General features: G+C 43.3%; 1 protein-coding gene and 5 non-coding genes across 6 annotated transcripts in view; 3 read left to right on the top strand and 3 right to left on the bottom strand.

Moving 5' to 3' along the window:
• The window catches only part of TRNAN-GUU, a 74-nt gene extending 52 nt beyond the window's left edge, over window positions 1–22 (top strand). The window contains exon 1 of the tRNA in view: window positions 1–22. This exon is cut by the window's left edge and continues 52 nt beyond it. This is a non-coding gene — a tRNA (tRNA-Asn).
• A 3,097-nt stretch (window positions 23–3,119) lies between these two features.
• On the bottom strand, window positions 3,120–3,193 carry TRNAI-AAU. The gene has a single exon. It is a non-coding gene; the product is annotated as a tRNA-Ile (tRNA).
• A 171-nt stretch (window positions 3,194–3,364) lies between these two features.
• TRNAN-GUU lies at window positions 3,365–3,438 on the top strand. Its single transcript has one exon. It is a non-coding gene; the product is annotated as a tRNA-Asn (tRNA).
• Window positions 3,439–4,145: 707 nt separating this feature from the next.
• Window positions 4,146–4,219, bottom strand: TRNAI-AAU. The gene has a single exon. It is a non-coding gene; the product is annotated as a tRNA-Ile (tRNA).
• Window positions 4,220–4,390: 171 nt separating this feature from the next.
• TRNAN-GUU lies at window positions 4,391–4,464 on the top strand. The gene has a single exon. It is a non-coding gene; the product is annotated as a tRNA-Asn (tRNA).
• A 30,233-nt stretch (window positions 4,465–34,697) lies between these two features.
• LOC117360498 (zinc finger protein 568-like) lies at window positions 34,698–67,503 on the bottom strand. Its single transcript, XM_033944327.1, has 5 exons — window positions 67,231–67,503; window positions 66,915–67,005; window positions 52,667–52,919; window positions 44,593–44,655; window positions 34,698–35,149 (listed from the first exon to the last, which is right to left on the bottom strand). Exons 1-4 carry the CDS (start codon window positions 67,308–67,310, stop codon window positions 44,615–44,617), a joined length of 465 nt encoding a protein of 154 aa, XP_033800218.1. The 5' UTR covers window positions 67,311–67,503; the 3' UTR covers window positions 34,698–35,149; window positions 44,593–44,614.
• Between the last annotated feature and the right edge of the window lie 4,586 nt (window positions 67,504–72,089).

Here is a 72,089-nt window from a genome sequence, read left to right as displayed (position 1 = left end):
GGTTCAAGCCCACCCAGGGACGAGAGATTTACCTTATGTTCTTTTTTCAGGAACAGAGTCGGGAAAAATATGGTATGTTGCCTCCGTGTGAAGCCTCAACGAGAAGGGCTGTGCAGCTCTGCAGTGTCCGAGAAATATTTATTTTATTTATTTATTTAGATTTTTATCCCGTCCTCCCAGTAGCTCAGAACGGTCTACAAGTGAACATACACAATTGAGGGTAATTAGACATATAAGAAGAGCAACAGGTTTGGATGATTGGACTTACAAGACTGTGATGAGAGTTTAAGTACAGGCAATACAGCAATTTAAGAGTAGAGTTCAAGTATAAGTAGTTAGTTAAGTACAGTTATGTGAGATTAGGTAGTTGTGTAGTTTAAGTACAGTTAAGTGAGATTAGGTACAGTTTGTCAGAGGATAGACTAAGAGATGACTGTACAGGAATTTAGGGGGAAGGTAGGAGAGAGGAGAGGGGGTGCTTAAGGGGGGGGAGAGATAGAGGTGATCTTTAGTTGAACAGGAGGGTCTTTACCAATTTGCGGAATGTTAATAATGAGTTCTGTTGTCTGAGTTGGGGAGGGAGTTGGTTCCAGAGGTGTGGAATGAAGTGACTGTAGGATCGTTTGCGGGCTGTTTCTGTGAGGAGGGACCTTCCGGGGGGTGGTGCATAGACGTATCTCCGATTTTGAACGGAGGGTGCGAGTGGGGGTGTAGATGGGAAGCTTGGATTTTATGTAGGAGGGGGTGATGGAATGAATTCTCTTGTGGGCGATTGCCAGGGCCTTGAAAGCACATCGCTGGCTAATTGGGAGCCAGTGTTCAGCACGGAGTGCTGGGGAGATGGGATCGTGGTAGTTAAGGTTGTGTAGGAGGCGGATGGCTGCATTTTGGACCCGTTGGAGGCGTTTGAGATTATTTTTGGTTAGTCCATTAAATAGGGAGTTACAATAATCCATTCTGGAGAGGACATATGCGTAGAGGAGTTGGGTGAGGTCAGGTTTGGAGATGTAGGGTTTGATCCTTTTCAGCTGGCGAAGGTAGTAGAAGGAGGTGGAGATTACTTGGGATATGTGGGCAGATAGGGATAGGTGTCCGTCTAGGGTTACTCCTAGGCTGCGAACCTGATCTGTTGCTGTTAGTAGAGTGGAGTCCCATGCTAGTGTAGGACGTGGGTATTTGGTGTTTTTTTTTCTGATCCATAAGAGTTCGGTTTTAGAGGCGTTAAGTTGAAGTTTGTTGTTCGACATCCAAGTTTTCATGTCAGTGAGGCAGTGTTGGAGGTTAGCAATTTGGGATTGCCGGTTCTCGCCTAGAGGGAGGAGCAGCTGGATGTCATCTGCGTAAGAGTGGATTTTAATGTTATATTTCTGCGCTATATCGATGACGGGCCTGATGTAGAGGTTGAACAGGAGGGGGGATAGAAGGGCTCCTTGAGGAACACCATATTTGATAGGCTTGGGGCTAGATTTATGTGTCCCTAGAAGGACAGTCTGGGTTCTTTGATGGAGGAAGGAGGTGATCCATTGGAGGGCTGTGTCTTTGATTCCGAGGTCGTAGAGTCTAGATGTGAGGAGGTGGTGGTCGACTGTGTCAAAGGCAGCACTGAGGTCAAGTAGTACTAGTAAGGCATCACTGCCTTTGTCGAGAATTGACCAGCTGTCATCCATGATATCAAGGAGTACTGATTCTGTGCTGTGGCCTTTTCGGAAGCCGGACTGGGCTGGGGATAGAGCAGCTTGTTCTTCAATGAAAGGGTGTAGTCGGTGGAGCACGATTCGTTCAAGGAGTTTAGAGACAAATGGGAGGTTGGAGACTGGGCGATAGTTGCCAGGTTCGTTTGGATCAAGGGTGGGTTTTTTAAGGGTGGGTTTGATAATAGCTGACTTCCAGCTGAGGGGAACAGTCCCCGTGGTTAGAGAGGTGTTAATGATGGGGAGGATGGATTCTGCCATGGCGTCTTCTGTGGACAGTAGGAGGGTAGACGGGCAGGGGTCGAGGGTGGTGTTTGAGGGTTTGAGTTCTCTTAGGGTTTCAAGAACCTCCGTATGAGTGGCCATATGAAATTGGGAGAGAGCGGCGGAAGAGGGGGTATTTTGAATCGGCTGGGGCTGAGTAGGAGTGGGTTTGGTGTTGGCGTCAAGATTATCTCGGATGGTTTGTATTTTGGCTTGGAAGAAGTTCGAGAGGGTTTCGCTATCGAGTTCTGTTCGGTTGCTGTGACTTTTTCTTTGGGTGTTAGTGAAGAGTTGGTTAGTGAGGGTGAACAGTTGTTTAGATCTAGATGGGGCTTGTTGTAGGAGGCGAGAGTAGTAGGTCTTTTTTGCTTCTACGATGGCTGTTTTGTAGGTGATGGATATGTTGTTCCAGTGGGTTTTGGTTTCTGTGCACGGATGTTTGACCCAGATCTTTTCTGCTTTTCTTAGTGATCGTTTTATGGAACGGAGGTCATTAGTGTACCAGGGAGCAGGTGCTTTGTTGGTGATTATTTGGGTTGTTTTTGTCTGGACAAGGTTATTATAGAGGGATTGGATGTTGGAGTTACCTTAAGAAAGAGTATACCTGGTTGGGTATAAAATAAAAAACGAGACACTGGTCCTTCTTTTTACACAAACCTAAAAATTCATACTGTGATAGGTACTCAGGGGGCGATTCTTTAACTGTGCGCTTCCGTATAGGTGCCCTGATGCCACAATGCGACACTCTATACTACAATGGCATCTGGGCGCTTGGATTCCGAAATAGAATAATGACTCAACCATGTATCGGTGCACCTTACATTTACATGCCTGCAGTTAGGCCAGCCGATATAACTGTAGTTGTATATCAGCAGATGAGGTGCAAATGCGCAAGAACGAATCGTGGAAATGAAGATGCCATAGAAATTACCACAGTGAGGGGTAGGGGTGGGTGTGAGAAGAAGAAAAATAAAAAGCTTACTAGTACCTAGTTTTCCCACCAGCTGCTAGAAATCAGTAAACCGAGGATAATTGAACTGGTTCTATATCACCTGTGTAAGGCATTTCTGTTTCATGCGCTTGCAAGGGAAGCTTTGCTGAGGCCTCCAGGCAACCACACTTGCCCACAAAGAAGCACCTGGGAAAGTTTTCAAGGAGTAAAAGTGGCCAGTATGGGGATTGAACCCATGACCTTGGCGTTATTAGCACCACACTCTAACCAGCTGAGCTAACCGGCCAACGTAGGTGATGCGCTTGGAACTCTCACCTCTATGTAAAGAAAGTGCACTAGTGCTACACATCCTCCGACATTTCCACTGAGAAGAAGATAGGAAATGAGAAGGTTGGACAGATTAAGCTCTTATATATTGGATGGCTATAGATCACACGTTCAAAGTACTTGCTGTGCTGTCTCTGTGGCGCAATAGGTTAGCGTGTTCGGCTGTTAACTGAAAGGTTGGTGGTTCAAGCCCACCCAGGGACGAGAGATTTACCTTATGTTCTTTTTTCAGGAACAGAGTCGGGAAAAATATGGTATGTTGCCTCCGTGTGAAGCCTCAACGAGAAGGGCTGTGCAGCTCTGCAGTGTCCGAGAAATATCTAAGGGTTACCTTAAGAAAGAGTATACCTGGTTGGGTATAAAATAAAAAACGAGACACTGGTCCTTCTTTTTACACAAACCTAAAAATTCATACTGTGATAGGTACTCAGGGGGCGATTCTTTAACTGTGCGCTTCCGTATAGGTGCCCTGATGCCACAATGCGACACTCTATACTACAATGGCATCTGGGCGCTTGGATTCCGAAATAGAATAATGACTCAACCAGGTATCGGTGTACCTTACATTTACATGCCTGCAGTTAGGCCAGCCGATATAACTGTAGTTGTATATCAGCAGATGAGGTGCAAATGCGCAAGAACGAATCGTGGAAATGAAGATGCCATAGAAATTACCACAGGGAGGGGTAGTGGTGGGTGTGAGAAGAAGAAGAAAAATAAAAAGCTTACTAGTACCTAGTTTTCCCACCAGCAGCTAGAAATCAGTAAACCAAGGATAATTGAACTGGTCCTATGTCACCTGTGTGAGGCATTTCTGTTTCATGCGCTTGCAAGGGAAGCTTTCCTGAGGCCTCCAGGCAACCACACTTGCCCACAAAGAAGCACCTGGGAAAGTTTTCAAGGAGTAAAAGTGGCCAGTATGGGGATTGAACCCATGACCTTGGCGTTATTAGCACCACACTCTAACCAGCTGAGCTAACCGGCCAACGTAGGTGATGCGCTTGGAACTCTCACCTCTATGTAAAGAAAGTGCACTAGTGCTACACATCCTCCAACATTTCCACTGAGAAGAAGATAGGAAATGAGAAGGTTGGACAGATTAAGCTCTTATATATTGGATGGCTATAGATCACACGTTCAAAGTACTCGCTGTGCTGTCTCTGTGGCGCAATTGGTGAGCGCGTTCGGCTGTTAACTGAAAGGTTGGTGGTTCAAGCCCACCCAGGGACGAGAGATTTACCTTATGTTCTTTTTTCAGGATCAGAGTCGGGTAAAATATGGTATGTTGTCTCTGTGTGAAGCCTCAACGAGAAGGACTGTGCAGCTCTGCAGTGTCAGGGAAATACCTAAGGGTTACCTTAAAAAAGAGTATACCTGATTGGGTATAAAACAAAAAACGAGACACTGGTCCTTCCTTTTACACAAACCTAAAAATCCATACTGTGATAGGTACTCAGGGGGCGATTCTTTAACTGTGCGCTTCCGTATAGGTGCCCTGATGCCACAAAGCGACACTCTATACTACAATGGCATCTGGGCGCTTGGATTCCGAAATAGAATAATGACTCAACCAGGTATCGGTGCACCTTACATTTACATGCCTGCAGTTAGGCCAGCCGATATAACTGTAGTTGTATATCAGCAGATGAGGTGCAAATGCGCAAGAACGAATCGTGGAAATGAAGATGCCATAGAAATTACCACAGGGAGGGGGAGGGGTGGGGGTGAGAAAAAAAAAAAAAAAAAAGCTTACTAGTACCTTGTTTTCCCACCTTCCCCATTGTGCAAAGGGTGGTTCTGATCCCTTGTCTTTTGGTTGAGAAGCAAGAATTCTTCCTCAGAGCCACTCTTGTCTGGTACAAAAGCATTGGTTATTTCAGCTTGTATTATTTTGAAGAGAAGTACTACTTTGAAGAGATGATTTTATGTACTTTGTCAACATATTTTCATATTACTTTTGAAACAACTGTCATATGCTATGTTGATTTTATCTAAATTTTAGCATTACTAGTAGCAGTTTTTATGTTTTAACAATATTCCTGCTAAATCATAGTAAATAATGTAATTCAAAAGATATAATTATCGTGTCAGAATTTTCCAGTCATAGTTAATTTTCAATTTGTGTACTTCCACCTGTAAAGCAGGCTTTCTGTCACTTTAGAAAGTTGCTAACAACCTTGTCTCTGTTGCAGGCTGTCCCAGATTATCTGCAGACCTTCATTGATCTATGGGATTGCATGTGTGGGTGGAACTTGTGATAGGCCTCCAGCATTGTGCCCTAGTCAAAAGTATACACTCCTCCCTCCTTATTTGCGGTTTCAGTACCCAAGGTTTTGACTATGCGTGTTTTTTTGCCCGGGACCCCCCTAGTGAATCAATCTTATCTGGTGGTCTAGCGATGACGTGGGGCGGGAGCGATCTTCGTACATTCCTGCCCCGTGTAGAGCCGTCATCAAATATGGCTTTTGTGAGTTTCCGTGGTCTCACGAGACTACAATGGGAACTCACAGCAGCCATTTTCGATGACAGCTCTGCATGGGGCAGGAATGTAGGAAGATTACTCCTACCCTGTGTCACCGCTAGACCACCAGGCAAGGTCCGGGATGCAGGGGGGAGGCAGGGATGGGTCAGAGTCGACCCAAAAGTTATTCGCAAATTTTCAATATTCGTGAGCCGGCTCTGCTCCTAACAACCGCGAATACGGAGGGTGAGAGTGTACTTCACTGGGATATCATTAACAGTAAGCTGGCATTTTCTTTTTAATCAAATAAAGGTAATTTACAATGCAATGTTTGAATGCATGAAAATCATTGTGTGGTCATGTTAAAAAATCTTCACTGAGTTTAATGATACATAGTAATATAGTAGATGACGGTAGATAAAGACCCGAATGGTCCATCCAGTCTGCCCAACCTGATTCTTATATCTAAAACTTTTTTTTTCTTCTTCTTAGCTATTTCTGGGCAAGAATTCAAAGCTCTGCCCAGTACTGTGCTTTGGTTCCAACTACTGAAGTCTATGTCAAAGCTCACTCCAGTCCATCTACACCATCCCAGCCATTGATGCCCTCCACAGCCCATCCTCAACCAAACGGCCATATACAGACACAGACCATGCAAGTCTGTCCAGTACTGGCCTTAGTTCTTCAATATTTACTATTATTTTCTGATTCTAGATCCTCTGTGTTCAACCCACGATTTTTTGATCTCCGTCACTATTTTCCCCTCCACCACCTCTCTCGGGAGCGCATTCCAGCAATCCACCACCCTCTCCGTAAAGAAGAATTTCCTTACATTGCTCTTGAGTCTACCACCCCTCAATCTCAAATTATGTCATCTGGTTTTATCATTTTCGTTTCTCTGGAAAAGATTTGGTTCTACATTAATATTTGAACATCAAGTATTTGAACGTCAAGTATTTGAACGTCTGAATCATATCTCCCCTGTCCCTCCTTTCCTCTAGGGTATACATATTCAGGGCTTCCAGTCTCTCCTCATACTTCTTTTGACGAAAACTTCCTATCATTTTCGTCGCCCTCCTCTGGACCACTTCTTGTCTTCTTATGTCCTTCGCCAGATACAGTCTCCAAAACTGAACACAATACTCCAAGTGGGGCCTCACCAACAACCTATACAGGGACATCAAAACCTTCTTTCTTCTACTGGTTACGCATCCTTCTGGCAGCAGCCACCGCCTTACCACACTGTTTTTTCACCTTTAGATCTTCGGACACTATCACCCCAAGGTCCCTCTCCACATCCGTGCCTCTCACCTACCAGCATATACGGTTCCTTCCGATTATTAATCTCCAAATGCATTACTATATTTTTTTGCATTGAATTTTAGTTGCCAGATATTAGACCATTCCTCTAACTTTTGTAGGTCCTTTTTCATGTTTTCCACTCCCTCCTCGGTGTCTACTCTGTTACAAATCTTGGTATCATCCACAAAAAGGCAAACCTTTCTTTCTAACCCTTCAGCAATGTCACTCACAAACATATTGAACAGGATCAGCCCCAGCACCGAACCCTGAGGGACTCCACTACTCACCTTTCCTTCCTCCGAGCGACTTCCATTAACCACCACCCTCTGGCGTCTGGCTTACAACCAGTTTCTAATCCAGTTCACCACTTTGGGTCCTAATTTCAGCCCTTCAAGTTTGTTCAGGAGCTATGAAGAACCGTGTCAAAGGCTTTGCTGAAATCTAAGTAAATTACATCTAAAATATGTCCTTGATCCAGTTCTCTGGTCACCCAATCAAAAAATTCAATCAGGTTCATTTGGCATGATTTACCTTTAGTAAACCCATGTTGCCTCTGATTCTGTAACCCATTATATTCTAGGAAGTTCAGCAATACTTCCATTATTTTTCCAATAACCAAAGTGAGGCTTACCAGCCTGTAGTTTCCTGCTTCATCTCTGTGGCCACTTTTGTGAATAGGGACCACATCTGTTCTCCTCCAATCCCCAGGAACCACTCCCGTCTCCAGAGATTTGTTGAATAAGTCTTTAGTAGGACCTGCCAGAACCTCTCTGAGCTCCCTCAGTATCTGGGATGGATCCCATCCGGTCCTATCGCTCTGTCCACCTTCAGTTTCTTAAGTTGTTCATAAACACTTTCCTCTGTGAATAGCACAGAATCTACTCCATTTTGATGTGTTACTTTGCCAGACAATCTCGGTCCTTCTCAAGGATTTTCTTCCGTGAACACAGAGCAGAAGTATTTGTTTAGCACATTTGCTTTTTCCTCATCACTCTCCACATATCAGTTCCCAGCATCTTTTAGTTTTGCAGTTCCATTTTTCATCTTCCTCCTTTCAGTAATATATCTGAAAAAATTTTTGTCTCCTTTTTTTACATTTTTAGCCATTTGCTCTTCCGCCTGTGCTTTAGCCAGATGTATCTCTCTCTTGGCTTTTTTCAGTTTCACCCGGTAATCCTTTCTGTACTCCTCTTCCTGGGCTTTTTAATATTTAAGGAACATTAACTCTTTTACCTAAACAAGTAGGTAAGAACATTAGATCACATAAATTTGGAAGATATTATGTGTGGGTTCTCTGAGGAAGCCTGGTCTGGCGAAACGCATCAGAACTTTGAACAATCAGACCTTTAAGATGAGAACACAGTAGTTTTTCATATCATTCAATATTTTTAGTAATTGGAGTGTTCACCAATATAAAAAGTTTGAAGTGCAATGATTGAATATTGAAGACACTGCCTTCGGGAGTCTCACCCCATTGTGATCTTCTACCATTTGTGTGGTTCTGAGCATTGCTAACTAGATTAAGTTCTACTTGTTTAGATTCAAGCATAGAGTGGATGCTTTCATATTTGTATCTATTTCACTTACCACCCACGTGGTTACTTCTTATCCCGGGTTTATATTTGGGGTAAATATTTTCTCCGCCACCAGTTTGGAGAACCATATTGGTTTCCTTTTTCTCTTGGTTTTATTTATTTTCTTCACATAAAGACCATAGCCATTTAACATAAGAACATAAGAAATGCCTCCGCTGGGTCAGACCTGAGGTCCATCGTGCCCAGCAGTCTGCTCACGTGGCGGCCTAACAGGTCCAGGACCTGTGCAGTAATCCTCTATCTATACCCCTCTATCCCCTTTTCCAGCAGGAAATTGTCCAATCCTTTCTTGAACCCCAGCACCGTACTCTGCCCTACAGAGTAGGGCACATTTCAGGTGTCCATCACACGTTGGGTAAAGAAGAACTTCCTAGCAATCGTTTTGAATCTGTCCCCTTTCAACTTTTCCGAATGCCCTCTTGTTCTTTTATTTTCATTGCTCCTTTCAGCTTAGACCACTGTTTTTCCACTTCTCTTATGTCCTCCCATCCTAACAGCTCTTTCTTCAGATACTCTTCCATTTTATTAAAGTCCATACATTTGAAATCTAGGAATTTAAGTATTGTGAGGCCGCTCTCCACTTTAGCTATATCAAACCAAACCGTTTGATGATCGCTACTTCCCAGGTGAGCACCTACTTGAACATTTGTGAGGACCAGATCCAATATCGCTTTTTCCCTCGTGGGTTCCGTCACCATTTGTCTGAGTAGAGCCTCTTGAAAGGCATCCACAATTTCCTTACTTCTTTCCGATTCCGCAGACAGAACTTTTCAGTCCGCATCTGGCAGGTTGAAATCTCCCAACAGCAGCACTTTCTCTTTCTTTCCAAACTTTTGGATATCCACAATCAGATCTTTATCAATTAGCTGCAATCGAGTCAGAGGTCTGTAGACTACACCCACGTAGATAGAAGTTCCATCCAATGTTCCCTCTAAGCTGTGCACTTGTGCACGCGCACACAACTTGCCGAACCCGCACGCACAAATTAAAATAGCGCGCACAAAAAAATAAATTTTTGCCTAAAATGATTTTCACTGCTAAAATGAAATGTTGCAGAAGACCAGCTGTTCCGATTTCCCATTTATCACATTTATTGAAGCGCTATAATATAAATTTTTAGTCATTCACGTGATTCCGTTATCTTTGGCAGTTTAATTTGACACATCACGTGCCCCATAGGGCCATAGCCTTTGGCCCATAGGATATGAAACACTTCAGATTCTTTGACTTCCTGAAGTTCCGCCATATTGTTCATTTCGTGGAATCGAAGTGTGCAGCATGGTACTGCGGTTGTATTACTGTATTCGTTTATTAAATTGCAACCAGATATAACTCTTAAAATGTCTAAACCGCGAATGGTGAAAAGTGTAAAACGCAAGAGAGCTGCAACAGCTTTTAGGTATGAATGGCTTGAAGAAATTGTTGAAACGGAGACACCGGAATCTCGAAATACAATGCGTGTTCGACTGTGTGAAATATTTACCTATGACGAAGACGATGGAGTTGTGTGTTGTTATTGTCAAGATGCCAAAGCAACTGGAAATTTCTCTACTGGAAAAATATGGGATGATGTTTGGAAACTGGACTTTCTGAAACACCATCTATCAAGTAAATCTCATACCGACAGTATTAGGAAACTCAGAAGTAAAAATCCGAATTTATGAGGGGGACTGATTAACATGTTGCTTGAAAGCCAAACCAAAAAAGAAAACAGGCAAATTAGTAATGAACGTAAGCGTTCCAGTCCTGATGAAATTAAGGTTCTTGTCGACAGTGTTGTGCTGGCCATTAAGATGAATATCTCAATGCTCTCTGTTCAAGATATCAATGAGCACATGGCGAAGTATGTTAGTGTACCTGATAGCTGAAGAAGCAAAAACTATGCGTTTGAATTTCTTGGAATTATCAATGGCATCGTGCAAGATGATCGTATGGCAGACATTAAATTAGCAACATATCATACATTAACTGTTGATGAAAGCACAGACATTTCTGTCAACAAGTATTTAATACTCTACTTTAAGTATCGGCCAGTCAATTCAAATGAGTATAGGACATCATTTGGTGGGATGCTACAGTTGGAAGCATGTGATGCCACATCAATAGTAACAGCAATTAGGGAATTCTATAGGAAACATGAACTGAATAAAATGGTTATGTTCACCTCTGATGGTGCCTCTGTTATGTTCGGCAAAATAGATGGTGTTGCAGCAAAGCTGAGAAAAGACATTCCACATTTAGTGCAGCAACATTGTGTTGTACATCGGGAAGATTTGGGACTTTCTGATTCATGGAAAAAAGTAAAATTGATGAAAGAAGTAGAAACTGTAATGAGAACTGTGTACACGATGTTCTGTCGGTCTTCTATTAAACGATGCAAATTTCAAGAAATAGCAGATGCATCTGAATGTGAATCAATTGCTTTCAGACCTCTGAATGAAATGCGCTGGTTATATAGACACTTTGCACTTAAAGCAATTATTCGAAATTATGATCCCCTGTTAAAATATTTTGAAGAAGACAGAGATAATGATCCTATTGCAAAGTACTGCTATAAGAAGCTGAACACTTGAAGTTTTGAATGATGTCTTATCAGAACTGGCTTCCTTAACCATGGCATTTCAAAAACGTGGTTTGACACCATTGGAAGCTTATCATCTTGCACAGGGTAAATTGAACAAACTTCGAATGCAATACTTAGGCGACAAGGTTAAGTGGAGTGATAAAGTCAACAGTCTTCTTGACAACAGGATGAGGTCTGGAGAAAAAGTTTCAGTGGATACTAATTCCATATTAACCTTCATTAACATCCTATGTTTGCATCTGGGTGAAAGATTTTCTGAAAATGAAGTTGAGGAATGGTCTGCTTTTGACTGTACAGCAATATTACAATGTGACTTTGACTTCAGAAATGGACATATCAGATCTTTTTGTTTAAAGTATAAACAATTTCTTCCAGAGGAAAATGTTATTATTCAGCAATACAATGACTTTAAATTCCTTGTTGCAGGAAAAAATCAAAAGCAATCTGAGAAACAACTTTCCAGATATGACGAAATTTGCATTTCAGAATGATCAATTTGCAGATTTAGCAAAATTGATGGACATTGGTGCCACATTCTTAGCATCTAGTTCAGATTGTGAGCATGGTTTTAGTCTAATGAACAATTTGAAGACTAAACAAAGGAATCGTTTACATTTAGAGCATTTGGAAATGCTGATGTGTGTTAAGAGTCACAACAGATCTTGACATAATTTATTCGGACTGGATAAATATGAAAGATCGCAGGGAAAAACTTTGAAAACTAAATTGCTGTTATTTTCTAAATTTTAAGTATAAAGTACAATGATACCTTATTTATAGGTAGCGCTCATTGAAACATTTCAATGAAACATAATTAATGTTTATTGAAATGAGACTTTATGTTACATAAAGTGTAACTTGTAATTAAGGCACTCACTTTATTTGGATAAGTAAAGAAAGAGGCACTAATATAACATATACTCAAATTTATGTGGAGGGGCATAATAAAAAAAAACATCTAAGTCCCCTTTTGGCCTAAGTCCTTAAACGTTCAAAGCAGAAGCAGGGAAAGTGTCCATAACCAAAACAAACGTTCTTGTTTTGATTATGGGCTGCCTCTATTAAACGCCCAGATCACCACTACGTCTAAAAGTACACCCCCACAACGTCTATACTTTTTGGCCATAATGAACCAAAAAAATGCCTAAGCCCCAAATGTCCAACAGAAGGGCTTTTAGGCGAAGAAGCCAGTCTTTCGTCTAAAAGCTGGATTCTGTAACCGGTGTCTGTCAAAAACAACACCGGTTACAGAATTCCCCCCCCCCCCCCACACAACGATCCAGGCAGGAGGGTGCCCAAGCCTTCCTGCCATGTCGAACCACGAACCCTCCCTGACAACATCGGGGCAAGGCCCAAGACATTCTTCCTTCAGCTCACATCTTTCTGTGTCACCAATCTTTAACACTGAGGTAGGACGTGCTGTTATGTGGAATGAATTGAAAGCGGTTTGAATCGGTCTAAGATCTTTCCTTCACAGCTTGTACACAAGCAGCTTTCATTATCAGGGTCCGTGCATGAATGCTTTTGTCCCTCCCCCCAGACTTCCCGGTTTTTGGGCTTTCATTGACAATGTTGTATTTCATGTACCCCCTATAGTGTTTCTTTGAAGTTACTCATTCTTGTTTTTATCAAGCAGTAGGGTGTGATTCCACTGTTGTCACTTATCTTTTCTCCGGCATTATCAAAACCACCATCTCTTCTTACAATACGCCCATCGCTCTTGTCAAAGCTGATGGCATTCCCCGTTTCGTCCTAGATTTTAGGGCTGTTTTCTTATGTTTCTTTCTCTCCTCCATTCCACCGGCAGCCAATGTTTTTTTTTCTGTCATTGTCCTAAAGAATGTTTTATTTTAGTCCCTGTTGGTGAGGCTTTTCAGCTCTTTTATGCCTTCACCTTTAAGCAACAGTATACCTGGTGTGGAATGCCCCAGGGCAATGTTGACTTCATTGTCCTTCGGGCTATTCTACAGTCATGCACTGCCCCTCATGGTCCTGTCCTCATTCTGTACCTCTTTTTGTGTTCCATACTTCAGGAGACCTGTCAGGCTGATAGTTTGCACCTTTTACAATGGTTGTCTGTGTGTGGTCACAAGGTGTCATGACATAAACTGCACTGGTGTAAATCTGAAGTGAAATACCTGGGTTTTGTCCTGTCTCATGGTCAGAGGAAAATCTGCTCTTTCCGCATTGCTGCTGTTCTGGGTCTGCCCCGCCCAGCTACCAAGAAAGACATGCTTACTTTTCTTGATATGATTGGTCACTGCCGCCAATGGATCTCTGCTTGTTCCTTCTATGACCAGATTCTGAGACAGACCCTGGTTTCTGAAATGACTGCTCTTATCAGATGGACTCATGAAATGTTGGGTATTTGAGATGTGCTTTGGTTTCTAGCTCAAGTCTGGGTTCTCCTGCATATGCCCCTATGTTTTATCTCTTTGTTTGGGACTATTGTAACACCATGAAGGGAGAACATGGTGGTAAGTTACGCTCTGTTGCCTTTTTTTCTATAGTCACTCCTGTTCAAGAACGCCCTGGCTGCTTGTGCTATGGTAGAGATGGTTACTCCTCTGACCCTTAGTCACCCCATTACCCTTCACACTTTTCACGATGTCCAAGCCCTTCTTTTAAATGGGCTCCTGGGTCTCACGGGTGAATATTCTCTTCCTCTCTTTTTTCACAGCTTCAGTCCTTTGTTAACCCCCTCTCTGAACTTGATGCCTGGTGTTTGGCAGGTGCCCAAAGCTGCCCTTTTGGACGGACTTTGGTGCAAAGAGGGGAAACCCTGGATACCAGCTGCTAGCTCTCCCTTATTCATTGCCCAATATCATGGTATTGGTTATCGTAGTGCTCGCTCGACATTTTAACTTCTTGCTAGTGATATTTTCATTCTTGACCTTTTGCTCCTTGATACAGATATATATAGTTCAATAATTACAGCTGGCACGTTTGTGAATTGAAAACAAATTGGAAAATACAATTCCTTTCTAGTGTTTTAGCTGAAATTAGGATGTTGCTAATTTAAAATGTTTTTTCCGGATGTATACATAGCCATCCCAGATCAGTTTTGGCACAGATATTTCTAATGTTTTCCAAGGGTCCTCTTTATCACTGCAGAGATAGAGACGCTTCAAAGAGACATTAGCTTTATGCCTTTTTCCAAATATGAGATGGTTATGATATACATTATTTGTAGTTTTGGTTTTTTATATCCAGGGCCGCCATCAGGGCAGTACTACCAGTCCTGAATTCAGGGGCCCGGAGCTGACAGGGTGCCCGGGCTCCCCCAGGGTCCTAGGCAGTGTTCTAATGCAGGGACGCCAGTAGTTCGCCAAGGCAAAGTGAGTCGATCACCCAGGACTCACTTTGTCTTGGCGATCTAATCTATCGGGCCGATCAGTCTTCCTCTCCCCGACGTCAATTCTGCAGTCGGAGAGGAAGTTCGGGCCAGCCAATCGCTGCCTAGCTGGGCGGAACTACCTCTCCGACGGCAGAATTGACGTCGGGGAGAGGAAGACTGATCGGCCCGAAGCAGGGAGAGCATGCGTCGGCGTCGGCGTCGGGGCCTGTTATCCATTGATGGGTCCTGTTCCCCGATGGCAGCGGCAGTGGCAGTGGCTTGGGGAACTGCAGGGAGAAAGAAAGAAAGGGGGCAGGCAGGGAAACAGAAGGAAAGAAGAGAAACAGAAAAAAAGAAAGAAAGGTCAGGGAGAGAGGAAGAAAAAGTTGGGGGAGGGAATGAGGTGTGGAGGAGAGAAAGCATACAGGCTGATAGAAGGGAAGAAAGATTGGATGCACAGTCAGAAGAAGAAAGTGCAACCAGAGACTCATGAAATCATCAGACAAGGTAGGAAAAATGATTTTATTTTAAATTTAGCAAAATGGAGGCAGTATTACCACAGTTTTCTAAGGAATTTGCCCAAATAACTTAATAGTTAACTGGGTAAATTCCCAGAGATGAAAACTTCCCTTCACTTACTATGCACAGTTCTGAATTTATATCTGCAGTCTATATTTTACAATATGGTCCCCTTTTACTGAACTGCAATAGTGGTTTTTAGCGCAGGGAGCCTATGAGTGTCAAGAGCAGCGCTGGGCATTCAGCGCAGCTCCCTGCGCTAAAAACTGCTATTGTGGTTTAATAAAAAGGATGGGGGGTATATTTGTCTATTTTTGTATGGTTGTTACTGAGGTGACAATGCATAGGGTCATCTGCCTTGACCTCTTTGAAAAAAACCCAGAATAGGAATGATAATTAACATTTTCTCAGCGTATAGTGTGCTTTGTGTTTTTTAATTTTATTGTTGGTAGATCATTTTGACTTGGTCATTTTAAAGTAGCTCACAAGCTCAAAAAGTTTTGGCACCTCTGAGCTAGAGCGTTGAAACTGTGTATTTCTATTTTATCCCCCCTTTTACAAAACTGTGGAGCGTTTTTTAGCGCCAGCCGTGGTGGTAGCAACTCTGATGCTCAGAATTCTATGAGCGTCAGGGCTGTTACCACTGTGGCTAAAATCCACACTACAGTTTTGTAAAAGAGTGAGGGGTTAGTTTGTGATGACATATTCCATACTAGGCGAAGGTGTTTTCTGTGTTCTGTGTGTTCGAAAGACATGGTTTTCTGTTAGGATTGACGGTGTAGGATTGATCTGTGCTGGTCTGGCTTGTTTAGTTTTACAATGGGTGTATTGATGTACTGCTCACTGCAATATGTAAGATGCTGCCTTTTCCTAGGTACTCATGTGTGACGTGTGGTTTGTTACTAAAAATCATGTTTTTCTTACAGATGGGGGGGTGTCCAAAAATGATGGGCCCCGGGTGTTACATATGCTACGTACGCCACTGTATGTAAAGATACCAGAAAGCTGGCGTAGCAAAAACTTTAAGTAAATTGTTATTCTTCTAAGTTTTGAGTATTTAACCCTCCCACAATCTCACGGGCACTCGTTTCAAGTTTCAAGTTTATTGAGATTTTGATTTAAACGCAATATCAAATATTTTCAATGCGTATAACAAAAATAAATTTGGGGAAATAAATAAAACCATTTGAACAATAAACATAGAAACATATCCATAGATGATTAAAATTACATAAGGAGTACAAGGATAACTACATTTGTTTAAAAATGCGTTCTCCGCGCCTGCTCATAAATTTGTTGACTGGAAGGATCCAGCAATGTGGCCAGATGCCATTCAGGACAAAGACAGAGAAAGAATTGTGCAATTTGGATTAATGATGGAAAATGATTTAAAGCAAATGGCATAGTCTATAAGTAAAGATCTTGACGGACGTTCTTTTTATGAATATCTCCTCTATGCCAAATCACCCAATGGACGTGAGAAGATTTTACGGGAATGGCTTAGGTGGAGCATTAGCAGAAAAGTACGTGTGTATTCAGCCCATGGAAGAAGGGGGGGTGTCGGGGGGGGGGGGGGAAGGGGTGCATGGGGGGCCCAATAGGATTGCTCAGTAAGGGGCCCAGAAATTTCTGATGGCGGCCCTGTTTATATCAATGTGTTTATTTGCAGAGTTAAATTCAGCTCTGCACACTTGACAGATGGAGTAATAGCTTCACGCTTAAAACTGTATGTTTTGTCTGTGTCATGTCTACTTGTTTTAGTTTAGTGGGTACCCCAGGATACATAACATTGGCCATTTCTAGAGCTCTTTTTCCACTTCTTACTAGCCTAACTGCGCAATGTTCTTTTACTTATAGCTTTTATATTCTGAATATAGTTTAGTTAAGGGTTATGTGTTTAAGAAAAAGCTTTACTTTATACAGCGTTAATTTTGTGGTGTTCCCTACATATGATCCATTCAGTATACATTTCTGAATACATTCAGTACATCAGTACTCTGAAGTGCATAATAGTTATATGCAGCACGCAAAAACATATCTTTTTGGATTGTTCAATTAAGAACCTTAAGTAACTGAGTATTGTCTCTCTTTTGCCATAGCTATATCAAGTAAACGAATTGGTATTGTTACATGTTGCCACATTCAGTACAGGCAACATGGTTTCTTTCTCGTTTTCTATCTCTTATTTGGATCACATTAGAGTACAGCTGCTGAATGATATTTGGAATGCTTTTCAAGCATCTCTTTTCAAGTATCTCTTTTTGTATGCACAGACGTCTGGCTGCTCTCCTTTTGAGATTCTCATGGGATGACCTTTCCCCGCCCCATGGGTAGACAAACCCTCAATAGTTGAGAGGAGTGATTTTCCTTTGATACAGAAGGAATACGTCCAAAAGCTCATTGAAATATTAGGGCTTGTTCAAAGAAATGTGTCTTGCACTTCTCCTTTCTCTCCACAGATTTCTACCCATTTTTTCCAGCCTGGTGATTGTCCAGAAGCTTTCCAAGAATAGGAAGCAGACGGATTTCCCCTTTGGCCTTCCCACTACTGTGATCTCTGTGACCAGGCCCGCTGCACTCACTGTGGAGTTTCCTGTTTGGATCCACGCAAGTCGCTTGAAGAGGGTTAACCTAAAACCCCAGAAGCAAGTCTTCCCTGCGCAGATTTCACCTCCTCCAGTGGAACAACATGATGATCTCATTGCAGCATTCTACCAACTTTATCATTCTCTTACTGGCAACGCTGCTGCTAGTTTTTCTCCCTGTATGGATCATTTCTAACTGGGTCTACAGGGATGATGTGTTTTGGGTCCACTACACTTTCTGCCCATACCCATCTGTAAATGACACTCCTGCTTTAGCGAAAACTGTTTTTTATTAAACAACGAACTACAACAAGTACCAACAGTAGGCAAAAAGGCAAATATTGATTACATAACTCCCCTCCCCAAGAGGACTGGACTCTTATGTCCTCTCAGGTTACACTGTGCCCCATCCCCCCAACCCCCCCCAAGCACACCCCCTCCCCCCCCCAGGACCCCACACCCCCACCCCTCCCCCTCCCCCACCCCCCAGATCAGACAGGTGGAATGGCATACATCTGCAATCTATTCAAGATACGACTACGTATCCGGGGAGACAAACTGTCCAAATATGGAGTCCAAATATGAACAAAGTCTCTGCTTCGGCGGCGAGAAGCAGAAACCAACGTGGCCTCCCACCCTAAAAGGTCATGTAATTTATTTCTCCAGTACCAGAAAGAGGGCGGGGTATCCGCCAGCCAGAAGTTCAATATACATTTCTTCCCCAAAATATAACATTTGCTCAAAAACATTTTCTCTGCCGAGGTATACACTGAAAACAAAGAAAAATGAACGAACAGCATATGGTATGCAGAGACAGGAACAGACACCCGTAGGAGACCCTGAAGATAGGAAGCCAAGGCCCCCCAAAAACTCTGGATACTCTCACATTCCCAAAGTCCATGAAAATAAGAGTTCACCTCCGCCTGACAGGTGAGACAGTATTGGGTAGCGACACACCCCATATGGTAGGCCCGGCTCTGGGAGGCATACCCTCTCATCAAGGTCCTAAAATGACATTCTCGAAGCTCCGCACTATGCACCAGAGTAGGAATATGACGAATAGCCCTCAGCAAAAACCCCACCCCCAGCTCCTGCCCCAAATCCCTCTGCCAAGCCTCCAGCACCACGGTAAAATCCCTCGGGGGCCCCAGTGCTCCAAGCTGCTTGTGATATACAGAGACCGAGATCCCAGAGGCTAGGTCCTCTTCCCCCTCCAAAAAGGCACGAAAACTGATCCCAAACTCCAAAGAAAGAGCGCTCCGCGGAAGTGACTTCACATAATGCCGCAGTTTGACACTCCTGCTTTAAACAGCACCCCCGGCACCTCTTTGCGAACATGACATCAAGCTGGACTACTCCCTCGCAAAGGCTGTCCTTCAATTGGAATCCAGAAAAGACCGACAGTATGCTACCCTTTGGTATAATTCCAGCAGTGTGCAAGTTGCCACCTTCTCCTTTGAGTATTGTGACATTGTGGACTGTTCATCAATTGATATCCCAAGGCTGTGCCATTGGTCCTCAGGGATTCCTAAAACTAAAGACATATATATATATATATCTATATCTATATATCTATATATCTATATATATATATATGTTACTGACTCACGTTGGGGGGATAAGTATGCATTCTGGGGAGTGGTAGGGTGGAATATTGATACTGACTGGGCTTATAAACCAGAAAATACTCTGAAAAAAGGTGGACCAAAATGGTAAATCACTGCTTACTTGTATGACCTTTCATAAGGTTGGAAATTGTTATAGGAAAAGTGTTCCTGCACAAATTATTAAGCTTTCTCTTACTATTGACAACTCTAGACCTACTGATGAAGGTATGTACATTATGGGCATGTGGTTTAAGGGTGGGTCTAGCTATCCGACCCATCAGTTTTTCTTACAGGATCTATCTACCTCCTCTAATTTTACCGATCCCCTTTGTGCGCTGTGGTGTTCTAAATACCTTTTGTTGCCAGGACAGCAAAAGCTTGATATTGCCGTTACCATCTATAAGGGCAATTACACATGTCATGTTTCTAATCTGACACAGGGTAGTTTTGTAGGTAATTTACCCCCAGGTTATTGTTCTGTCTTGGCTCATAGGTATGCCCCATTGTTGCTACATCAGATTTTCAACCTAGGTGATATTTACTGGCTTTATGGAGACTTTTGGCTCCCTGTTAAGCTACCCAGCCAGTGGATAGGCCAGTGCACTTTAGCTAAGGTTATCATGCTTCTGCATATTCTTTCTGAAAGGCATCCTTCCTATTCACATGGTTTTTCCTCTTTTCTGTCTCACATAAATCTGATCTCCTTGGTTGTTCTGATCACATGTATACATAGATGCTATAGGGGTCCCAAGAGGGGTCCCAGATGAATTTAAGGCCCGAGCTCAGGTTAAGGCTGGGTTTGAGTTCCTTATTCCCTTTATTACTATTAATAAGAATGTTGATCGGATTAATTAAATTTATTATAATCAGCAACGCTTTGTGAACTATTCTAGGGATGCCTTGCAAGGAGTATTGCTGATCAATTAGGCTCCACTTCTCAGATGGTTTTCAAAATCGTGTGGCCCTAGATATGATTCTAGCTAAGAATTCTGTAAAATTCTTCTCAGTATTTTATGCTGTTGTATTTTTATTCCTGACAATATAGGTCCTCCTATGGCCATTCAGAAATTAGCAGACCTCTTTGCTGAGCTCAAATGTAACTCTGATTTATCTAATTCTTGGGATCAGCATTTTAGTTGAATGCAGGGTTGGGTAAAAGACCTTTTTATTGTTATAATCTCTATTATTATCTGCACTTTTGTTTTTGACTGCTCATGTACTGTGTTATTCATATTACAGCTCCTAAAAAACCCCTCCTCGAGAGACATATCTAGAGTATCACTCCCTTCCAGCTCATGCTGTGTATTTATGACGTCATTTTCATGACGTAAGAGGGGATTGAAGGGACACGTATCATGAACCTTGGTAATTTTCCTTAGGCATATGTTGTTTAAAGCTGTAAATCCAGACCCTGTTTGTCTTTCCTTCTTTGAAGAGAGTACAAGGACATTTATGTTTGAAAAGATATGTTCTTAACTTGTTGTGAAGTGAATTCAATTGTTTTTATAAGCCGTATTTGCAAATAGCTTTAGATAAGCTCTGCTGACCACAGCACCCTCTGTGGACTTCAGTCTTGAGATAGAAAAAATGCTGACGACCCTTACCCATGTAATTTGTTATAACACTAATTCATGTAAAATGATATAAAAGGAGGTACAGAATATTCAATAAAGCGGACATGTTTGGAGATCATTTCTTGCCTCTACAATATGTCCCCCAGATGCATCTGACTTTCAAATGACAGAGACAGAGAAAGTATGGGGCAGGAATTGGGACCTAATCCTTTTCAACCCCCACTACAATACAGGCAGGAGGCATCCCAGGCCCTCCTGCCCTCGACACAACCCACCCTCCCCTCAACGACCGGCCCCCCAGAACCCCCAATCGGACCCCCCTGCCGACCCGCAACCCCCGGCCGACTCCATGAACCCCCCACCCCCCACCCCTTCCCCGTACCTGATTGTCCCAGGTGCCTCAGGCCCCACCTGTGGGCTGGGTTTCTTCCGCCTGGGCCAATCCGGCTGGACCCGGCTGGCCTGCTGGACGGGCGGGCTTGGCACCCATCCATCTGTCCAACGTACAGGTACGGGAAAGGGGTGGGGGTGGAGGGGTCGTGGAGTCGGCCGGGGAGGTCACGGGTCAGCAGGGGGTCCGATTGAGGGTTCTGGGGGGGCAGTCTTTGGGGGGAGGGGGGTTGTGTCGAGGGCAGGAGGACCTGGTATCCCTCCTGCCCATATTGTAATGGGGGGTGGTGATAGGGGGCCACCGGGGCCAGGGGGGCTTGGGCTCCCTCCTGGCCCAATCCAGTAGGGAGGGTCATCGGGGCCAGGAGGGCTTGGGCTCTCTCCTGGCCCGTTGAATCGGAGGGGGGGGGTCGCCGGGGCCAGGAGAGCTTGGGCCCTCTCCTGGCCCGTTGAATTGGAGGGGGGGTCTCCAGGGCCAGAAGAGGTTGGGCTCTCTTCTGGCCTGTTGAATCGGAGGGGGGGGGTCACCGGGGCCAGGAGAGCTTGGGCTCTCTCCTGGCCAGATTGAGTCGGGGGGGGGGGGCTTGATTGCCGGGGCAAGAGGGCTTGGGCTCCCTCTTGCCCCGATGTTGTATGTGTGTGTGTGTGGGGGGGGGGTGATACATCGCGACAGGAGAGATGCCTCATCTCTCCTACCATGATGCCATCACTCCTCTACCCGAGCTGCCGCGACCCGCAGCAGGAGAGATAGGGCATCTCTCCTGCCGCGGGTCACGGCAGTTCGGGTAGAGGAGTGATGGCATCGTGGTAGGGGAGATGAGGCATCTCTCCTGCCACGATGGTTGCGGTGGGTAGGTTGCCGGGCCGCTGAACTGATTGCGCCAGCGGCCATCAGCTCAGCGGCCCCTTTTTCGGCACTTAAACCTGGTTTCACTTTGTCTAAGTCAAAAAGGTCTAAGTGCCAACTAGGCAACCTGTAAATGTTTTGGTTATACCTGTTGTACGCCTAGGTGTAGGTCGGCCCACCTCTTTTCTCTCTGTGCGTCTAGAGGCAGGGGAAAGGCCTAAGCTGTTTTTAGATACGTCTAAAAACCAGCTTTGGTTATGGGTACTTGGACGATCAGGCTTTTTGATCGTCCAAGTAGCCATTTAGGACACTTTTTAGACGTTTGTTTTTTTTTATTATGAACCCCATAGTATATAATCTATATATATTCTCACACCTCATTCAAAACTTCATTGTAAACATATTTTCCACCCGATCCTCAGCAAGGCCACCAGCCCACTCAATGTTCACTCATAGTGGGCGGCTTTATTCCTCAAATCGTCACAGGATCATTCTAATCTTTTTTTGGTTTTATGTTTTTTATGTATATATAGTTTTTCTCTCCATCTTCAATTCAACTTATCCGTTATATTTCAGCTTATAAATATTAACTCAAAGCAATTTACTTAGCTTTAGTTAATCGGACTTCTAGTCTCAGTTCACAAAAAGAAGGGGGGAGATAACCGACATGTTTCACCTATGCGTAACCAACGGTTTCTTCAGGGTTATCACTCCCTTGTCTCATGCCTCTCACTCCATTCTGAACAGACCAATTCACTCTCCAGAATCTCCAGAATTGAGTGAGCTGGTGGCCTTGCTGAGGATCGGGTGGAAAATATATTTACAATGAAGTTTTGAATGAGGTGTGAGAATATATATAGATTATATACTATATATATTTGAGTATAAGACATAAAGTGTAACTAACATAAAGTGTAACTAAAATTACATTGTGTTTTCATTAATTCAGACTAAACTCAAACATCTGCCCATAACTGTCCATAACTGAACTCCGGGTCCTCTGGCAATCATTTTTATAGCGCACACAAATTTAGTTTTTCTTTAAAATATGCACAGCTGAAATTTTTTGCGCACTCAGCCTATGAAAAATTAGAGGGAAAATTGAAAGAGGGAATTGTTTGGGGTTTTGTATTCTGCTGTTGGTATTCAGACTGTGTTCTGGTGCAAAGCATTTAATAAAGATTTTTTTTTTTGGGGGGGGGGGGGAAAGTGTATACCAGCATGTCTGCTGCAGTTAAAAAAAATACAAAATCACACTTTTATAAGGTTGGGGAACCATATAATATATGCATAGGTTAAAATCGTATCTCATGCATGTTCATTAAAAGCATATACTGGCAGGTCTGGGTTTGCCAATTGCATGACTTGCCAATGTATTAATGTTTTTGTACAGCGAGCCCTCCTCTCAGGTTGTGTAGAATACAGTGTCAGTCTGTGTCTTTTCATAGTTCAGTGCTTTTTCTGACTCATAGTTACTTTGTCCCTGCTGAAGTGGAAACAATGTATTAACAAAAGCATATATTGTATGTACTCGAATATAAACCTAGATTTTTAGGCCCCAAAAATGGCCTATAAATAGGGGGTCTTGGTTTATATTTGAGTCTTCCCCCTCTCAGACCCATCGCATGTCTTTCTCTGGGCCTATCTAGTTTTAAGTTTATTTAAAATTTCTTATAGGAACATAAGACATACACATACCGCCTAATCAGACTTCTAGCCCTGTTGGTCCAGTGGTGATCTAGGGCAAGAGCAATCCTCCTGCCCCATGTAGTCTCACTACTCAAAATGGCTGACAAGAGCTCCCACAGTGGTTGCTATGTTTATTTACTGCCTTTTCATGAAGAGATTCAGCCAAAGTAGTTATAATATATTGAAGATTAAGTGTTTTCCCTGTCTGTCCCTGCAGGCTCACAATCTGTGATACCTAGGGCAATGGAGGAGCTGAGTGATTTGCCCAGAGTCACAATGAGCAGGCTGGGATTGAACTCACAACCTCAGGGTGCTGAGGCAGCCGCTTTAACTACAAGGCCAGTAACCTTGCAAGCCTGACGCAAGTTTGGTTTATATTCAACCCTTTAACCCCTTTTTTTGTGGAAAAAGGTTTACCTTGGTTTATATTCAGATGAGTTTATATTTGAGTATATACGGTGTGTATACTTTGGGGGAAAGGGGAAATATGATAGAGATATTTAAAAACCTACATGGCATAAATACGCATGAGTCAAGTCTCTTTGATTTGAAAAGAAGCTCTGGAATGAGAGGGCATTAGGATGAAATTAAGCGGTGATAGGCTCAGGAGTAATCTAAGGAAATACTTTTTATAAAGTGTGGTAGAGGGGTCATGTGATGATGCAGGGCTGAGTGGTGGCTCTATCCCTTGATGCCTTAAATCATACAAATAACCATGTATTTGGACATTCCCGCTTCACCCGCTGGCGAGTATCTCGCTGAGGGTGTGGTGTTCACCGACTTCCCTGATCTTTCAACCTTTTATCAATGCCTTATGTAGGGCCTGGAGGTGGTGGAGGGGATCTCTTGGTGGTAACTACAAGAATTGGGCTTTCCTACTCCTTTATGACAACCGGACTTCCCGCTTGGGGGGGGGGGGAACCTGCAGGAAACCATTACTGTATGGTATGGGAATGTACATGGGCCAGTGCGAGGCAATGGGTAAGGGTTCGTTTCCTACTCGCAAGACACTGCAAAAGAGCTGGAATATTCCAGTTGTCCTTTTTCACATATTTCCAGGTTCGTCATTATTATCAGCACCTTTGGAGGTTATTATCAGCACCTTCGGAAGCGACAGCCCAAGAGGGGACATTTCTTGTGGGTGGACACCATTTTTCTTCATATTCCTATTTATTTAAATTCAATGCCTTTGTGGTATAGAATGGGGTGGGAGGAGAAGCAATTGCCTTATTTAGAGCTCCTAGCTCAGAGTTGGTCGAGAGATACTGGTTCTGCCCTTACTTCCCAGGATATTATGTACTGCTTTACCTATATCCTTAAGAGTTCCCGTAATGCTCAATTGCAAGAGATTCAATTCTAGATTTAGCATAAAGCCTACTTTACTAAATGTAGGGGGCCCCATGCGGGACTGTGGACTGAGGAGGAATGTGAGAAATGCAAGGTTGCGCCAGGTACTCTGATCCACATGTTGATTGAATGTATGTCTCTTGGTCCATATTGGAATGGGATTTTGGATTGTATTTCCAGTTTTTAGGGTACCCTGTTCAATGGTCATTCGAGATATTGATCATGGGCAATCCCAAGGGTTTGGAGAAGCAGGGTCTTAATGATATACAATGTAAGTTTGTCTCTGCTGCGCTTTTACTAGCCAAGAGAGGTATCTTCTGTCACTGGATGGATGAGACTCCTCCTCCATTGGCAGCTTGGAAGGCCAGCATGAGGGAAATGGCTTATTGTGAACTCCATGATTACTCCAAAGGGAATCAAGGGGCAAAGGCGGTGTACTAGGAACTCTAGAGAATGCACATCAGCTTTCTCTATCTGAGGTTCCTACTACAGTCATACAGCTCTTTCCAGAGGCTGGTGGATGTTTTTACTTACTTTTCTAATCAAGGGGGAGGCGACCATGCCAGGGGGGGGGGTGCTGGTCTGTTTGCTCTAAACCCCCCCCCCCAAAAAAAAAAAAAAAAACAAAGTACTATTCTTTATAGTTCTGCTTCTGATTGTACTATTCAATAGCTCCTGTTGTACAGGGCATAGCTGCCTTGGCTGGCAGGAGGGATATGGTTTTTTGTTTATTGCATTCTGTATTTTTTGCCTTGTGATCACAATAAAAATATTTCAAAAAAGAAAGGGTAGTAGATGCATGGATCAGTCTCTCAGAAGAGGTGGTGGAGACAGTGATTAGAGTCTGAATTCAAGAAAGCATGAGATAGGCATGTGGGATTGCTTAGAGAGAGGAAGAGATGATTACTGCAAATGGGTAGACTGGATGGGCCATTTGGCCTTTATCTGTCATCATGTTTCTCTGTTTCTATATCTTGCCTTATCACATTTGCATGGTTTCTCAGTAGTTTTCTGCCCCCTCCATCAATGGTGTCGACGGACCCAGGTATATGACATTCACCAGCAGTGACTTGCTTTATGGCAAGAAAAAAAAAATGTAGACCATGCCAGGTTTGTTTTTGCGCTATTATAAATACTTGTGCATTGTATGCACTTGTGATCCACATGTGCTTTGTGCTACAGCATTTGTGATCTGTGTATGCTTTGTGTTACAGCAAACATTATAGATGGAGGTTTTTTCCCTCACTTTCTGCAGTGGAAACACTTTTAAAAATGTCAAACTTTAACTCACTTTTGCAACAACTATGCCCTGAACGCCTTACAGCTATTGACATGTGATGCGTGCATATGATATGCACCTATAATGCGCTACAATAAGGCATACCTATGATTGATGCTTGTGTGTGTTTAAGACATAGCTTTTCCTGGCACATGCACACTGCTGTCTCTTTTCCATGAACTATTCTGCACGTGTCATTCGCTTTCTCCAGCGACTGATCTGAAGGATTTTCTGTGAATTTCCCTAAACCTCATTTGCATGTGCACTGCGCATTGTTTAGAAATTGTAAAATCCACTGCTCACAGGATTTTAACTACAACTTTAGAACATCAGTGACCGAGGCCCTGATGCACAAAAGCTTTCCATGGCAGTAGAAGTATTTAGAGCACCCTTACTGGCACGAAAAGCTGTAGCAGCCACCAAGAATCCTATGCAAATGCATTAGTAGGAGCTCATTGGTATTTAAATGAGCTCTCCTAGCAATGCACACAAGGGAACGCCCTCTCAGCATCGAATAATCGGTGTGGAAATTTTCCGGTAGCTCCTGTTGTGTGAACAGCTGAGCCCATTAAAACAAACCAAAAAAAAAGCCCTTTGTAGCTGGGCTCAGCTGTTGTGTGTGTATTGTGTGGTCACTAGTGCTGCCCGATTCAGGAAAAAAAGTTTCGATTCGATTCAGCCTATTGAATCGATTTTTCAATTCGATTTTCCTGCCCAGTTGGGTGTTTAAAAAAAAAAAAGAACCATCCTGGTTGGGTTTATTTTATAGCCTCTTCACCCCTTTTATAGCCTCTTCACCCCCTTTGCCCTCTCCTACCCACATTGGCGCTGTGGTGTAAACAAAATAAACAAACAAAAAAGATTTTTCCTCTCTCTGTTAAATCCTAGCTCACATTTGCGGACTAATACCAGCTCTGGCAGGATACACATTTCAAATCTGGCATATTGTAATCACAAAACAGAAAATAAAATTATTTTCTACTTTTTGTTGTCTGGTCATTATTCAAATCATTTTGGTCCCAAGCTCTGGTTGTCTTAGGACATTAGCATACTTTCTCCCTTATCAGGTATGCATAAAAACAAGGGCATTAACTATACTTAAACTAAATCTTGTGTGCTGTCAGTTCTTTAGTATCAACATCCATGAAAGACACAGGACTAAGAGGGAAAGTTTCTCCCCTGCCCAATTCCTAGATGCTTTACCAACAGCAAGCAGAAGCTTTTCAGTGGAATGCCACCACCACGTAGCAACTTTCAAGGACAAGAGAGTTAAAAAAAACAACTACACCTCAGTACATAACCACAACCCAGTCTATCTACCAACAATTCACAAGAGCACACCACTTGAACATGTGAAGGGGGCTTTGCTCTAGCACCAGCGCTTCATAATATCATATGCCTGTGGTCTCAGCCTTTGCCTGAAGAAAAAAACAACAACACATGGACTTTACTCTTAAAGGAGCCGCCTTTAACTCAATCAACTCTAGCTCAGATATTTACATGAAGACAGGCAAGGCATTATTGCACCTCTGAGACGAGCCTCCCAAACGGTGCCCAGGCAGCGTCTAGTTTGCCCTTGCTTTAATCCTGTGACAGTTAGTGTGCACTTAGTCAATCTTTTTTTTTTTTTAAGAGAAGTATACTAATGTAATCCTACTTGCAGTGACTCCCACAATACGTGTCTGTTTATTGATGTTCCCTAGACATCTCAGAGGATCAAGTTACTGAAAACATTAAAGCAACTGCTGGTAGCGTGCTGCACTGTAGAAACCACGGTGCATCGGAGAGTGTTAAAAACCAGGAGAGAGTGCTCAAACGACTTCTCCCCGGGAGAATCTGCTTCTGTAATCAGTAAACTGTGCCAGAGCAGACTCCTCTCCTGTAACTGGGACATCAGAGCAGCAGCCGCGGATCTCTGTCTGAACGAGCCTCTCCCACCCTGCTCCTTGCCTTGGACTGTCCTGTCCTATAGTTCAGCTCCGGGATCTTTTCACCCGAATCCCAGTTTTAAACATTCAGACAATTTTCTCTTCTGTGCGGAATGTTCTGTCTTGTTAAAATGTTTATTTTATTTTTATTTTTCCTCTAACTCTACTTTTCACTTCTCTATTACCCTCCAGGTACTTTAGTTAGATTGTGAGCCTTCGGGACAGTAAGGGAATTTTTCAAGTACCTTTCTTATTTCTAATCTTAATGTATATTTTCTGTAAACCGCTTAGAACCTAACGGATGTAGCGGTATATAAGAAATAAATTACATTACATTACATTACAGTGGTAGGCATCTTTGCAACAAACACAAGCTTTAACGTCACAGGACGTCGGGAACTGAGCAAGGGACATCGACGCCTCTTTGAAAGCGTAGGTTTGAAATAATAACACATGCAAAATGACACCAGCGCAAGGTTTTCAAAATTATAATTAAGATTTATTGAATTATTGTTTCTATTTTTCCATTATGAGATCAAAAGAATCAAGCATAATTGCTTAACAGTTGCGCTAATGGGAGATCGTTATAGTTGCCAAATGCTGGCCTTCTAATAACGCTCTCGTTTTAATAGCTCCAGATTTTCTATTATATACTGTTGGCTTTTCGTGACATCATCATCATAACAACCAATAACAATTCTATGGGTGGTCTTAAAAGTTGGACAAAGACAAATTCCTCCACGTTTAAAAGTTAGACAAAGTTTTAGAACAGTACATTTGTTTGCTTATAGTCGTTTCTGAATATAAATATTAAGATAAATTATTTGTTAAAAAGATGCTGAAAAGTTCTAAGCCTTGGAGGAAAAGAAAAGAATCTGACAGGTTCAAATGATATAGCCTTAGCCTACAGGAGGGGGAGGGACAGCCTGAGCTGACAGTCTCACACACAAAGAGCAGGAGTAGTCTCTGACTAAATTACTTCCAGATGCTGGTTTAGGATTTCTTTAGGTTGCAAATATATATTATGTTTTTCAAAACTTATTCCTTTTGTTCAAAATACACAGCCATACACACACTCCAATCATATTTGTTCATTCACTCTTTGCTTGGCCAAGCCTCCATTCAATAAATCATAATTTTCATTCAAAACTATATCTAATTCAGTTTGGGACACGTTATCTTTCTTTACCAGTCTAAAGCAAGCACATGTGGTATTAATTAACACCACGCTGCTGGGAGCGGGAAAACTCAGAGAGGACAAAGAAGACAGAAAACTAGTCACTGGCACAAGATGGTGTCCAAAGACAGGACAGATATAGTACAAACAGAGAACCCAAAATGGATTCCATGTAACCCCCATGATTTCTTCCATGATCTAGCCTAGCATCAAAGTGCATAAAAAGAACACCATTCTTTCCCTTATTTTAATCTATAGTTTGTTTTTCTTCTGGCCTTAGCTACATTATATTTAGATTTTTATTCACCCTTTTTTTCCGTACGCTTCTATTTGGGCGTGGCCCTAACTAACACATGTATTTCTCTAACTAGAATTACCCAGAATCATACGAAAAACAGGCGCTTTTGTAGAAAAACTCCACAAAAAATACTGCACTTATCATGTTCTGACATCCATTCCATTACCGTCCCATAAACATCACCCCCTGCTGGCCACGAGCCACTACTCCTCAGAACGCAGGCGTTGCTACAAGAAGTGCAGCAGCGTGAGTAGTAAAGAGGGGTAAAACAGACTGTGCAGTAGAAAGAGGCTGCATGGATGGACTACCAGCAGTTGTAGAAATTGCAGGTCTTCCTATGGGAGGAGGGTTGGTCACCGAATCAGCCAGGCCGATTTTTTCTAAAAACGAATTGATTTGAATCGATTCACCCAATTCGAATCAGTGAATCGATTTGAATCGGAAATTGGGCAGCACTAGAGCCCATTAAAATAAAATATCTGCCCTGTCTTCCCCTCCCACCATTAAAATATGACATTAATACATGGAGGGGCATCTTTGAAGAAACATCCAAGTCAGAATTAAGACATCCTGCCCATAATATCCAAAAAAGCTATCCATCTTTGAACAGGAAAAACATTGAGATTTCCTGTTTAAAAAGATGCTGAACTTGAGGCTTCTGAACAATTTTGTTTGCCTGAAGACATTTTTATCAGATAGAAGCAGTAATCCACAAGTTTTTCAAATAAGAACTTTCAGTATATTAATTTTAAATCAAATAATGAAGAAAACAAGCATAGACAGGGAAAGCAGTTGTATTATTTCACTTTTTAGTGAGTCAATCTCCACCCTCTCAGGAGCTATGCTGCTCTAATTTAGCCTTCAATTATTTCATTCCTCCGTTTTTTGTTTTATCCACTCATTAGGCAGGCTAGATCATTTATTTAATTCCTCACACTCGCTTATTGTAAATTTCCTAAGATTACCACTATTAGCTACTTCCTTTTTCCTCTTCTGTCAGTATCTTTCAGGAGAGATGTTAAGCCTTCCAACCATTTTTGTAATTACTGTAATTGTAAAAATGTGAACACTAGTACCTCCAAAGCAATCCTGTGTATATATGCAGGCAAAGCAGCCTCATCTGACCACATTTGCTTCACAGCTTTCCATCCATTCTCTGTTAGAAAACAAATCACTTCCCCCTGGCTGAGTTTTAAGGACTGAAAAGGCAGCAAAGGAAGTGCCCAGCAAAAACTGTATACATGTGCTAAATTACTTCTCAATATGGAAACAATTAAGATTTTGCTGTCTGTTTATCTGATTTTTTCACTATCACTGCTGTATGCTTCCCAGTATACATCAGATGAAACTTTCTCTTTGTTCTCAGCTGTTATGTAAAACTGACAACTTATTTTTTCTTCTGCCCGATTCTTTTCCCACTGTCAGAATAATTAAGGCAGGGGGGAGAAAATGATTGTTCTAAGTATAAATTGTATGTTTAATAATGCATTTTATGAAATATTTATGTTCATTTAATTGTATTGCATTGTCAAAGTTTAAAAATCAATAAAGATTTAAAAAATCAAACAAACAAAAAAACATGTGAGAAGATGTTCCTGTGCCAAAAACATCCAAAATGCACAGTCATTTTTCAAAATGAAACGTTCAAAATATGAATGCCATTTTGAATGCCAAAAAAATCACCGTCTGGTATCATTTGGACAAAAAAATGGCTTCATAAATGTACCTGTAGAGCAGAGGATCAGTGCCGTAAACTTTAAAAAAAATGGGACTTCCAGGTATAAATCCTACCTTAATTACATTTAATGTTATTGTGAGCTTTCCAGGAACATATAAAAATATACTATACCTAAAGATAATAATAATAACAGTTTATATACCGCAATACCGTTAAGTTCTATGCGGTTTACAGAAGATTAGTGGAGTACAAGTTGAGTTGACGTACAAGTTGAGTTAACTTAAGGGAAGTGGGAACAATGGGGAGAAAGGGCAAGAGAGGGGAAGGAGGGAAGTGGGTCAGCTGTCTAGGTATTTCAGGAATAGGTGAGTTTTGAGGCGTTTCCTGAATACCTCATAAGTGGTGGGCAATAGGAGTTGTTCTAGGTCTTTACCCCATAGAGCAGCCTGATGTGAGAGAAGATGCTCATGGTGTTTTTTTAGTTTGCATCCTCTAACCGGGGGAGAAACGAAGTGCGAGTGGGAGCTTCTCTTGTGTTTGTTGGCTGAGAAGGAGAATAGGTCAGTGATGTATTTAGGGGTTAGACCGTAGAAAACTTTAAAACAGAGGCAGGCGAACTTAAACTTTACACGAGCTTCCATCGGCAGCCAGTGTATCTGTTTGAAGTATGGCGTCACGTGATCGAACTTCTTTAGACCGAAGATTAGTCTGACCGCAGTGTTTTGCATTAGTTGTAATCGTCGCATATTCTTTTGGGGGATTGCTAAGTAGGCGATGTTACAGTAGTCGAGTTGACTTAATACGAGGGATTGTACCAAGATTCTGAAGGCAGAGTTATCAAAGTATGCTTTAATGGATTTAAGTTTCCAGAGGGTGAAAAAACTCTTTTTGATTAGGGAGTCCACCTGATCTTTCATGGTGAGGCATTGGTCCAGAGTTACACCCAGTATTTTAATGGTGGGCTGTATGGGGTAGTTATGTTTGTTGATGTCTAGTGGGGTTTTGGTGTCAAGAGGGCGCGGTGAAGCGACAAAGAATTTTGTCTTCTCAGTATTGAGCTTGAGTTTGAAGTCTATCATCCAATGTTCCATCAAGTTTATGGCTTCTGATGCTTTTGGAATTGTTTCCGAGATGGAGTTGGCAAATGGGATAATAATTGTGAAATCATCAGCGTAACTGAATAATTTTAACCCCAACTGGGTTAATTGAACGCTCAGTGAGGTCATGTAAATATTGAAAAGCAGAGGGGATAGTGGGGACCCTTGCGGAACGCCGGATGGGTTGCTCCAGGTGTTGGAGAGATCATTGTTGAAGCGAACCTGATAGGTTCGGGACGAAAGGAAACCATGAAACCAATTTAGCACTTCGCCTCTGATGCCAATAGCGTCTAGACACTGTAGCAAATTCGCATGGTCTACAAGGTCAAAGGCAGAGCTCATGTCGAATTGCATGATCAGGGCACTGAGGCCTTTGCTTAAAAATAGGTGCAAGTAATCTAAGATGGCCGCAATTACCGTTTCTGTGCTGAAAAGCGGTCTAAAGCCGGATTGAGTCTCATGAAGGAGTGAGAACTGGTCTAGATATTCCATTAATTGGGAGTGTACCAGCCCCTCCATGATCTTTACAAAGAGTGGTATGGAAGCAATTGGTCTGTAGTTGGAAACTAGGGTTGACGATTCTTTGCTATTTTTTAGGATAGGGGTTATTATTATGTGGCCTTTGTTGGTGAGGAATTTTCAGTATTTCAGGGTATGGGCTAAGTAGTGCAGTAGAGATAGTTTAAATTCAAGTGGTGCCGCTTTCATGATTTCCGGGGGACATGAGTCCAGGAAGCAGTATGATTTGGAGTATTTGTTGTATAATTTGGTATAGTTATTCCAATCTATGTCTTGAAATGAATCCCAGAACATGTCTGCAGGGGTTTCATTTCCTTGTGTGTTAGCTATATGGTGTTCATTAGGTTCTTCTGTTGGGCAATTGTTTCTTAGTTTTTTAATTTTTGAGTCAAAGTGCAGGGCTAGGTCGTTCGCCGAGGGTAATTTAAAGTTGTGTGTGGGTAGAGTGTAGCGGGTGGTGTCAAATAGGTTAGTAACCAGATTGAACAGCTCTTTTGTATTAACTCCTCGTGAGCTGTTGCAGGATGAATTGATTTTGTTTGAGTAAAATGCTTTGCGTTTATCTTTTATTAGTTGTTTGTAGGTTTTTATATTGGCTCTCCAATTGTTACGGTCTGATTTTCTCCTGTTTTTTTCCATTTTCTTTCTAGATGTCTGGCTAACTGTTTCATTTTTAGGAGATCGATGTCGAACCATTTGTTATATTTATTTGCATTACTTTTACTGGTATGTTTAGGTGCAATGTTGTCTAAAATGCAGGTGCTGGTAGTGGTCCAGTGATCCCAAAAATCAGCTACTTCCTTTACCTCTGCTTGTAGTTTATATTGCGCCCAGTAGTTATCTGGGTTGATGTGGCCTTTTGTGAGATGTTCTTGGTTGGGTAATTTGTTTTTGTTGGAACCAGATTAGCTTGAAGTAGAACGTGAAGTGATTGGACCAGATGTCGTGGCACCAGGTGCCTCCTGGTAATGAGATGGTGGGGTCTGGGAGTTCCTTTGTGGACATGGCTACTACGTCTAGATGATGGCCTTTTTCGTGAGTTTGTGCGGAGGGAGGGAGGTTGTAGTTAAGTAGGGATAGGAAGTTTTTGAATTCTTTTGTGTCTGTGTTGTCCTCTTCATCGAGATGTAGGTTTATGTCTCCTGCGATAATATTGTAGGAGGAACTAAGAGAGTTGTGTAGGACGAATTCGCAAAAGTCCTCTTTGGCTTTTGACCAACTTTTCGGTGGGACGTAGAATAGTATGCATGAGAGGGAATCTTCTAAGTGGATGTTACTGATTTTACAGGCTAGGATTTCTAGTTGGTTGGATGTTTTGGAGTCCATAAGTTCGAACTCAAATCCTTCTTAGAGAAGAATTGCTAATCCTCCTCCTTTTTTTCCCTCACGGTTTAGTGTAAGGATTTTGAAATTGTCAGGAAGGAGATCGGTAATTATTGGGTCACCATTGCAATAGCCAAACTGTTTTAAATATTAAGGAAAAATTCTGGGATCAGTCTTGATAAATCTCTCCAACCGGACCAGAAAAATAAATCAAACACATATTGCTTCAAGAATATTTTTATTTAATAATATGAGAAGATTAGGTTTCCACTTGTCAAGCCTACTGCACCTTTTGTACTAGAATTAAAGAATCAAAAAATGAAGAAGCAATTTAAGGAATAATATATTTCAAAATTAATCAGTGTTTATAGCATACAGGAAATAAAAAAGGCCCTTTGGACCTATAATAAACAGCTGAAATGCTAGAAAGTCACAGTATTAAAAACCAGACACCACGGATAAAAACATGTATTGAAAAACAATATGTGATAAAGTGTCAAAGCCATGGAAAGCTCATAGAAACTTCCTAGACAAGTCTGTAGCTGAAGTCATCAATATTAGCAGCTCAAATATCCCTGTAAGCAAAAGAGTGGGCAGATGGTCCACTTTACCTGAGTACTCTATGACCCACTAATTAATGCATCTGAAGTATACCACAGGCTGTATTTTCTTAAGCACTGAATATACTGTAGCTGGTTAGGATGTAACCAAAAACAATGCTTCCTGGTATCTTGTATTTGATGAGTTCCCAACAAGTTTATGTGGTGTCCGTCATTCAACTGCAATCAAAACAAAAACACAAACCAGTTTATTTAGATCATTAATGAAGAATTATCTGTTTTAATAATAATGTTATGAATTTTCAAGTCATTAACTTGTACAATAAAAAGCAGCTTGTATTCTGAACACATTTCATGGCATCTCTATTGATGGAACTAGTCTAAACAAAAGGTACCGTATAGCCAGAGAATTTTAGAATATGAAGTTAAAAAAATGAAATGTCCAAAAGAAGATTATGCAAGACAATGCAAACAGAATTTATTATAAAATCTCCGTTGAGCTATTTTTCAAAAGCACTTACACAATGGACAGATGTTGACAATTTCATAAGTGCTTTTGTTTCAAGTTTCCTGTCATTGGAAATGTTAAAAGTTATGGGGATAATTGTGTAAGAATTTGCCTAGTTTAAGGTGTTGAGAAAGCTTGTAAAGGGTGGTATTCTAGTCAATTATGTGCATAAATGGGTATTTTACAAAAAACAAGAAAGGATGTTAATATAATATCTTCAACAAAATACATCCAATATTCCACCCAGCAGTACATATAACAGAACATTCTGACCTCAATAATATTCAAAATGGAGAAAAGACTTCAGTGTCTAGTAGGGGTGACTTAAAATATCACTCCCAATTAGACAATAGTTAATATTCAAACATTAAGGCAGGAAGACACATCCTCGGTCAAAAACTCCAAAGACAAGTGGAAAAAAATACTTTTCTCATTTCACTTATTGTATAAATATGTCAAATCTTCACACTTATCTGATCTGAAAGTAGTCTTCGTAGTACTGGGCTTCAGGAGCAGGAAAAACCCGCAAAGTAGAGCATAAGCAAAGTGCAAAATGGCTATTCAATCTCCACCGCCTGCACAATGTCACCACAATTTCCAACAGGGCTCCCTGTTTTGCAAAAAGCTTCATTAGGGAATTGAGCATAAATTTTCCAGCTTTGGGGACATCAATGCCCTTACTAAGCACTGGCGCTATACTACGGGACTCAAAGGGCAAAATCATCCCCCAACAGTCCCAACAGTCATTTGGCAGCATTAATAATGTGGTAAGAGGCTGAACCTGAGGTCCCTGTCTTCCCAGCAGAACATGCAGTGCAAGGGTGCTCTTCCGGTGCCCATCCTGCACAAACTTCATATGAATTCATGTTATTAGAATCTGAGGACTCCATCTCTGGTGGGTAGAATCAAAAATGAGGCTTTTTGAAAAAATCTGAGAACTTGAAATTCAAATTGGGAAAAATCCAAGATGGTCACTGCCAGGATTTCCCAAACGGCTATATCTCCACCGGAGGCCCACAAAAACCAGCAATTTTTTTATTTTTGGGGTGGCAGAACAAAGCTATAAGAAGTTATCACCAGAAAAACAGCAAATTCAGATCTTTTCCCCACCCCCAAACTGCCCTGTGGGCTGTAACAGCCTGCCAGAGTAGCTGGAAGTAGGAGAGGACCTCTGACACCAATAAAACTGCCTCTTCTGACACTTCAGCTGCCAGTTGGGCCACGGCCAAACTGAGTCTCAAACCCAGAATCCAAACGCCACAAAGAGGGGGGAGGAAAATGCTGCCAACACTATGTGCAAGCACTCCTGATCAAGTCAAGGAGTGAGCAAACAGAAGGGGAAACCACTGAGCTCCACTGTTCAAGCAGGCTGGCTGAGCAGGTCCTCGCAGGATCCATCTGTCAGCTGCAGACCGAAGTCTGCTCCTCTCACACAGGCTAGGCAGTCACTGGAGCTGAACAGGAACACAAATTCCATGAAAAAACGCAAAAAAATACTTGGGAAAAAAAAAAGACCAAGCAGATCAAAGTTACTCCTTCAGATTCGCTTCCAGAAAAAATAACTGACTTGGGGCCGCAGTGAAGCAAGGAGAAGGAGAAGGTGCTGAAAACAGTGATCAGTATCTCCTGCAACACACTTGCGGGAGCTGGAGCAAGACCCTTGGTTCAGCATACCATCTCTATTGCACTGGAATCTATAATATAATATCAATTAACAGAAAAGTAAGCACCATGCTTTGATGTCATCATACTTTGCAGGTTGATAGGCACATGGGCAAAATGAATTTGTACATGCATAAATTATATAGAGTACTATTATTTACATTTGTTCCACATTTCTTTAAAATTTACTATCCCACCCAATGGAAAACCTTCTGGGCTGTTTAAGTTACATCACTAACTGGATTGCTAATCTCGATTTTAAACCTTAAGACTTCCAAAACTTACAGGTAAGTGTTTTTCAAATAAATGTTCCTCCGTTTTATTTTAAAATGTTCAATAAAGATCTCTCTTTAACTAAGTGTTTCCTTTTCTTTTATAGTGTCAGATTAATTTCAGTTTCAGGGAAGTTCAGGTAAATATTTGGTAAAGCTGCAGCCTCAACACTCTGAGGTTATAGGTTCAAACCCTTGCTGCTCCTTGTGACCCACAAGTTGAGAGAGGATGGGCAAGCAAGGGGGGGAGGGGTTGGTTTTTGCCATGGGCAGGAGGAAAGCATCATTTGGGGGGGAGGGGGCTTCAGAATTAAAAGAGGAAAAACCCCTACTTACATGGGCCCTGCATAAGTGGTTGATAAGCTTTTGAGCTGTCTTAAATTCATCCACTTATCTTATGTGAGCCCTGGCTGAATATCGCCAACACCCGCATAAGCTATATTATTGAGGATCACACAATGAGATTTCTATGATAGTGTGGTGTGTTGGGTTGGTGCCCTCACATGGATTATAATATTGAACGATTTATCGTTTGATTTGATTTCACAATCCACACTGAGATCCTCATATCACATTAATAATTATTAATCTTAGTTATCTTGGTTTTTCGCTAGCTCCGACGCTGCTCCCCACACTCTATCTCTCAGTGACACTACTGGGACTTTTTTCCATATATTAGAACAAATATCTAACATATATATTCCTTTTCCACACTGAACTGAGAAATAAAATACAAAATTCTAAAACCCAAACTGCAAACACTAACAAAAAAGAAAATATTCCTGCTAAACCTTCGACCAGACCTAAACAATGAACACCAGGGTACGACCATGGATTCATTTGCTGGTTCTAAAGTAAAGAAAATGATCAGGTAAGACATAGGTTTCTTAGCACCAGCAGCAGATGAATCCAGAGACTAGTGGAATGTAGTAAAGCATTCCTTATGTTGGGAGGGCCCCAAAAGCACCCCCAAAGACTCCCCCAAAATGGCTTTTGCCCGTGCTGCCATGTCTAACTGATAATGTTTGGAGAATGTGAGATGGGAAAACCAAGTGGCAGCACGACAAATTTCTTCCAGAGAATAAAACAGTGACTCCTCGCACAATGTCATCACCACTCTGGTAGAATGAGCAGTAAATGTTGCCGGAAGCAAATGACCCAACAAAATGTATACAGAAACGGTAGCTTCTCTAATTCACCATACCAGGTACTGCGTTGCTGTTGGCTTAGGGGCTGTGGCCCCCTTTGTTACTACTTGAGAACATGACAAAAAGGTGATCAGATATCCAAAATTCATTGGTAACTTGCAAGTATTGAAGCAGAAATTGTCAAATGTCTAGCAGCTTCAAAGAGTGTAATTGTTGTCCATAATCCTCCTCCTTGAAGGAGGGCAAAAAAAGAGTTTGATTGACATGAAACTCTTCGATTTAAATTTTTATTATTCATTTTCATATATCAACAAGTGTAACATAGAAATTTTAAAAGATCACATAAAACAAACACTTGAATTCCTTTCATGTATCACTGTAAATACATGAAACTCTTGACACCATCTTAGGTAGGAAGGAATCAACCATGCAAATTATCACTCCATCTGCAGAAAAATGGAGAAATGGGTCCCTCCCTACAGGACAACACTTGCAACTCCAGGACCCTTCGAGCTGAGGAGATCACCACAAGAACACCGCCTTGATTGTGAGATCCTTAAGAGTATCCTTCTTCAGTGGTTCAAATGGAGCCCGCTGCAAAGGACAAACCTTCCTTAAAAGGAGGCTTAATACGATTAGCTCCCCTAAAAAAAACCCATACTACACATAGCTGCGAAGCAAAGGAAGTATGCGATATCCAACTTCTATAATATGCTATAGCTGCTAACTGCACCTGAAGGGAATTGCATAATAGACCTTTAGACAGACCTTCCTGCAGAAACGCCAGAATTTGTGGAAGAGATGACTGAAACAGCGAGATGGAATGCTATGTGCACCAAGAGTCGAACTCTCCATACCTTAGTGTAAACCGTGGACGTAGAAAGCTTCTTTGCTTTCAAAGGGTGGTTATAACCTTGTCCAAGTAGCCCTTACATCTGAGCTTGGATCTTTCAATGGCCAGGCTGTAAGACTAAAGTGGGAGGGATCCTCCATCCTGAGTGGCCTTTGAGAGAGAAGGTCCTGCATCATTGGCAACCTTACTAGCTCACCAGCTAACAGCCGGATAAGGTCTGCATACCAAGGATGACAAGGCCAATCTGGAGCCACCAGAATCACTAGACCTGTGTGCTGGTACTTTTGACGTAACACACTGCCAATCACTGGCCATGGTGGAAAAATGTACAGAATCGGAACTTGCGGCCATGGCTGCAGGAGAACGTCTATTCCCTACGATGCCCCGTCTCTGTGTCTGCTGAAGAATCGGGGCACTTGGGCATTCCTGCCAGTGACCATGAGGTCCATAAGAAGCATTCCTCACGTCTGGACAATCACTTTGAACGCTGTTTCCAACAACTTCCACTCTACAGATTCAGACTGAAAAAAATCCACCTGTACCTTCAGCTTTCCCACAATGTGTGCTGAAGATATCATCTACAGGTGTTTCTCTGACCAATTCAATATCCGGTGAAATTCCATAGCCAGAGGATTGCTGCATGTTGCCCCCTGCCTTTTGATTTTTGATAATGTAACGGCGGTGGCGTATAAGATGTGAATCACTTTGCCCATTAGCAGACGAAACGCCACTAGCGCTGAGGACAGCCATCAGCTCCAGGCAACTGATAGACCATTGGGCCTCTTTTCCCACGCCCACAGCTCCTTATGTGTCTTCAGGGGGTAGAGAGAATGCAGCCAGCAATAGATAAAGTCCTCGAGATTGGCACAGATGCCAAACAGCCTGCGCTCTAGCTCCGGTAACAACCAGGAGCGAGTTTATTACCAGGGGGAACAGGCCCTGAGCCACCAAAATTATTAGTGCAGGCTGGCTAGGTAGGTGCCCTAAAAAAGGGTTGCTCTCCCAACTACAGACCTCTGACAGTGAGAATCTGTGTCTTCACCCAGGCAGAGCTTCCCCAGGTAATCTGGGGACCTCTGTAGCACCAAGAAGCCTCTAAAAATGAGACGAAAAGCCTGAAAATAACAAACCAAGCAGAGCAGAAAGACACCTTCACCTCATGTGTAGAAGGAGAAACTCAGGAGCAGAGCACAGTGCAGACATAGGAGAGGTGGAGCCAAAAAATGTAGATGATGCCTTCTACTCAAACCCACAAAAAGTGAATAATCCAATGGTTCAAGACTCATATGCCTTTTGCCCTAGAACGATCTGTTGCAAATTCTCAGTAGGGATCAACTCTGTGAAGGACTTACAATCAAGAGAGGTTTGCTGCTTGCCGGGGGCCAAGATTCGGGATGTAACCGCTTGCCTGGACAGACTCATCAAGCCCCAGGACCATTTCCCTATGCTTCTCATCCACGTTGGAACAAATGACACTGCCAGGAACACCCAGGAGAGCGTACAAGAAGACTTTAGAGCCCTGGGTGAGAAGCTGAGGAGGATGGAAGCGCAGGTGGTTTTCTCCTCGATCCTCCCAGTGAGGGGCAAAGGTAGAGCCAGGGATGAGCGCATCCAGAGGGCTAATGACTGGCTGCGAGGATGGTGCAAGGAGATGAACTTCGGGTTTCTGCACCATGGAGAGGCGCTACAAGGACTACAAGGATCAGACGGGCTACACCTGACCAGAAGAGGGAAGAACGTCCTAGGACACCGACTAGCCCGCCTACTTCACAGGGCTTTAAACTAGGTAAGTTGGGGGAGGGTACAGGCTCAATCAACCCACCTGGCGAGCTAGGCTGCCAACACTCTTTGGAGACTGGGGTAAGTGGATACCGAAATTCTAGGTCCGGGACTGGGGCGAGTACACACATTTCCGAGTCTGGGGTGGGTACATGTTGTTATTCGGAGTCTAGGGAGGGTACACACCTTGCAAATTGTACCAAAAAAGTTCAAATAGCTCAAGTGGGAATTCCCCCACAGGGTACACACATTTCTGTGTCTGGGGTAGATGCTCACATTAAAACTAGCACTAAAAGCGAACATGCGACATGGAAAGCCATGTACGTCAACGCCCACAGTTTGGGCAACAAGATCCTAGAATTAGAGACTGAAATGAGGAACGCTGACCTGGATGTGGTGGTGATATCTGAGACCTGGCTCACTGACTCCCACGGATGGGACATGGTCATACCAGGCTACAATTTACTTCGCTGTGACATTAAAGTCACCAGAATTGCAGATGTCAGGTACACAGGGGAATCCCTTTGGGTAAATTTGGCCAGGGGGAAAGACAAATGCCTGTATCTAGGCGTAATATACAGACCCCCAAGACAACAGGAGGACCTGGATATGGAATTGATCGGAGACATAGAGAATATCACCTTGCGAGGGGATACAGTACTGTTAGGTGACTTCAATATGCCTGATGTGGATTGGAACACACTTTCCTCTGCATCCAGCAGCAGCAGGAGGCTATTGAACTCTATGAAGGGAGCAAGACTGAAACAACTGGTACTGGAGCCAACAAGGGAGCAGGCAATACTGGATCTGTTACTTACCAATGGCGAAAGTGTCACAGAGGTCTCAGTGGGCGAAGCGTTGGCCTCCAGTGACCATAATATGGTATGGTTCAATCTCAAAAAGGGGTTCGCCAAATCTAACACATTGACCAAGGTCCTAAGCTTCAAGGACGCCAACTTCGAGGGCATGGGGGAATTCATCCATCAAGCGCTACAAAACCAAGCGGTAACAGATAACGTAGAAGAAATGTGGTCAGCTCTGAAAGATACCATACAGGAGGCAACCAACCGATATATAAAATCAGTAAGTAAACGGCGAAGGAACAATAGGCCACAGTGGTTCTCTGCGGAGATCTCGGGCCTCATAAAAGAGAAGAAAAGAGCGTTCATTTATTACAAACAATCAGGGAATCAGGACTCGAGAGAAGACTACCTGGCCAAGGCAAGAGCCGTCAAAACAGCAGTTAGAGAGGCCAAATTCCAAAACGAGGAGACGTTAGCGAAGAACATCAAGAAGGGCGATAAATCCTTTTACAGGTATATTAGCGACAGAAACAGAAACACAGGCGGGATAGTACGCCTCAGGAAACCAGACGGGAACTATATAGAAGCGGACTCGGAAAAGGCTGTACTTTTAAACAAATACTTCTGTTCGGTCTTCACCCGCGAGGAGCCGGGATCTGGCCCTCTGCTACAGACAAGGGATAGTCCAGTAGACCCATTTAGTAGCTTCGAGTTTACGCCAGGCAGTGTCTACTGTGAGCTGTCTAAACTCAAGGTTAACAAAGCGATGGGGCCAGACAACTTACACCCCAGGGTGCTAAGGGAGTTAAGTGATGTCTTGGCGGAACCACTGTCCGCGCTTTTCAATCTCTCCCTTAGTACGGGTATAGTCCCGTTGGACTGGAAAACGGCTAACGTCATCCCACTCCACAAAAAAGGTTGCAGAATGGAGGCTGCAAACTATAGACCGGTGAGTCTCACATCAATAGTGAGCAAGCTGATGGAAACTCTAATCAAACGTCAATTGGATACGATCCTGGACGAGGAGAATCTACGGGATCCCCGTCAACATGGATTTACTATGGGGAGATCCTGCCAATCCAACCTGATCAGCTTCTTTGACTGGGTGACGAGGAAGCTGGATGTTGGGGAGCCCCTGGACATTGTGTACTTAGACTTCAGCAAAGCTTTCGATAGCGTACCACATCGCAGGCTGTTGAGCAAAATGAGTTCTATAGGATTGGGTGACACTTTGACAAAATGGGTTGAGAACTGGCTTGGAGGCAGGCGTCAGCGGGTGGTGGTGAATGGCACCCCCTCTGAAATGACGGAGGTGATCAGTGGAGTGCCGCAGGGCTCGGTCTTGGGCCCGATCCTGTTCAATATCTTTATAAGAGACTTGGCAGAAGGGCTTCGAGGTAAAATAACGTTATTCGCAGATGACGCCAAACTATGCAATGTAGTAGAAAGGAGTGCAACGGTCAAAAACTCAATGTCCGACAATATGAAGCACGACCTACTCCTATTGGAGCGCTGGTCTAGGATCTGGCAACTAGGTTTCAATGCCAAAAAATGCAAAGTCATGCACCTTGGCAGCCAAAATCCATGCAAAACTTACACCCTTAATGGCGAGATCCTAGCAAGGACTGTAGCAGAACGGGACTTAGGGGTGATCATCAGTGAAGATATGAAGACTGCCAATCAAGTGGAACAGGCTTCATCTAAGGCTAGACAAATCATAGGGTGTATACGTAGGGGTTTCGTCAATCATAAGCCTGAAGTCATTATGCCATTGTATAGATCCATGGTGAGACCCCATCTGGAATACTGTGTACAATTCTGGAGGCCTCATTACCGCAAAGATGTGCTGAGACTGGAGTCGGTCCAGCGAATGGCCACCCGGATGGTCTCAGGACTCAAGGACCTCCCGTACGAGGAACGGCTGGATAGGTTGCGGCTATACTCTCTCGAGGAACGCAGAGAGAGGGGAGACATGATCGAGACGTTCAAATATCTCACGGGCCGTATCGAGGTGGAAGAAGATATCTTCTTTTTCAAAGGTCCCACGGCTACAAGAGGGCATCCATGGAAACTCAGGGGAGGTAAGCTGCATGGTGACACCAGAAAGTACTTTTTCACCGAGAGAGTGGTGGATCGCTGGAATGGCCTTCCACTTCAGGTGACTGAGGCCAGCAGCGTGCCCGATTTTAAGACAAAATGGGATCGACATGTGGGTTCTCTTCACAGAGAAAGGTAGGGGAGGGTCATTGAGGTGGGCAGACTGGATGGGCCGTGGCCCTTATCTGCCGTCTATTTCTATGTTTCTATGAACTATGTTGAATACCCTCTTGTGATCTTTTTGTTAGTACCCTCATGCCACAGTCTAGATAGCTATTGAAGCATTTATATGTCGTTGCTTGCAATACATGTCGGTTCCTTTTTCCTACTTTCTGGATGCCCCCTTTTGAATGCAAATTCCCTGAAGTGCATTCTATAACCTTGAAGTCTAATAATGGTTTTGTGCAGTGGGAAGACAATTTTTTGTCACTTGTTTCCACATCTCATTTAACAGTGTAGTCCCAGTTCTAAGATCATCTTTAAAACCAGAAAGCTAGAGCATGAACAAAAAAACAAAAAAAAACAAAACAAACAACTTACTGTGTAATCCTTCTTTGAAATTTTAGGCCACACCTCTTTGTGTAGGAATTGTTGTAGTCATACCTGAAAAGACAACAAATTTCACGATAATGTGGTTGAATCAAATATTATTGAAAGGTTTAAAACCAAACCAAAAAGACAATTTATTTTTTGATCAACAGCGAAAGCAGTATTAAGGGAGACACTTGCTAAAAAAGAAATATAAATCCACAGGATTGATGTTCAGCGCTATTTTCAATTAAACAATACTGACCAGCGCAGGTGCAGATATTTAGTGACACTTAACCAGCTCTGAATGCTGTGGCACTATCTAGTTGGTCTGAGGACACTATAGGAGCAGACACATAAGTTACCCAGGCACCGACAATATTCAATGCCCCATAACTGGACAAGGAAGAGCATGTAAAAATCAGTCTTAACTATGCCCAGACCTGGATAACTTCCAGTGACTGTGAAAAGTTCCAGTTATTCAGTGTCACTAGATTTGGCTTGGAGCAGGCTTAAAATGTCAACAACCTCAGTCTAAGTATTATTTCTGCAGGAATTGTACATTATAAAGACGTATAGGCACTATTGTGCCTTTACATACAGTTATCTTCTATGCATGTACTCACCTTTTTAAGGCTGCACTTAATCATGGTTAATAAAATGTACTGCACAGTCTTCCCCTAGCATTTCCCTCCCTTCTCTCTCCCTTTCTGCCCTGCCTGCAGTTGGACAGCTCTCCTTCTCTCAATACCAGAGATGCCAAATTTCAGCCCTATTTTTCACTCTTCAGCACCAGTGCACTGAACTTGATCACTGCTTTCATGAGGGAAGCCTTAGAAAAGCAAGAAGAAATCTGAGCACACCTTCCTGCCTACTGCATCTTCCTGCATTGTCCCTCTTTCCTTTACTGCAAGTACCTGTGATGTGAAACCGATGTACATATTTTTAACTACTGGGTGGAAGACAATGTTCAGCTATAAAAAAATGTACCCAAATTGCTCCTCACTTTGTCTATATTCTTTCAGAGTCTCCAAAGAAAACCCAGTATCATTTAATGTTGCCTTGACTCATTTGCAAAGCAATACTACACTTAAATCATTCTAGATTATCCTGGATATGCCCTCTGAAAAATCTCACTCTGGCCCTCAGTCTCAATCCTTTGCATGGTAAATGAAAGGGAAAGGGATTAGGACTTGTATATTGCCTTTTTGTAGTTATACAACCACACTCAAAGCGGTTTACATACAGGTACTTCAAGCATTTTTCCCTATCTGTCCTGATGGACTCACATCTGGGGCAGTGGAAGATTAAGTGACTTGCCCAGGGTCACAGCAACATGGGGTTTGAACCCATAATGTCAGAGTGCTGAGGCTGTAGCTCTAACCACTGCACCACCCTTGGCATCTTTGCAATTCCCTCCTCTCTCCCTATTTGTACTCCTATGGAAACAGGAAGTTGCATCAGAAGGAACAGGACTGGTCAGAGGGAAAGACGCAGAGTAGCATGCAGGCTGCATATGAGTATCACTGCTGCTGCCGTGAACCGAGAGAAGACCAGAGTTAAAGTATACCTGTGGGAGAGAGATACTGGACCATGCAAATATTGTGCCTTGGGGGGGAGGGGGGAGTCAGGAGTAGATTGGGAGAATGTTAGTAATGTAGGGGGAAGTTTTAGGGACCAGTCTCATGATAAGAGCTCTGACATTTTGCAGCTGTTATTGCGAGACTGGTCTTGCGGCAGCAGGAGATTATATCTTATTAACACATCTCCTGGAGGGGGAGGCTACATCCCTCCCCTTTAGAATCACTGAGCTCTGGAACAACCTCACCTCCCCACTCTGAATCTCAAGCTCCCTCCAAATTTTCCGTAAACATCTGAAAACTTGGCTATTCTCAAAAATGTAACACTTCCTTCTTCTCCGGCATCTTACACCCATCTAACCTTCTTTACACTTTAATCCTTTAACCCTCCATTGGAGTTCCTTTCCATCACAACTTCTGTAAACCGTGCCGAGCTCTACGATTGTGGAGATGGTGCGGTATATAAACCTAAGATTTAGTTTAGTTTAGCAGATCTCTGCTTCCCAGTTCGAGTGCAGAAGATGATTTAGCAGTCTGGATTAGAGAGATGGAGGCTGTTTGTATTTTCTCCAGTGGATAGCTGAGGTTTTTTTGTTCTTGCTGCTTATTCGTAATGGGTCTCCAAGGCAGTTTTATCAAGTTTCACTGCTATATCTTCTTTTGGGACAACAGGGACACAAAGGCACACTACTAAAGGTAGGACTGGTCACAGCGGACCAAGTTCTTTTTGGGAACCACTAGTGTACCCCCAAGAAGGTGCTGATGCCACCTCTGCACATCAAACTGGGTCTAATGAAACAATTTGTCAGAGCTCTAGCTAATGTTTATGTTTATTATAATATTTGATATACCGCTATAGCATATCACAGATCTAAGTGGCTACAATAAAATACAGGTACATTTTCTATACTTTTTAGGCATGAGTAATTAGGAAATTACATTTACTGCCCAGGAACAAAAATCGTGTTACATAGTGTTAATCAAGTTTTCATAATATAGCTAAGGAGTTAGAAGCCTTCAAATACCTTCAAGACATCTTCCCTAATCTGTCTGAGGCAAAAGGTGAAATCTGGTGTTTTCATTGGACCACAGGTAAAGATGATCCTGGAGTGTAAGGAATTTTCCAAGAAGCTAACGAGGAAGAAAAAAGTGGTTTGGAACAGCTTTGTCGCCGTTGTTCAGGGCTTCCTGAGCAATCACAAGGCAAAAAACTACGCGGAGCTGGTTGAAGAATTACCGTAAAATGGGCTGTAAGATGTCTCTCAAAGTCCACGCCCTTAATGCTCATCTTGAGAGTAGCAAGGTGAGCGCTTCCACCAGGATATACTGGACTTTGAACACCGCTAACAAGGTCAATATAATGAGAACATGATGGGAGACTACATCTGGGGGCCGATTCATGAATGACTTACAATATAATCGCAAATCTCAAAACCTACTCATTTCCAAGTCTTCTGTGGTCATCTTTGTATAACTTCAATATAATAATAATAATAATAATAATAACTTTATTCTTATATACCGCCAACAATCTTGCGACTTCTAGGCGGTTCACAACGAAGAGAAACTGTACAGACAGCGACTTACAGAGTATAGCTGAGAACATCTGATAGTAACAACAGAGATAATAATAGCAACAGTTTATATACTGCAGGACCGTGAAGTTCCGTGCGATTTACAATGAATTAGAGAAATTCCATAAATTGAATGGAGCAATCATAGTTAGAGATCAGAGGTTAACAGTTTACAAGATCAGATCTGGGTGGGATTACGAAGGGGGCTATTGTCCTGAATCGTTACCTAGGTATTTCGAGAACAGGAATGTTTTTAGGTGTTTTCTAAATTCACCATAGTTGTTTGTGTGTGTAATTAGTTTTTCTAAGTCTTTGCCCCATAAGGCTGCTTGATACGATAGAAGTTGTTGATGGTATCTCTTATATTTGCATCCTCTAGCCGGTGGGGAAACGAATTTCAGGTGTGTTCTTCTCTCATGTCTGTTGGTTGAGAATGAGAAGAGGTCTGTTATGTATTTAGGGGCTAGGCCAGATAATACCTTGAAGCAGAGACATCACAGCTTGAACTTCGTACGTGCCTCCATTGGCAGCCAGTGCAGGAGTCGGTAGGAAGGGGTCATGTGATCGGACTTCTGCAGCCCGAAAATTAATCTGACTGCTGCATTTTGTATCAGTTGAAGTCTCTGCATTTGCTTCCGGGGGATGGCCAGGTGGGTAATGTTGCAATAGTCAAGGTGGCTTAGTATTAGGGATTGTACTAGAATTCTGAATGCTGAGGTGTCGAAGTATGCTCTAATGGACCTAAGTTTCCAGAGAGTAAAAAACCCTTTTCTGACTAGGGAGTCCACATGGTCTTTCATAGTTAGACCTTGGTCCAGTAATACCCCCAGAACCTTCATTGTTGGTTGAATGGGGTAGTTAAGATTGTTAATGTGTATTGATTTTGTCGTGATATGTGGGTGTGGCGAGGCTATAAAGAATTTAGTTTTATCTGAATTGAGCTTCAGTCTGAATTCTGTGGTCCATTGTTCCATCAGGTTTAGCGCTTCTGTTGCTGTGGGGGTGATTTCAGAGGGAGACGTGATGAACGGGATAATGATTGTAAAGTCATCCGCATAACTGAATACTTTTATACCCCGCCGGGCCAGCTGCATGCCGTGAAGATGTATAGACGTTGAAGAGTAGTGGGGATAGTGGGGACCCCTGTGGAACGCCTGATGGGTTTCTCCATGTTTTAGAGAGGTTGCAGTTGAAGCGTACTTGATATGTGCGGGTTGTGAGGAATCCTCGGAACCAGTCGAGTACCTCGCCTCCGATGCCGATTGCGTCTAAACATTGTAGCAATTTTTCGTGATCCACCAAGTCGAAGGCCGAGCTCATGTCGAAGTGCATGATTAAGGCGTTATGGCCCTTGCTGAATAAGTTGCGTAAGTATTCAAGGGTAGCTGCAATCACCGTCTCAGTGCTAAACAGAGGTCTGAAGCCAGACTGGGTTTCATGTAGTAGCAAGAACTGATCAAGGTAGTCCATCAATTGGGTGTGTACTAAGCCTTCCATTATTTTTACGAAGAGTGGAATGGATGCTACCGGTCTATAGTTAGTTACTGATGTTAGGGATTGTTTACGATTTTTTGGAATTGGGGTGATTATAATGTGACCGTTGTTCGTTAGGAATTTTCCATTTTTCAGCATATTGGTCATATGACTCCACAGTGTTATTTTAAAGTCTAATGGGGATGCTTTCATAATGTTGGGGGGACAGGGATCTAGGATGCAGTTTGATTTAGTATATTTGTTATAGAGTTTTATGAAGTTATTCCATTCTAGATCCTGAAAGGAGTTCCAAAGCATATCCACTGGTATTTCATTATCATTTATGTTGGCTATTTGATGTTCATGTGTGTTTGTTGGGCACTTGTTCCTTAGGTTCACAATTTTTGAGTCAAAGTGTTGTGCTAGATCGTCTGCTGATGGAAGTTTTGTGTCGTGCATGGAGTGATTGTGACGTGTGGTATCAAATAAATTTTTAACCAGGTTGAACAGTTCTTTAGTGTTGATTCCTATTGAACTCATATTGGGTGTAAGTATTTTGGATGAGTAGAATGTTTTTCGTTTTTCTTTTATCAGTTGTTTGTAGTCCTTTATGTTTGATCTCCAGTGGTTCCGGTCTGATATTTCTCCTGTTTTATTCCAGATCCTTTCTAGTCGTCTTGCTGATTGTTTCATTTTTAATAGTTCAGAATCGAACCATTTGTTGTATTTATTTGAGTGGTTTGTTCTGTTTCGTTTAGGGGCTATTTTATCTAGGATGGATGTGCTTGTTTTCGTCCACTGTTTCCAGAACTCATCCCCTTCATTTATCTCCTCGCGCGATTCGTAGTGTGCCCAGTATTCCTCTGGGTTGATGTGGCCCCTGGTGAGATGTTCTTTTTTTATCTTTGGGTGAGTTCTTTCTTTTGGTTGATTCCAGATTATGTTAAAGTAGTAGGTGAAATGATCGGACCAGATGTCGTGGTACCAGATACCGTCGGATAAAGAAATATTGGGATTTAGGATTTCTTTTGAGGACATAGCTACCAAGTCTAACTGATGGCCTTTTTCATGAGTTTGTGTGGGTGAAGGGAGATTGTAGTTGAGTGAGGATAGGAAGTTTTTAAGATCTTTTGTGTCAGGATTGTCCTCGTTCTCTAAATGTAGGTTTACGTCTCCTGCTATAATGTTGTAAGACGGAGTGATTGAGTTATGTAGAATGAATTCGTAGAAGTCCTCTCTGGCCTTTGACCAGCTTTTTGGCGGGACATAGAATAGAATGCAGGAGAGGTACTCTTCTAGATCCTTGTTACTGATTTTGCATGCTAGTGTTTCTAATTGGTTGGTTATCTTGGAATCTACTAATTCAAGTTCGAGATCTTCCTTAAGGATGACTGCCAGTCCTCCCCCTCTTCTGTCTTCACAGTTTAACATGTGGATTTTGTAGTTATCTGGTATTAGGTCGTTTAGTATTGGATCCTCTTCGGACAGTAGCCATGTCTCCGTTAGAAAGAGGTAGGCTAACTTCTTGTTGATGATCCAATCTTTGATTAAGAAAGCTTTGTTCCTTACTGATCTAGTGTTGAGGTAGGCGCAGGGAACAGAGGTAGTTGTGATGGATGTGGTGGGTGTAGTGATTTTGATGGGTTTTATTTCCCTTGTTCTTTTTTTGAGGGTACGGTGAGGTCTACTGTTAGGTGTGATTATTTTAATATGATTTACTCTTTCTTCCTGTTGGTTAATTGGAAGCCTGATGGATGTGTTGGGGTAGTGAACGGAGTGAAGTTTTGGATAGAGTGAGATAAGTACATGTTGTTATTGATACGTTGCTTTTTATGACTTTATAAGAATGAAAAGATGAAAATTCAGCATTTACAATTTACCTATTTAAAAAATGAAAACTTTGACTTATCTGGTTATAAAAGCAAAGTTTTATGGAAATAACAGACATTTTCTATACTTTTTAGGCATGAGTAATTAGGAAATTACATTTACTTCCTAGGAACAAAAATCATGTTACATAGTGTTAATCAAGTTTTCATAATATAGCTTCTTTGCTTCTGTTACTGCCAGCTTACTATATGTTGTGTTATTTCTCTTCTCCAGCTAATATAATAATCTTGTTCCCGATGTTTCCTCCAATTTCTCTCTAGCCAAGCACTGGGTTTGTTCTAGATGACTCTTCTTGAAATTGACTACCCAACCCAGACCGTGGAGATTTACAAATTGCCGCACTGTTTGCTCTCCCTCCAGCCTTGACGAGGCTCTGACCAATCAATCGTCCAAATATGGGTGTACCTTTATCCCCATCCTGCAGAGGTGAGTTGCGACCACCACCATCACCTTGGTGAAGGTACACGGAGCCGTTGCCAACATGAACTAGTAATGCCTTTGTAGGATGTGGAATCTTAGGTATTTCCTGTGTTCTGGGAAAATGGGAATAAGAAGATATGCCTCCATCAGAGTTCTCATAGTGCCACAGCTGGTGCCAATGACTGACCAGACTGTTTCTATGTGGAAGAGTAGTACTTTCAGCACCACATTTATGGACTTTAGGTCTGGAATCGGTCTGCTTCCATTAATTTGTTAATTTTGTTTTTGCCATTCAAATGCTGTAACATTGTTTTCTTTCAATAATACATCCCATGCAATTAACTATTTCAGCTTTCATACCAGAGCTCAAGAAGTACTTACTTTATTTCATATTATTTCCTTCTTTCTACAGCATACAAAATCACCTTAAATTAAAAATAACACTTAGGCAATACTCAAAGGCAGAAAATTATTTCATTTTTAGTGTTTTATCAGCCTTCTAGCAAGCTGAGTTTTCAGGATTAGCACACTGAATATGCAAAAGATAAATCTGCATATATTAGAGACATACTGTTTGCCAATCCATCTCTGTATACTTGTGAGGTAGGTGTGCCTCTAGGAGAGGGTTCAAAAATACTGACCTCCAGTATAATTTTTTTACCTTGTAGGTCAATAGCAGTTGACCTTTAAAAAGATTAAGCTATTTATTTAAAGTCATACACACATTCAGTGGCAGCAAAGATGTCACCACTGAACATATGTAGAACTGTAAATGGCTGCAATACAGCAATTAATCTTCAGAGGAAGTTTTTATCCCGATGATTGAAAGCACCAAATAATAAAGGCGAGTTAAGCTTCTGAAGCTTTTCCTTCTGCTTTTCATATGGTGGCAGAAATTATTTGCGACACTGTTTTAGTGAAGTATTTCTGTAGAATATAAAATTTTAAATGGATAGCATCCATTTAAAGATATACCTATTTGTGCATTTGGAGTTAAATGCACCGATTATCTAGTGGTTGACAACTTTTTATCTTGCTCCCAGCCCACCTGAAAGCCTACCTGGATTCTAAAATGGATAACTTTGGCCATTTAGTGATGTAAACATCCACATTTTTTATATAAATGCTTTAATCAGCAACTGTACATACCCAAGGAAATCAATGTGTCATAGTTTTCTTTCATTACGTTCCTGTAAAGTGCCTTCTGATGCTCTCCTAAAAGCTGCCACTCCTCTTCAGAGAAATAGATGGCAATATCATGGAACGTAAGGGGCATTAAAGAAATCAGGTTGTCATAAGTTTCCTTCATCACCTTCCTGTACAGGTCTTTCTGCCAGTCTTCTAAAAGCTGCCACTCTTCTTCAGAGAAAGTGACTGCAACATCGTGGAATGTAAGCAGCATCTGAAATAAGACAGTCTCATTAATTCTTCTGGTTTAAAACTGGCTCACTGATTTTGCAAGGCTGAGGTCAAGAGAAACCAGTTGTTCAAATCCTGCTTCTCCACCACTTGTGGCCTCGTGTTAGTCACTTCACCCACCATTTGTTCGATTACAAGTTAGATTGGAAATCCACTCAATCAAGTAAATAACTTGTGTACCTACTTGTAACTCATCTTAAGCTCCAATTTCTAAAAGGCAAGTAATTAAATCTGACGGATCGATATTCAAAGTAAGAGAAGTGTATCTGGTTAAATAGTGCTGGCTGGTTTGAGAGCAGATATTCAACAGCGCTTAGCCCGACAATGCTGCTGAATATCCACGCTGTCTGCTGTGGCACTCTCTCATTAGTACTGGGGCAGCATGAGCAGAGTTGGGGTCATTTTTTGCCATTGAGAATAATAAGAGGAAAGCAAATTCTTCTACTACCTCAACATGCAAGTGGTGTGCAATATCAAAGGTCCCATTATTGAAGTAATATGTATGATTCCTGGTTCATCCCATGACTATTTCATTTTCACATATTTGGTTCTCTGAGAATGGACAAATTAAAAAAGTAGATGACTTGTGATTAAGTACATTTATCTTATAAAGCTGTTTTACTACTTGGGATCTAGCTAGGTACTTGGGTCCTGGGTTGGCCATTGTTGGAAACAGGATCCTGAGCTTAATAGACCTTTAGTCTGTCCCAGTATGGCAATACTTAAGTTCTTAATCGTCTCTCATCCCATACTGTATACACCTAATATACTCTAGGCTTGTTAGTCAAACTTAATTTTTTCCCATTTATACTGTAAAATCCATGCTCCTTTCCTGAAAAAATATTGGGATTTATTTTTTCCATCGCTAGATGACTAATTTCTTATCCTCAAACTCTAGCCATTGAAAGATCTTTTTGCTATTTAAATTTTTTTTTATATGCAGTAATAAATCTGGCAGGTACACGTTATGAGACTATCTTTAGACAGGGAATGTACTATAAAACATGCAAGAGTTGGGATGTCGATGTTCTCTGTGGCAGGTGTGAAGTTTTGGAACGCATTGACCGGTGAATTGCATTTGTGTAGGCCTAGAGATGTTTTTAAAAAAATTATTGAAAACAATTGTTTGTGGATGCATTTATGTGAGAATGAGTAAGGTTCTTATGCAAAGAAGTCAGTTCAATGTTAGTAATTAATATGTTGTACTGTTTTTGTTTATTTTGTATGTCGACTGTAAAGTGCTTAGATTTTTAAGTGGTATATAAATTTTTAAAATAAATACATACATACATAACTGTACAGCCCACGAAGGTCTGAAAGATATTGCTTGTGTATTGTGTTTAGAATCAGGCCCTTAGTATACGAAAAAGTGGCTTAACGCAGGATGCAGCATTGTGTTAGTTTTGCCATTTGCACATGGTATACTAAGCACATGGTATTTAATTTTAATTTTTTTTTTTGAAGGGGGCATGTCAGAGGCAGAGAATGGGTATGGAAGTGCCAACATTATCATTCATAAAGTGGGAGCACTTAGCACCTCCTAAGTAGGTGATAAATGCTTCCACATTAATTATTTTAAATGGTTTTACACTAATGCTAATATTAGCGCACAGATATTCAAGAAATAGAAAAATGCCTTTTACATCCATGCTAGAAATGGGATTAGCATGTGGGAAAATTCCACATTAAGCTGCAATAAGCCCATTTACTAGGACAGCTTAGTAAAAGGGCCTTTTGAGAGGTAAATTTTCCAAAAGGCCAATTTATGAATCTATTAGGGTCAAGTATATATATTTTACTCAACATTTCACTGAACTCCTAAATTTAGGAACATAAAAAGTGGATATTTATTTAAAAAAAGCTCGATATACTGCCCAGCCTTCTCAAATCAGTGTGTGGTGCAGTGGTTAGAACTACAGCCTCAGTACCTTGAGGTTGTGGTTCAAATTCCATACTGCTCCTTGCGACCCAGGGCAAGTCATTTAATCCCCCATTGCCCCAGGTACATTAGACAGATTGTGAGCCCACCAGGACAGAGAGGGAAAAATGCTATAAGTGGTATATAAATACTAAAAATAAAAAAAATAAAATACTGTATAAATCAAACTTAAAAGAAAAGAACTCCGTTTATTGGACAGAAAAGACCTACTACTAATGTTCACTAACATACCTAACATAAGAAGAAAACGTACACAACTCATTCACTCCTAATAAATTTTGATAAATTGTTCTAAAATTATTCCCAACAGAAAAAGAGGAGTCTTCCTTTGCCCAGCACAGTGAGAAGCAAAACAAAAGAAAGGCAAAGCCAATGTCACAATACAACACAAGAGATTTTATTGAAAGTTCCTATGGAAAGTCCCTGGCATCTCGTTTCATTCCCTCCCTCATCTTCTTTCTCCCTTCAGTTGGGTGCAGTAAGTCTCTCCCCCTCTGCTCCCTTTCCTCCTTCTGTCACCCAAGGCCTGGCGTCATGAACTTCTTCAGGCAGCAGCATTCACAATTCACTGCTGTTGCCAGCTTCGGGCCTTCTTCTCTGTCAGGTCCTGCCTTCATGGAAACAGAAGTAGGCAGGACCCGGCAGAGAGGAAGGCCTGAAGCTGGCAACAGCAGTGAATTGTAAATGCTGTTGCTAGCCAAAGAAGTTCATGACATCAGGCCGAGCACCCGGGGCAGACTGCTACTCTCCCCCCCCCACGACCCTCCTATCTCTTCCTCCCTCCTATCACGAGACTCTAAACAGCACTTCTCTATTCTAATTAGGCTGCTTCAGGGCTTTCTACTGCCATGATTCCCTCTGGCACGTCACTGATGAGGGAAGGAGGTAAAGGAGGGTCGGATCGGGTTGGGAGGGCGCCCGGGATGATGATGAGGCTGCTGCTGCCAGCGAATCCAGCAAGGGTAAGGCCCCAAAGCACAATACTGGAGGGCCCCCCCTGACCATTTTGGGCCCTAGGCCTGTGCCTACTGGGCCTATCCTTTAATCCGACCCTGCTTCCCCCCCCCATATGCCCTGACATCTCTCTCTTCCACTCCATGGTATGGTATCTTCTTTCCCTCCCTCCCATGGTCTTTGCATCTCTTTCCTCCTTTTCCTGATCTTCCTTCTCCCTCCTTCTTTCTCTCTCCCCAATTGGGTACAGCAGCATTTCTCTTCCCCCTCCCCCCATTGGGTACAGCAGTATTATCAGCATTTCTCTTCCTCCCCCAATTGGGTACAGCAGAAGCAGCATTTCTCTTCACCCTCCCCCCTAATTGGGTGCAGCAGCATGACTCTTCCCCCCTCCCCCATTGGGTACAGCAGTATTATCAGCATTTCTCTTCACACTTCCCTCTAATTGGGTACAGCAGCTTTTCTCCTCCCATTCACCCCCCCCCCCCCCCCGTCTCACACACCCGGCAGATTCGCTACAGACAAAGGCAAGTTGCAAGTTTCCCTTCGTCGCTGACCTATCTCCCAAAGGTCAGCGACAGAGGGAAGCTTACAACTTGCTGCTCTTGCTTACTTCGGGCCTTTCTCATTGCCGGGTCCTGCCTTCGCAGAAACAGAAAGTAGGCAGGACCCGGCAGCGAGAAATGCCTGAAGTAAGCAAGAGCAAGTAAGCTTCCCTCCGTGGCTGGCCTATCTCCTGCATGCTCCGGGGCTCTAATGGTCCGTGCCGGCTTCTCTTCCCTACCCCCCCCCAACGTAACTTCCGGTTTTGGAGGGAAGCCGGGTTCGAGTTGCTTGCTGGGTTTTGTTTTAAGTCTGGCGGGAGTCTTTCGGCGGCTCTTCATGCTGCGCAAAAAGCAGTGACGGCAGCAGGATTCGGCAGATGACAGCTGGGCGGGCATCTAAATTTGCTGGGCGGAGCGCCCGGCTGAAAAGCGCTGAGGAGAACACTGTATTCTCTATATGTGGGTGACCTCCAAGCTAACCAGAATGGGACAGTGGGAGACTTGGCAATTTAGGAGAACAGATTTTGCAAAATGGAGTGGCCAAAATGGCCGTCACATCTGGAAAAAGTATCCAGACAGTAGTGAAAGGTGAAGGTATGAACCGAGGACCAAGTGGCAGCCTTGCAGATTTCCTCAATAGGAGTTGATCTGAGGAAAGCTACAGACGCCGCCATCACTCTGACTTTATGACCCGTGACTCGACCCTGCAGAGGGAGACCAACCTGAGCATAGCAGAAAGAGATATAAGCAACCAACCAGTTTGAGATGGTTCACTTAGAAACAGGATGCCCCAACCTATTTGGATCAAAAGATATGAAAAGTTGAGGCGCAGTCCGATGAGCTTGAGTGCATTGCAAGTAGAAAGCCAACACATGCTTACAGTCCAGAGTATGAAGCGCCACTTCTCTAGGATGAGAATGAGGCTTTGAAAAAAACACAGGAAGAACGATAGATTGGTTGAGGTGGAAATCCGAAACCACTTTAGGCAAGAATTTAGGATGGGTACGGAGGACCACCTTAGCATGATGGAAAATGGTGAAAGGTGGATCCGCAACCAAAACTTGCAGCTCACTGACCCTGTGAGCAGACGTGAGGGCAACAAGGAACACCACTTTCCAAGTGAGATACTTCAAATGAGCTCTATCAATCGGCTCAAATGGAGGTTTCATTAATTGAGCAAGGACCACTTTGAGATCCCAAACCACTGGAGGAGGTTGGAGCGGAGGATGGACATTGAAAATACCCTTCATGAATCGGGAAACCACAAGATGAACAGAGCAAGGTTTGCCGTCAGTCAGCTGATGAAAAGCAGTGATGGCACTGAGGTGAACTCGAATAGATGTCGATTTGAGACCAGCCCTAGACAAGTGCAGCAGATAATCCAGCACTGAAGACAAGGAAGCAGATTGCGGCTTCTTGCGATGCATAGCACACCAAAAAGAAAGTCTAGTCCACTTTTGATTGTAACACTGCCTAATGGACCATTTCCAAGAAGCTTCAAGAACATCCTGTACAGATTGTGACAACTGGAACGAGGCAATCATGTTGAGAGGAACCAAGCTGTTAAGTGTAGAGACTGCAGGTTGGGATGAAGCAGAGAACCTTGACTCTGAGTAGGCAGAGAAGGAAAACAGGTAGAAGCAAAGGCTCCCTGGCTCCGAGTTGAAGTAGAAGGGAGAACCACGGTTGTCTGGGCCATTGAGGAGCTATCAGAATCATGGTGGCTTGGGATGACTTGAGCATGATGAGAGTTTTCAGAATCAGAGGGAACACATATAGAAACAGGTTCGTCCAATCCAGAAGGAAAGCATCCGCCTCAAGTCGGTGAGGAGAGGAAATCCTGGAGCAGAAAAGAGGCAACTTGTGGTTGAGAGGGGATGCAAACAGATTTATCTGTGGAGTCCCCCACCGAGCAAACACCTGACGCAGAGTCAAGGAATTGAGTGTCCATTCATGAGTACTGCGTCCAGTATTGGTCGCCGTACCTTAAGAAGGATATGGCGTTACTCGAGAGAGTTCAGAGGAGAGCGACACGACTGATTAAGGGGATGGAAAATCTTTCATACGCTGAGAGATTGGAGAACCTGGGTCTCTTTTCCCTGGAGAAGAGGAGACTTAGAGGGGATATGATAGAGACTTACAAGATTATGAAAGGCATAGAGAGAGTAGAGAGGGACAGATTCTTCAAAATTTCAGAAAATAAAAAAACAAGAGGGCATTCGGAAAAGTTGAAAGGGGACAGATTCAAAACGAATGCTAGGAAGTTCTTCTTTACCCAACGTGTGGTCGACACCTGGAACGCGCTTCCAGAGGACGTTATAGGGCAGGGAACAGTATCGGGGTTTAAGAAAGGATTGGACAATTTCCTGCTGGAAAAGGGGATAGAAGGGTATAGAGGTTTACTACACAGGTCCTGGACCTGTTGGGCCGCCGCGTGAGCGGACTGCTGGGCGCGATGGACCTCAGGTCTGACCCAGCAGAGGCATTGCTTATGTTCTTATGTTCTTATGTTATGAGGTTGCAAAAGGCAGCTCAATTTGCCTACCAGACAGTTCTGCTGGCCCTGAATATAGACCGCTCTGAAAAAGATGTGGCGTATCGCCCAATCCCAAATCTTCAGAGCTTCCTGGCACAGAGACAGGGATCCTGTACCTCCCTGTTTGTTGACATAATACACGGCCACCTGGTTGTCCGTCCAAACCAGGACCACATGGTCGCAAAGCAGATGATGAAAGGCTTTTAAAGCGTTGAAAATGGCTCGAAGCTCCAGCAGATTGATGCGAAAGTTAGATCCTGCTTCCATCAAAACCATTTTACCCTCCTTGTCCAAACCATCATCCTTTCCAGATCAGACTACTGCAACTCTATCTACTTAAGCGTAACTAAGAAAAACCTTCATAGACTTTAGCGGATTCAGAATGCCACAGCCAAGCTCATCTTCGCTAAAAGTAAATTTGACCATGTCTCTCAGATCCTGTCCAAACTTCACTGACTTCCGATAATCGCCAGGGTCCACTTTAAATGCGCCTGTCTAGCTTTCAAGATCCTACACGGTATCCTCCCTCCCTTTATCCCTCTTTCTTGGAATTCTTCAAACCCTAATACCACCAGACCCTCCCACAAATTAAAACTATCCTTCCCCTTGCTAAAAGGCATTTCACATACAGGAAAGCTAGAGACCTCCCTCCCCTTCAAAATCACTGAGCTCTGGAACAACCTTACCTCCCCTCTTCGGAACTTGAGCTCTCTCCAAGTTTTCCGCAAACATCTGAAAACCTGGCTTTTCTCAAAAATGTAAGCCTCTCTCCAACTTTGGTATCCCAAGTCCTCAAAAACTCTTCATATCTGGCATCCCAAGTCCTCTAAATATTCTTCATACTTCGACCTCTAACCCTTTATTGTAGTTCCTTCCTATTTCATCTCCTGTAAACCGTGCCGAGCTCTACGAACGTGGAGAAGATGTGGTATACAAATCTAAGGATTAGATTAGATTAGACAGCGACGATCTGTGCTGGACCAATGGCCTTGGGTATGAAGATCGTCGAGGTGAGCCCCCCATGCGTACATGAAAGAATCTGTTGTGAGGACTTTCTGCGGATGGGGCGCATGAAACAGAAAACCTCTGGAAAGATTGGAAGAAAGCATCCACCAGCGGAGAGACTGTCTCAACAAAGGAGTCACTGCAATGTGTTGAGAGACGGGATCTCAATCCTGCAGCCACTGCGATGCCAGGGTCCACTGAGGAACTCGGAGGTGAAGCCTGGCAAAAGGAGTCACATGAACTGTGGAGGCCATGTGTCCCAGCAGGACCATCATGTGCCTGGCTGAAACTGTCGACAGAAGAGACACTCTCTGGCAAAGACGAATGAGGGCATCCTGAGGTCGAGGCAGGAACGAGCGGAGTCGAAGCATGTCCAGTATCGCTCCGATGAACTGGAGAGATTGAGAAGGACACAACTGGAACTTGGGAAGTTTACCTCGAAGCCCAGTCTTTGAAAGAACATAATAGTCTGTTGGGTCACTGCAATAACCTCCTGCTGAGACGACGCTTTGATGAGCCAGTCGTCAAGGTATGGAAACACCTGAAGACCCTGCATCTGCAGGGCTGCTGCCACCACAACGAGGCACTTTGTGAAGACCCTCGGGGATGATGCAAGTCTAAAAGGGAGAACTCGGTACTGTAGGTGGAGATTTCCCACCCGAAATCTCAGAAATCTACGAGAGGCTGGATGAATCGGGATGCGAGTGTAAGCCTCTTTGAAATCCAGCAAGCATAACCAATCCCCCTCGTCCATCAGGGGGTACAACGTTGGAAGAGAGAGCATGCGAAACTTTTCTTTGACAAGAAATTTGTTGAGTGCTCTTACATCCAGAATAGGACGCAAGTCCCCTGTCTTCTTGGGGACTAGAAAACAACAGGAGTAAAATCCCATGTTCCATTGGCACAAAGGAACCTCCTCGACAGCCCGGAGGCTAAGGAGAGCCTGAGCCTCCCGAAGAAGAGGAAGTTGCAACTCGTTGGAAGGACACTCTCTTGGAGGCAGGTCTGGTGATACATGCAGGAAATGAAGCGAGTACAAGTCACCAGAATCACAGATGTCCAATACACTGGGGAATCCCTTTGGGTAAACTTAGCCAGAGGGAAGGACAAATGCCTGTATCTCGGCGTAATATACAGACCCCATAGACAACAGGATGACCTAGATATGGAATTAATCGGAGACATAAAGAATATCACCTTACATGGGGACACAGTATTGTTAGGTGACTTCAACATGCCTGATGTGGATTGGGACACGCTTTCCTCTGCTTCCGGCAGCAGCAGGAGGCTATTAAACTATATGAAGGGAACAAGACTCAGACAATTGGTGTTGGAACCAACAAGGGATCAGGCAATTCTGGACCTGATACTTACCAATGGAGAAAGTGTCTCAGAGGTCTCGGTGGGCGACACATTGGCCTCCAGTGACCATAACATGGTGTGGTTCAATCTCAGGAAAGGTTTCACTAATCTACTACACTGACCAAGGTCCTCAAATTCAAGGACACAAATTTCAAAGAAATGGGAGACTTCGTTCACCAGGTGCTGCATAGCCAAGCAGGGATCGATAACGTAGAAGAAATGTGGTCGACTTTGAAAGCCACCATACAAGAAGCAACAATCCGCTATGTTAAATCAGTAAGTAAACGGCGAAGAAACAATAAGCCTCAATGGTTCTCTGCGGAGATTTCGGCCCTCATCAAGGAGAAGAAAAAAGCATTCATCTCGTACAAACAATAAGGGAAACAGGACTCTAGGGAAGTCTATCTGGCCAAGTCAAAAGCTGTCAAAACAGCAGTTAGGGAGGCCAAATTCCGCATGGAGGAGTCTCTAGCGAAGAACATCCAAAAAGGAGATAAATCATTCTTCAGGTATATCAGTGAAAGAAATAGGAACTCAGGCGGGATAGTACGTTTTAAGAAACCAGACTCGGAAAAAGCCCAACTGCTAAATGAATACTTCTGCTCAGTTTTCACCCGCGAGGCGCCGGGACTCGGCCCTCAGCTACAGACAAGGGTTGACGCAGTTGACCCGTTTAGTAATTTCAAGTTTACACCCAGTGGTGTCTACTGCAAGCTGTCCAAACTTATGGTTAACAAGGCAATGGGACCTGACAACCTACACCCCAGGGTGCTCAGGGAGTTTTGCGATGTCTTGGCGGAACCACTATCCGCGCTCTTCAATCTCTCCCTTAGTATGGGTAATGTCCCGTTGGACTGGAAGACGGCCAACGTCATTCCACTCCACAAGAAAGGTTCTAAGATGGAGACGGCAAACTACAGACCGGTGAGTCTCACATCAATAGTGAGCAAACTAATGGAAACTCTAATCAAATGCCAATTGGATACGATCTTGAACGAGGAGAATCTACGGGATTCCCGTCAACACGGATTTACTAAGGGGAGATCCTGCCAATCCAACCTGATCAGCTTCTTTGACTGGGTGACAAGGAAGCTGGATGTTGGAGAGTCCCTGGACATCGTATACCTGGACTTCAGCAAAGCATTCGATAGCGTACCACACCGCAGGTTGCTGAGCAAGATGAGTTCTATGGGATTGGGCGATACATTGATGAAATGGGTTGGGAACTGGCTTGGAGGTAGACTTCAGAGGGTGGTGGTGAACGGCACCCCCTCCGAAATGACGGAGGTGATCAGTGGGGTGCCGCAGGGATCGGTCCTGGGCCCGATCCTCTTTAACATCTTTATAAGAGACTTAGCGGAAGGGCTGCGAGGTAAAATGACATTATTCGCCGATGACACCAAACTGGGCTATGTAGTGGGCAAAAGCACAACGGAAATAGATTCAATGCCCGACAACATGATGCACGACCTACTACTACTGGAGCGCTGGTCTAGGTCTTGGCAACTCAGCTTCAATGCCAAAAAATGCAAAGTCATGCACCTGGGCAGCCAAAATCCATGCTAAACTTACACCCTTAATGGTGAGATCCTAACAAGAACTGAAGCAGAACGAGACTTAGGGGTGATCGTCAGTGAGAACATGAAGACTGCCAATCAAGTGGAGCAAGCTTCATCAAAGGCAAGGCAAATCATAGGTTGCATACGTAGGAGTTTCGTCAGCCGTAAGCCTGAAGTCATTATGCCATTGTATAAATCCATGGTGAGGCCCCACCTGGAGTACTGTGTACAGTTCTGGAGGCCGCATTACCGTAAGGATGTGCGGAGACTTGAGTCGGTCCAGAGAATGGCCACCAGGATGGTCTCAGGACTCAAGGATCTCCCGTATGAGGAACGGCTGGATAAATTAAAGCTATACTCTCTCGAGGAACGCAGAGAGAGGGGTGACATGATCGAGACATTCAAGTATCTCACGGGCCGCATCGAGGTGGAAGAAGTTATCTTCTTTTTCAAGGGTCCTGCAGCAACAAGAGGGCATCCATGGAAAATCAGGGGCGGGAAACTGCACGGGACACCAGGAAATTCTTTTTTACTGAAAGGGTAGTTGATTGCAGGAATAGTCTTCCACTCCAGGTCATTGAGGCCAGCAGCGTGCCTGATTTTAAGGCCAAATGGGACAGACACGTGGGATCTATTCACAGATAAAGGTAGGGGAGGGTCCTTGGGGTGGGCAGACTAGATGGGCCGTGGCCCTTACCTGTCGTCTATTTCTATGTTTCTATGTTACCTCTCCCGGATGATGGTGAGAACTCAGAGGTCCGAAGTAATCAGCACCCACTGATGCCAAAAAAAGACTGAGACATAAGAACATAACATAAGAACATAAGCATCGCCTCTGCTGAGTCAGATCATAGGTCCATCGTGCCCAGCAGCCCGCTCCCGCGGCGGCCCTCCAGGTCAAAGACCTGTTAGTGATCTTTTACATACAACATTTTGCCTTGTATAGTATCCCTCTAACCATACCCCTCAATTCCCCTTTCCTTCAGGAATTCGTCCAATCCCTTTTTGAACCCCAAAATCGTACTCTGCTCTACCACCTCCTCTGGAAGCGCGTTCCAGGTGTCTACCACCCTCTGAGTGAAGAAGAACTTCCTAGCGTTTGTTCTGAATCTGTCTCCCTTCAATTTCCTTGAGTGCCCTCTTGTTATTGTTACCCCTCGAGACGATCTCCTATGGGCAGGAGAGAAGGCTGGGGGGCGTTATGCTCTGACCAGGATTGTCAAAAGGACGGCGCAGATTTAGTCACAGCAGGGGTCTGAGGTTTTTGGAGACCCCTCTGCTGCTGCTGGCGCCTGGGCGGCAGGCAGGAAAACGCTAGCGTAGACTTCTGGAGATAGCGCCGAGAAGGTAGCTTGTACGGCTTAGTATGAGGGGCCTTCGCCTTAGGCCACACCAGGAGGCGAAGGACCACTCATGCTCCGAGAGGCGTTTGGTAGCCGCCTCGATGGAGTCATCAAACAGCTTGTTGCCCAAACAAGGAGGATTCGCCAGACGATCTTGCAAGTTGGGGTCTATGTCCACTATGCGCAGACAGGCCAAGTGGCACATCACCACCACAAAGGCCGTAACCCTAGAGGATAATTCAAAAGCATCATACGTGGCCTGGAGCATAGAGACGAATTTGAGAAAGAGTCTCCTGGAGCTGGCGGAACTCCGGCAGACGGTGAACAGCCAAATCAGCATGGAAAGACGGCTTGGTCTTAATGCAGTGTTTGAAGTAGGACATAAAGATGAAGTTATAGTTGAGGACCCTATTCACCATAATCGAGTTCTGATACAGACGGTGGCCAAACTTGTCCATGGTATGTCCCTCCTTGTCCGGAGGGGTGGGGGGGAGACAGCAGCATAGACCTTGGATGGGTGAGATTTCTTTAAAGAAGATTCCACAATCAAGAACTGATGGGACAGCTGCGCCTTCTCAAACCCCTTGCAAGGAACCGTCCAATAGCGAGACTCCATTTTGAACAGGATAGCAGGAATGGCATAAGGAGTCTCCAGATTCCTGAAGAACGTCTGTTTCAAGACCGGATTCAGCGAGAAATGTAGAGATTCCCTGGGCAGATGAGGAAGATCCATCTACGCCAAATATTCCAGGGTATATCTGGATTCAGACTGGACATCCAGCTGAAGAGCCATACCCATGTCAATGACAAACTTGGTAAAGGAGGAAGCCTGGAAGAAGAAGGCCCCTCTGGAAGCGACGAGGATCTGGACCTCGGAGCAGCCGAAAAGGAAGGGGAAGCCTCCCTAGAATATTGGGCAGGCATATCCGTGTCCAGTAAAAGGGATACCGAGGAGGCTCTGCTATGAGACAGTGGAGGAATCAAAGAGTGCCTACACTTGAGCTGCCTCAAAGGAGAAGACCTCGGAGTCCGAGGAACTAAAAGTCGCGAGGTAAGTCTCGGAGAGCCCACGGAGGATGGAACCCTCTGGAATGGTCTCGAGGAGGGGGTCCTCGACCTCGATTTACCTCGACTCGGAGACCTAGGAGGCGTGGTAGATTGCCGAGGTCGAGACCCATGACCAGGCTGCACGGAGGCATCGACAGACCTTGAGACACGAAGCACTGGAGACTGTCCCCTCCGAGGAGGGAGTCCTTTGGCCGCTTGGAAGGCAGGCGCCTTGAGGACGAGGCAAGCTTAGAATGGTGCCTCGATCGAGGCTCAACTGCCGGCGACTCAGGCCTGGAAGGAGGAGGAGAAGAGTCACTCGAGGACAACCGACGAGGCTTCTCACGAGGTGCCTTAGTAGGATGCTCAGGCTGGCTCGCAGGGAGCAGGGTCGAGGCAGGGGCAAGCTGAGCCAAGACGGATGAAATTTGCGAGGTCAGGATGGCCTTCAGCATATCTTCAAACACAGGCAACGAGACCAATGGATCTGGTCAGACAGGTGCAGCAGTGCGCTCCAATGAAGGTGACCTCGAGGAAGAATATTCCCTATGCTTGGAGGCATGCTTGGAGGGAGGTCTTGTAGAGGCTGGCAGGACTGCACTCACTGCCTGGGTCGCCGGAGACTCCGTGGAAGACTTCTTCAGGAGGGAACCTGAAAGAGGAAGAGGAGACTTACCCGAGAACGGGACCTTAACAGGCACAGCGGACGGGGCCTTTGAGGCCGAGGGCAACTTGTTCGAGGTCGCTACCGGAGCCGAAGTCGAGGTCTTGTCCTCCAGCTGCTCCTTAGCGCCGAAGAGCTCAAGGATCCGGGCACGCCATCTGCCAAGAGCCAGTGGTTGGAAAGTGGCACTGCGTGGGCAGGACTCGGTCCGGTGGTTGGAGCCCAGGCACTGAATGCACCAACGATGAGGGTCAGTAATAGAGATCACCCAACCGCACTGCGTGCACTTATTAAAACCGGTAACAGGCCGGGACATAAAGGAAAAAAGGCCAGGCGGCCTGGCCGAAACCCGGGTCCCCCAGGCCGAACGACAGAAGAAAATAATAAAATTGGTTTTTGGGGGGTTTTTGAGACGCGCCACACAGCGACTAACTAGTCAAAAACAATAAAGCAAGCCGCGGTGCAAGAAGGCACTTAGAAACCATGCAGAGCTGAAAGATAGGGCTTCTTGGCTCCGCGGAAAACTAAGAACTGAGGCCATGCTGAGGAGACGCGTGCCCCGACTCGGGCAGGAAGGCACTCGCGCATGCGCGGTGCAGCACTCGCAAACTTTGAAGATCTTCAAGCAAGTTTGCTTGCGAGTATGTCTGCTATGGGGCTCCATGGATGATGTCACCCACATGTAGAGAATATGCTGCCTGCTTGTCCTAGGATAACAGGCGTATGCAAAGTAGTTATGTGTGTAGCTTTTAGAATCATGGCAGCAACTGCCAACATTTAGTCAGACCATTACATCAGCCACCGATATAGCATAAATGGCCATGCCTAAATGGTGTGTATATACATGCTTTACATTAGTACTCTTATAAGAGCAATTATGAACATAGATTGCCGATATAAAATTTACACAGCACAATATCATAGCACTTAACTTGAGGTGACTTGTAAAGAATTTATCTCTATGTTTGATGTTCCCTTCACTTTCAGTCCATTTCTGGCAGACAGAGAAGGGGGGGGGGTTTACCTGATCAGCCATTGTGCTTTGTTCTAAGCGAAGTAAATTAAGTTCTGGTAGATTCACTGTAGACAGACCCCTGTTTCCTCCTTGAAGAGGCCTGCATGGAAAAATAAAAGTGAGGGGTTCATTCAAAATGCCTCTGTTCATGGAGTTTAAAACACTGGAGTGAGTGTCCTAGTTTTAGTTTAGGAAGCAATAAATACCATGATCCAGATAGCGAAGGACTCCTGTATCCTAATGTCTGGCATCCTGAAAAGTTCCTTGGTCACTTAAATTAAAAGCAAGTTTACAGTGCTAGTAACAGATAACATGATCACCTTACTTTTTTCCTCTTGGCAAAGAAGTCCCGCTTTCTGCTGTTACAAAAACAGCAATACTGTACTCTGATCTGCTTTCACACATGCGCAGCTTAAACAGCCACCCTATCTGCACAGCATGCTGGGTAACAGTCTTCCCATCTGCTTCAGCTGATTCCAGCAACCCAGACCACGTGAGCTTGCCATTAGCTGATTCCTTGAAATAAGCGTATTCTCTAGGATTTGATACCTTCTCTTTTGATCTTATGTATATATCCTCTGGTGTTGTTGGTGTTTTTTTTTTTGGGGGGGGGGATTTGCTATTATAAAATATATTTTATTAGATATGTTTTCAGTTTATTAGGTGGACCATGTAATTTATTATTATTTGCAGGGCTTTTTTCAGGAGGTACACACCTTCTCCATTGTATGCTAAAATTGACCCATAGTCCAAGAATTAATGAAAGATCATAGGCTCTGCACACTACCACTGCCTTTTCATAGATTCTGTGACTGCAGGGGCCCAGCTGTTGTAGAGTAGGTCCCTTAGTGATTACACTACTTCTGAAGGATGGCCTGGCAATTAAGTACCAGCTCCTTTTTTTTTTTTGCAAGGAAAAATCCCATAATCTTCTGGCAGATATTCAGCTGTCCCTGGTTAAATTAGCCCTGGATATTCAGTGCCGGGCCATATCTGGGCACCTGTACTGAATATTCGGTGCTAATTTCAGCTGTGCTCGTTTCCAGTACTTATGTGGATCACTGCCGATACTCAGCCTTACCTGCCTGCTTATCGGTATATCGTTTTAAATATTGGCCTTACTGATTATTTGTATAGCTGCTACAAACGCATATGGAGTGCTGATACCTGCCATTTGAAGTACCTGACCTGGAAGATCATATTTTTTGTGGTGGTTATTTCAACTTGCAGTTAGTAAGTGCCAAAGCCTAGTAACTGATCCACTTTACACTAAACCTGAACAAAAAAGTAGTTTGTGCACCTATAGGAGCTAACTTTTCAAAATTATTGGGGGGGGGGGGGGGATACTAAACCTAATGAAAATCACCTCTTTTTGGATACAATCAAGGAGTTTGTTTAATATCAAGAATGCTATAAAGCACCCACAGAGCTGGCTCCTTTGTGTGCATCTATAGTTCTTTCCTAAGGCTATATCAGAGTTTAATCTTAACCAGTTAATAGTCCTATCAACATTTTTTTCTAAGACTTCATGCCCATAAATGCTGAGCAGGGATTGTCTATTAAATGTCAAAATGTACAGCGCTGCGTACACCTTCCAGCACTATAGAAGTGATAAATAGTAGTAGTAGCCTTGAGGCATCTCCATTGACTCCCAGTTATAGAATTGCCCCCATTTGTACAGAAGTCTAGGGGCTGATATTCAAAGTATTTAAACAGGCTGGAGAGTCTCTTTCTCACTTAAATTGTGCTGACTGGGTTACAACTGAATATTCACCAGCACATACAAGGTCTGTTCAAAAAGTTTCAGGACTGATTTTATAAAAAAATTATTAAACAATCTTATAACTTATTCCATTGAGTCTCCTTTTAAAGTGCTCCCCTTCTCTACATATACACTTATCCCAACATCGTTTCCAGTTCTGGAAACAGTCCTTAAACGCATCTTCAGGAATCGCCAAAAGTTGCTGTGTCGAATTTTGCTTTATGTCTTCAATGGTATTGAATTGCTTTCCATTCAGCGTGTATTTAAGTTTAGGAAACAAGTCAGCAGGGGCCAAATCAGGAGAGTAAGGTAGCTAGAGTAGAATTGTCATTGCATTTTTTGCGCAAAATTCGGGAATTTTGACACTTTCAAAACACCTTCCACGACTCATGACATGTTCCCCATAAGCCACTTTCAACATTTCATCAGTCTTATCCAATTTAAAACAGAACTTCCTGTGTCGAATTTTGCTTTATGTCTTCAATGGTGTTGAATTGCTTTCCGTTCAGCGTGTATTTAAGTTTAGGAAACAAGTCAGCAGGGGCCAAATCAGGAGAGTAAGGTAGCTAGAGTAGAACTGTCATTGCATTTTTTGCGCAAAATTCGGGAATTTTGACACTTTCAAAACACCTTCCACGACTCATGACATGTTCCCCATAAGCCACTTTCAACATTTCATCAGTCTTACCCAATTTAAAACAGAACTTCCCACTGTAGCGCTGCTCATTGAGGTTGCACATGATGAAAAATAGCCGATCACAAAAACTGCTGTAGCTCGGAGATGAAAACAGATATCAACAAAGGTTACTCATGAGGTTTCAAGCTACTCAACGCTGCCTAGCAGGTTTCAAAAGAATGCATGCAATTCAAACTGTCCTGGAACTTTTTCAATAGACCTCTTATGTGGATAGTACCACTGATTATTCAGGCAGATTGCTGGAGCACTATTCTGTTAGTGCTGGGGCTCAACAAGTGTGAAGATTAGGTAGACCCAGGAATTACCTGGACATTGGCAACATGCAGTAGCAGTACCCATACAGCTATCAGTTAATGTACGATAGCAAAAAGACTGTCCTAAGTTAACTGGGTAGCTATGCAGGTAATGCTGCTGAATAATGGCAATTCAGGGGCAACTCCCAGCAGACCACCAGGTACCTGAATATTCAGTGCTGATACCTGATTATCTGGGTATACTTCAGCCAGAAGTGGCCAGCATTTAAGGAAACGCTGAGAGCTGCTGGCCTAATATTGTCCTATTTTCTACACTTACCTCAGTTGAAAAACTGAAGGTGGACAAAGCGATGGGACCAGACGGGATCCATCCCAGGATACTAAGGGAGTTCAGAGAGGTTCTGGTGAGTCCTATTAAAGACTTGTTCAACAAATCTCTGAAGACGGGAGTGATTCCTGGGGATTGGAGGAGAGCGGATGTGGTCCCTATTCATAAAAGTGGTCACAGGGATGAAGCAAGAAACTACAGGCCGGTGAACCTCACTTCAGTTGTTGGAAAAATAATGGAAGTGTTGCTGAAAGAAAGGATAGTGTACTTCCTTGAATCTAATGGGTTACAGGATCCGAGGCAACATGGCTTTACAAAAGGTAAATCGTGCCAAACGAACCTGATTGAATTTTTTGATTGGGTGACCAGAGAGCTGGATCGAGGACATATGCTAGATGTAATTTACTTGGATTTCAGCAAAGCCTTTGATACAGTTCCTCATAGTAGGCTGTTGAACAAACTTGAAGGGCTGAAGTTAGGACCCAAAGTGGTGAACTGGGTCAGAAACTGGCTGTCGGACAGACGCCAGAGGGTGGTGGTTAATGGAAGTCGCTCAAAGGAAGGAAAGGTGACTAGTGGAGTCCCTCAGGGTTCGGTGCTGGGGCCAATCCTGTTCAATATGTTTGTGAGTGACATTGCTGAAGGGTTAGAAGGAAAAGTATGCCTTTTTGCAGATGATACCAAGATTTGTAACAGAGTAGACACCGAAGAGGGAATGGAAAATATGAAAAAGGATCTGCAAAAGTTAGAGGAATGGTCTAATGCCTGGCAACTAAAATTCAATGCAAAGAAATGCAGAGTTATGCATTTGGGGATTAATAATAGGAAGGAACCGTATATGCTGGGAGGAGAGAAGCTGATATGCACGGACGGGGAGAGGGACCTTGGGGTTATAGTGTCCGAAGATCTAAAGGCGAAAAAACAGTGTGACAAGGCAGTGGCTGCTGCCAGAAGGATGCTGGGCTGTATAAAGAGAGGCGTAGTCAGTAGAAGGAAGAAGGTGTTGACGCCCCTGTACAGGTCATTGGTGAGGCCCCACTTGGAGTATTGTGTTCAGTTTTGGAGACCGTATCTGGCGAAAGACGTAAGAAGACTTGAGGCGGTCCAGAGGAGGGTGACGAAAATGATAGGAGGCTTGCGCCAGAAGACATATGAGGAGAGACTGGAAGCCCTGAATATGTATATCCTAGAGGAAAGGAGAGACAGGGGAGATATGATTCAGACGTTCAAATACTTGAAGGGTATTAACGTAGAACAAAATCTTTTCCAGAGAAAGGAAAATGGTAAAACCAGAGGACATAATTTGAGATTGAGGGGTGGTAGATTCAGGGGCAATGTTAGGAAATTCTACTTTACGGAGAGGGTAGTGGATGCCTGGAATGCGCTCCCGAGAGAGGTGGTGGAGAGTAAAACTGTGACTGAGTTCAAAGAAGCGTGGGATGAACACAGAAGATTTAGAATCAGAAAATAATATTAAATATTGAACTAGGCCAGTTACTGGGCAGACTTGCACGGTCTGTGTCTGTGTATGGCCGTTTGGTGGAGGATGGGCAGGGGAGGGCTTCAATGGCTGGGAGGGTGTAGATGGGCTGGAGTAAGTCTTAACAGAGATTTCGGCAGTTGGAACCCAAGCACAGTACCGGGTAAAGCTTTGGATTCTTGCCCAGAAATAGCTAAGAAGAAAAAATAAAAAAAAAATTTCAATTGAATCAGGTTGGGCAGACTGGATGGACTATTCGGGTCTTTATCTGCCGTCATCTACTATGTTACTATGTATTAAATCCATTATTACTTTCCTTATTGGCAGCAACCTACCTCAGACTCTTTACTGCAGATCTGAAATGAAACTTCACTGGGAGAGTATCATGATAGTGTGCATTGTGCAGCTTGCAAGTTACATGTGTAAATTCAGGGTTTTCTTTAGCTTTGGGGTGTTGTTTTTTTAATGTCTGAACTGGCTTCTTAGGAACACTTGTATATCTGACCAATACGAATTCCATATTTTATGCTTGATTATATCCTAAGTAATTCGCATTCTGTGTTTGAGATCAATTACAGTTGACTTCAAAAGTCCTATACCAGTCATGTTACAGATCATGTATTCAGCACCCTCTTCCTTCATTATTAATTAAGAACAGGCCAC

Source organism: Geotrypetes seraphini, chromosome 5, assembly GCF_902459505.1.
Source record: "Geotrypetes seraphini chromosome 5, aGeoSer1.1, whole genome shotgun sequence".
NCBI lineage: Eukaryota > Metazoa > Chordata > Amphibia > Gymnophiona > Dermophiidae > Geotrypetes > Geotrypetes seraphini.
Note: the sequence above shows the minus strand (reverse complement) of the source record. Positions and strands in the feature narration are given on the sequence as shown.

Coding starts and splice junctions, on each gene's coding strand:
- LOC117360498 (XM_033944327.1), bottom strand. CDS start 67,310: ATGTGTGAAAGCAGATCAGAGTACAGTATTGCTGTTTTTGTAACAGCA. Junction 67,006..67,230: donor TCTTTGCCAAGAGGAAAAAA/GTAAGGTGATCA, acceptor TTTTCCATGCAG/GCCTCTTCAAGGAGGAAACA. Junction 52,920..66,914: donor AAAGCACAATGGCTGATCAG/GTAAACCCCCCC, acceptor GTCTTATTTCAG/ATGCTGCTTACATTCCACGA.